This window comes from Medicago sativa, chromosome 2 (assembly GCF_051527215.1).
Source record: "Medicago sativa cultivar Bolivia chromosome 2, Bolivia_mono, whole genome shotgun sequence".
Taxonomy (NCBI): Eukaryota; Viridiplantae; Streptophyta; class Magnoliopsida; order Fabales; family Fabaceae; genus Medicago; species Medicago sativa.
In genome coordinates this window covers 36,166,279-36,238,367 of record NC_140750.1, presented here as the reverse complement: position 1 = coordinate 36,238,367, position 72,089 = coordinate 36,166,279, and the positions used below count along the sequence as shown (strand labels likewise).

General features: G+C 34.0%; 2 protein-coding genes and 4 long non-coding RNA genes across 6 annotated transcripts; 2 read left to right on the top strand and 4 right to left on the bottom strand.

Annotated features, from left to right (window-relative positions):
• The first annotated feature begins 13,906 nt into the window (after positions 1 to 13,906).
• Positions 13,907 to 16,912, top strand: LOC146946591 (uncharacterized). Its single transcript, XR_015026775.1, has 4 exons — positions 13,907 to 14,723; positions 15,569 to 15,736; positions 16,201 to 16,362; positions 16,832 to 16,912. It is a non-coding gene; the product is annotated as an uncharacterized LOC146946591 (long non-coding RNA).
• Positions 16,913 to 18,731: 1,819 nt separating this feature from the next.
• On the bottom strand, positions 18,732 to 22,088 carry LOC146946590 (uncharacterized). The gene has a single exon (XM_085744598.1). The coding sequence runs from the start codon at positions 22,016 to 22,018 to the stop codon at positions 18,896 to 18,898; it is 3,123 nt and encodes a 1,040-aa protein (XP_085600724.1). The 5' UTR covers positions 22,019 to 22,088; the 3' UTR covers positions 18,732 to 18,895.
• Positions 22,089 to 47,415: 25,327 nt separating this feature from the next.
• LOC146946589 (uncharacterized) lies at positions 47,416 to 49,660 on the bottom strand. The gene is made up of 2 exons (XR_015026769.1): positions 49,277 to 49,660; positions 47,416 to 47,669 (listed from the first exon to the last, which is right to left on the bottom strand). It is a non-coding gene; the product is annotated as an uncharacterized LOC146946589 (long non-coding RNA).
• Positions 49,661 to 51,302: 1,642 nt separating this feature from the next.
• Positions 51,303 to 54,221, bottom strand: LOC146946588 (uncharacterized). The gene is made up of 2 exons (XR_015026768.1): positions 53,838 to 54,221; positions 51,303 to 52,230 (listed from the first exon to the last, which is right to left on the bottom strand). It is a non-coding gene; the product is annotated as an uncharacterized LOC146946588 (long non-coding RNA).
• Positions 54,222 to 55,789: 1,568 nt separating this feature from the next.
• LOC146946587 (uncharacterized) lies at positions 55,790 to 57,737 on the top strand. Its single transcript, XR_015028261.1, has 2 exons — positions 55,790 to 55,897; positions 57,543 to 57,737. It is a non-coding gene; the product is annotated as an uncharacterized LOC146946587 (long non-coding RNA).
• Positions 57,738 to 62,866: 5,129 nt separating this feature from the next.
• On the bottom strand, positions 62,867 to 69,530 carry LOC146946586 (uncharacterized). Its single transcript, XM_085748262.1, has 8 exons — positions 69,460 to 69,530; positions 67,876 to 67,975; positions 67,600 to 67,707; positions 67,465 to 67,497; positions 67,283 to 67,378; positions 64,457 to 64,569; positions 63,447 to 63,508; positions 62,867 to 63,343 (listed from the first exon to the last, which is right to left on the bottom strand). Exons 1-6 carry the CDS (start codon positions 69,528 to 69,530, stop codon positions 64,483 to 64,485), a joined length of 495 nt encoding a protein of 164 aa, XP_085604388.1. The 3' UTR covers positions 62,867 to 63,343; positions 63,447 to 63,508; positions 64,457 to 64,482.
• Positions 69,531 to 72,089: the final 2,559 nt, after the last annotated feature.

The window sequence follows — 72,089 nt, the reverse complement described above, 5'->3', positions numbered from 1 at the left end:
ATGGTGTTACAGCGTCATCACTGAAAGGCGACTTTGCAGCAGATGCATGTAGATGCTTAGTAGCTTGTTTCAATTTATGTGGCATAATCATCCGCTTTTTCATCTGTGAACCTTTGAACTTCTTGCAGTTTTCTTTAGGAGCCATGATCTGTCCAAAAAACATAAAACAATATAGTTGATAATGAGAAACAACAAAAAATATATGCTAACTTTAAAACAGATGGTATTTTAGAACATTAATTGATGTATGGTGTACATGTTCCTTTACGGTTGAAAAGTGAAAATGTGAATGAGATCTCTGAATGGTTTGTAGTAGAGAAATTCTATGTGAGTTCAGATTGATTCCATTACAACCATTATCTTGTGTTGTTTGTCACAGAGAGACTAATAAGCAACCAAGTATGAAGCACGCTCACAACCAAAGAAAGAACCAACAAACAAAGGACAAAACCAAAATGACAAAATGAACACAAATGTAGATGTACATACACAAAAAGATACACAATCAGTTACCAAATTATCTTCAAAAGTTAGTTAATATTTTTGGAAAATAGGTTTTCTGGTGAATCAGGTTTTAATTCACTATCTTCATCATCACTATGTGATTTCATGGTTGCATCACTATCTTCACTATTTGCATCATTGTCTTCGCATCATATACAGGTTATACATTAGCATTAGATATACTGAAAAAAGTATTAAAATTACAAGCTTTAGATGAGCAATGACTAAAAAATATCAAATTTATGCTAACATATTTTTTTTAACATCAAAATATTATTAGAAAGCCATCCCACAAAGCAAGGTGGGAAGGACTATAGGAATAGAGAGGCCAAAAAGGCTACAACTTAGAAAAACCAAGAACGCCTAAAACAAAACAAGGCACTCAACACACCTAAAGAAACACACCCACAAACAAAGGCCAAAACACAGTACAGAAAAATAAAAACAGCAGCAGCACCTCCCTCAAATAACAGAAAAAGGCAGAAACAAAAGGGCAAAAATATGCTAGCATTCATTGATTCATATGATTTGTATTTTTTGTATAGTCTTAAGTTCATTAAAAATATCAAAAATATCATCGAAATGAAAGCATAGTTGATATAAAACAGGGCCATAAATGGAAACAGTTTCATTAAACAGTTCATCCATGAAGATTCATGGCCTATATGTGTATTATCTTAGGTTCATAGGTATTAAACTTATACTTGCCTTTGCTAGTAATTGCAACAGAAGAAGCACCTTTCTTAAAACACTGAATTTTGTGAATACAAGTGATCTTGCAAACTTAGTTCCTGCCATGTTTTATATACAGTTAAATCACATTAAATGGCAACAAAAATTGATAATAATAGAGTAAGTGTATATAGCTCATCTTATGAAATAGAAATAGAAAAGACAGAACAAATTCAAAAGTAGCATGACAAACTTAATTTACAAGAAAATTGTAAGAGACAGACCTCAGTTATGAATGAGTTAGCTTCCATCAACATGAACCTTTGTGTATTTTAAAAAAAATGACACTTTTGTTTCATATAAAATGGATGAGAGGGATTATTAGATAACTTTTTTTTAACATACATCATCTCTTTACTACTTCAAAAGGCTGTTCAGTAAACATAAACCATCAGAAGAAAGGTGGGCCATCAAAAGATCCTTGGAAGGGAAAAGTTTTTTTTTTAATAGCCAATATATTAATGCAAGCAAAGCCAACTTCTTAAGATAAAAAAGTTGGTGCTATGAAACAAACAAATACCCTAGTGTATGAGCATAACAGGGCCACCCAAATGGAAAAGCTAACAACACCACACCTACTAAAATAGAACAGAATCCCCCAACCCCTGTAGCGCACACAACAAAACAGCCACAAACACATCTTTGCTGTCAAAATTCCTGCAGCAAAAACAGCAAACCAGCAAGGCCAAATAGGCAGCAATAGACACTAAAATGGCACCAAAACTCCAATCCCTATCTCATTAGACACTCCCGAGGGTTCCAACAACTTATAGAAAAGTGTTGAAACAACATATACAAAAACAATTTAACCATATTTAATGACTTAAATGCAAGAACAATTTGAATAAACATAACATTGAACTAATGATTTGAATCAGCCACAAACATTGAACAATTTGAATCAGTGACAATCACATCGAACAATTTGAACCACAATAAGCACAATCACAGTCAATTGAAAAACATAATCAAATTAAAATCTAAACCCTAATAACCACAAATATACATGTATTGAATACGTATTTGTAACTAGAGATGAGGAAAGTGAGAGTACTTACCAAAATCGGTGGATCATGAGCAAGAAGGTGGATCACGAGAGAGAAAGCGATAAATGTTCTTGTTCTGTCAACAGTGTCAATATTGAAATTAACGATACATGTATGAAATACGAATCTTTAATTAACGACGAAGAAGGAGAGAAGACTTACCAAAATTGAAATTGGAGAATCCCCTTCCTCACAAAAACCCCCTCTTCTGACGAGAACGACGAGAACCCTTTCTCTCGAGAATCCCAAAATCGAAGACAGAGAGAGAGAGAGAGAGAGAGAGAGAGAGAGAGAGAGAGAGAGAGAGAGATGGAGCTGGTGGACGATCGAAGAAGAGAGTGAGCCGGGTGACGAGATTTCACGGACGAGAGAGAGAAGAGTGGTAACCGTTCTACAGTGAGTTCCACAGTGAGATACGTTTTGTTTTATGTTTTTTGTTTACCTTTTGTTTTATTTGTTTGTGAATATGAGTTTTGGCACATTTTTTGGAGCCAAATCTTTGAAATTTTGGGATTGGGGAAAAAGTTTGGAGCTAAAATCACAAATAAATATATTGTTTTTTTTTATAAATAAAACAAATATATTGTTGCCAATATGAAAATGAATTAATATAAATAAATGTATCATAAAGAGGGTTAGACCATGGGTAACTATTGACGATAAAAAGCCGTCTATAATTATTGATGGCTAAGCCGTGGGTAGCAATTTCAAAAAATTCACATTGAGATATTAACCTTACAGGCGGTTTAGCCGTGGGTAATCCGTCACTACTCTTAAAAATTACCCACGGCCTTACGGCCGTGGGGTAACTGTTCGTGGATAATGACATATTTTCTTGTAGTGTTAGTTGAGGCATTGGATCTTGTTTACTTGATTTTGGTTCAATACTTCAATTATTTTGAAAATGGTGGAAAGATAGACGGACTTGGTTGAAAATGCTTCTTTCAAACCAATTACCTTATAAATCTTTCGTGGATGGTTTTATATGATTAATTGATGATATGTGGATGATTGTGGACGATTGAATATGATGTTTATCATGATATTATGTGTTGTTCCATTTTACTTGGTTTATGAAAAGTATATGGAATTGTTATGATATTTGGTAAGTTGATGTTGATGTGTGTGATGATGACTCTTATGTGAATTATGATTGGTGAATGTGTGGACATGTATACTTGATAATGCAATGTTGCTGAGATAGTCAATGTAATTGGAGGTGTACTTTTACATTGTCGTTGTTGTGGTGAAGTTGTGCATTATCGAGTCGTTGTTGTATGTCCATGCATCATAATCATATTGAGTCATATGTGAAATGTAAAAGAGGAGGTGTACTTTTACATAGGTGATTTGTAAGAGAGGAGGTGTTCTCTTACATATGATGTTTTTGTTGCATCATGGGTGACGACCTTGAGGAGATTTGGTACCACATGCATATATGTGTCGAGTATAGGCACATTGCATATTGAAATGTTATCTTGTTGTGGTATGTGAATGATGTTTGTTGGTGATAAGTGTGTTTGATGAATACAAACTTGTGACTTGATGAATTTGTGCAATCTGTTGAATGTTGTTATCTGTGTAGATTGGTGTATATGTACATTGGTGGACTTTGTCGATGGTTGTAAATAATTGAATTATGCTCTAATTTCATGTCTTACTTGTTTGTGCTTATACACTTGGTGAACCTATTTGATGATAATTAATTTGATAATAATGATGAGGTGAGAATTGTATATGTATATACATAAGATGTGGTGATTTCTTTGATAATGATGATTGCTTGCTTATAACTTTGAAATGATGAATTGTACTTGTTGAGTTAAGTATACTAAATGAGTAATGAGGTGAGTAATATTTTCATTGATTAATGTTGATAAATGATGAACTCCTGTCGATGACTTGATTAAAGATTAAATATGTCTGTTATGCTATGATAACAATGTGATAGCTTGATGTGCAAGTAATGGGGGATAATAATCATGTGATGCTAGTATTCTAGGAGGGATGGTTATGTATAAGTGATATGTATGAATCCTTGAATGCTTATGTTTTCATATGTTGATTATGATTAATATAAAGCTTACCCCCAGTGGTTTTTGCGCCTACCTGTCTGTATGGATGGGTAGACGCTGTGCAGGAGTAGTTGCTTTGTGGTGAGTGCTCGATAGCGGGAGCTTTCTCCGTTATCGTCTGGAGTCGTAGTTTTAGGCTCTGATTAGGTCGTAGAGTCTTTTTATGCCTTGTTGGTTTTTATTTTATCTTGTTGATATTTTCCATTTGTCGGACTTGAAGGATTTTTAGTTGAGGTTGTTTTTGACCATGGCATGTATATGTTGGAGTTATTTGATTTGTATCCGCTGCGACTGTTGAGATATATATATATATATATATATATATATATATATATATATACATGTATGTTTGGATTTTGGATTTAGTGTTAGACGTAGCGTCTATTTCTTGAATATTTGTTATATTCGCGTGTTTTATCGCTTTAATAGAAATAGGACGTTACACATATCGCCTGAAAGAACATGTCACCATACAGTTGTCCTCTAACCGCTCCCTAATCATGCGCCGCATATCCCAGAGGCAGTTATTCTTATATGCGCCTGTATAAGAGTGACTTAGCTTCACCCCCAATGTATGAGTCACTTTTCCCACACTTTCTACACACTCTTCCTCAGTTTCATTACTGACTTGAGCGTTGGAGTGCTAACGTGTCTGCATGCACCCTTTGTTCCACCGCGAAGACTCATCGTCACCGTACCGAAACACTTTTCGCTACTGTTGTCTCTCATCCATCCTTATCGAACAAATCAAATAGCGATATCAATAAACCTAAGTGGAATGATTATGTAGCGAATGCCATTAAGTAGTGTCTCCTTTACTTCTAGAAGATTGGTGACTCATTTGTTATGAAGGGATATTATTGAGCCAATCTCTATTATATATATTTGCCTTCTTTTTTTTTGATAGTACACGTGTCACTCTTTTATTCTTAATCTCATTAATTGCATCCATATCAGCACAAATTTATTTGCTTACTTTCATCACCTCAATTTTTCATAGCATGATTCACGTAGAATATGCTTACTTTTAGATGAAACTGCTTAACTCACAATTTAATACAATTAAATTGTATTGATTTCATATAAAAGTGAATCATAGTTAAAAAAAAAAAAAGTGAATCATATGATTTAATTGAGTAAAACAATAGTAGTAACATATAATTACGTGTGAATAAGTGTATTAAAAACAAAAACGTTTTTGCTTTCATTGTTAAAATAAAACGTTTCATCAACCAATCATGAACATGGTTTTAAAGTTCAGCCAATCGAATTTGAGCATTATTCATGTGTTTTTTTTTCTATATATATATATATATATATATATATATATATATATATAGTCACTTTGTCTTTCATCAACACCACATCATATTAATTTAGCCACTCCTATTGGGAAGGGAACAAATGTGCTGATAAGCTTGCTTCAATAAGTCTGAATATTCAGGGTATCACTATTTCCCAGCCTGCATTCAAAGCTTTCATGGTCAAGACAAGATAGACTTGGGTTACCCAATTTTAGGGTTGTAAATTTTTAGGATGTGAAGGTTTTATGTCCCCCTCCTTTGTGTTTTTCTCTTTATCTATAATATTTTAAGGTAGCAGTCCTTTGCTGCACCTCTTTTTTGGTTTAGAAAAAAAAAAAAAAAGGTTAGCCACTCTTGAGTTTTTTCCTATATAGTCACTTTGTCTTTCATCATTTGTATATGCATCTCCCTTTCATACAAATTGTTTATAATATCATTTATTTATCATGCAAATATTTCGACCTTCTGGCCAATTCAATTTTATTGATTTCATTATTATCAAATTGATTTAGGCCCCCTTTTTTTTCCCGAATTTTGATTCACTTTTATTGGTTCAACTGTCGACTCATCTCTGTTAATTTTAGGGTTTTCGTTCCTATATATATTTACACCTTTTGAAAAAGTTTACTTCACGTTTTCTTTTTGTAGTTATTTTTTAAAATCAAATTAATATAAAATTCTACTTATGATTTTTTTTGTCTCTAATCGTATTCTAGCTTTTCCTTATATAACAATTCCTTTAAAGAAATGTAAATGTAAATATTTTCTAAACATTCTTTATGTATGAATGTCTTTCATGCGTTTAACCAGACTCCATCCCCTCCTCCTACATTTCTTCTATCAAAAAATCAAAAATAAAACAGACCCCTAAGAAAATGTAGAAAAAGTATTTTAGTTTTTTTTCCAATGAATTTTCTCTAAACCTCTATATTTTCTTTATTATTTTCAATGGCTCCTATTAAAAAAAAAACTGATTTAATTTATGAAGTTTTTACGTTTCTATTGTCAAACTTTGGTGTGTCTATGATATCAAAACAAAACAAAAAATCACTCATTTTCACTAAACATGGCGTTGATATATATTATTTCACATAAATTATGTTGACATCAAATCTCATCCATTCATTTCATTTGATAAATTATTTCACATGCATCTAATACTCTTTAACACCTAATCAAAGCATTCCATTTTTATTTCCCCATATTTATTTATTTATTTATTTATTTCTGCCATCAACACATACTCAAACTTCTTTGTTAATTTTTTTTACAAATTGCAAGATAAAACTCATACTTATGGTTGTTTGAGTCACTCATCAACATGGATGATATGTATTTGCCTTTATTTGATACCCATATTTTTTTATTTATTATCTTTATTATAAAGATTTCCCTTGCATAGAAGCAATAGTACTCATTTAATATTATTCTAACATCATATTCCTCTCATCAAAATTTATTATTCTTATTATTATCATTTAAAAAAAAAACCAAACAAAATTGTTGACTAAAAATGAATTGTTTATGGTGTGTAAATGCTATTAACTAGCAATACCTTTTTGATTTATATCACAGTTAAACAAGACAAAGGAAGATATTCTATATACACCTTCTATTTCATATGTTTCAATCCGATCATAAAACCAATCTAATCATAACATGTGTCAGGTGATATTTTAAGCCAACCGAATTCTAACATTTGTTGTTTTTTCCCCTATATATATATATATATATATATATATATATATATATATATATATATATATATTCAAAAGTAATTATGGTTAGGGGCTCAAAAGTAATTTGATTGTCTTTTCCCCTATATATATTCAATCAAACTTGCATCAATTTCATCTCATTACTTCATCGGATGACATCTTTGAAATCAATTCAGTTGAAGAATCATGAAGCATAGTCACGCGGATTATACGTGTTTGGTTTGTTCGTTATGTGAAACAAGAACATCATGTAAATTGGCACTAACCATGCTTATTATTGTAAATCAAATATCAAAATAAAATACTTGATCAAGTAGAGTTTATGATCATGCTTTTCATGTTCTTTTTGAATAGTACTTTGATCAATTGTTATCACATTCTTCTATATCATTTTTACGATTATGTCATTAAACAATAACATTGCTTTTTTTTTTTGGGACATTTCTTTCTAGATTTGTTTTTCATAAATATTCAAATAAGAAAATAACGTTATTCCAAAAAGTTGGACACTTTTCTTCGACATGGTCATGTTGATGAAGTTTGGTAAAGCTTTGGGCTTAGAACATTGACATCCAAACATCAATGCTATAATCTTGAGTTAGTAGGTGAATTGGCTTACTCAAACCATACCTAATAATAGATATTATTTGGTTTTGTAGACATTGCTAGGATAATGATCTTAATTGATTTGATTTGAGAATGTTCCTTTTTTCTTAATAGTAAAAATGTTCAACATGACATTGATCCTTCTATATCGAGTTATTGTGGAATAAAGATATAAATTCATGATTCTTATTACATTTTCATATAACATTATAACTAATTATTGTCAAAGAAACCAATACATGAAAAATATAATATCACCAACGTGTTTTGACTTCTCTTGCTTGGAATGAAAATTTTATATCATCAAATAAAATGTATGATTAAATTAAAGAAAGGATTAAATGACACTGAAAATTCATGAATAAATGAAATATAACCGTTCAAATAAGGCTTATAAAAACGATCAAAATAATAAAAGGTACATTTGACAAATCCTCTTACTTAGTATTTTAATCTCAACAAAAGTGAACCAAAGATACAAATTTTCTCCCATTTTTATTTTCTCTTGACATGGTTCTGATGGATGCATTGGTGAGTATATTCCTTTTTTTCACGTTTTCTTTAATGAAAATTTCGTTTTGTATTTTTAATGAATTATTTGATTTTTCAGGGAAACAAAATTCATGCCACTATGGAAAGAACATTGATTTACAAATTTTAAAAAGACATGAAGGAGGGTAAGGCTACTCTATGAGTAACTTTGGTGTTGCTGTAAATCTTGGATCTTATAGAACAACATTTTTCGACTATTTTATCTTCCATATAGTGTTGTTAATATCCAAAAAAAAAAAAAATTATTATAATGGACATCATGATCTGATAACACCTCTAAGATCAAACTGGTGAAGGGATCATGAAGCATAATCATTCGATTTGTTCGTACTTGATTCGTTCGCGGTGTCAATCGTGACACACACCCATCTGTAAATTTGAATTTTAAAAAATTACCATTATAAAACAATAAAACATTTACTTTTCTTTAATATTATGACCATTTTTTTTTCTTACGACAAACAAACGTAACCAATTGGTCCTTAAAAAACATAACCAATTAGATTTTTTTTTTGACAAGATAACAATTTGGATTCAGGGTTGACAAATTACATTAATATTGAGTAACTAAAATACCAACATATAGCATTGAATATTATTTTCATTCAATCATTATGACCATTAATTTAGATTATACATGTTTTGTAAGTTGTATTAACTTCTTTAATATTTTAGATTATAAAGAGCAATTAGTGAATTTGTTTTCCTTTATTCTCTCATTTAATAAGGAGTGTTGCGATAGGAAGAGATATATCGAGAGAAAAAATTAAACGAGCTGTTGAACGAGTATTTGAGAATTATGTGTGTTCAAATATAGGATCCTTTCAATTGGAAAAAAAAATTTGAGAGAATAATGTGGAGATCCTAACCATTGATCTCCACATTATCAATGGTTAAAATTAATGGTAGGTTCGAACCATTGATGGTCAAAATCTCCACATTATTTCCTCAAGTTTTTTTTTCGATCAAAAGAATCCACTCTCTCAAATAAAATGGTTGCTAAGACATAATTTAGTCCATCGAGCTAAAATAAAGGGTGTGGATGTGGATTAATTTTTTTAAATCTTTAAACTTACTCTTGAGAAGATCTGAAATACTAATCCTATTGCCTCCTTGCACCGAAATGAATCATGAAAAATGACATTAAATGCACTTATTTTAAAAAAATTCAAAACAATTTGATAAATGAGTAATTCTATTAGAATTCAAATCAAAATATTGGCCCAATAATTCAAAAAGTTATTTGTTTTTGAATTTGCTTAAAAATCTAATATATACATTATTTCGCTAAAATTGAATTAATAAATTATAGGTGGAACGATTCAGACTTTACTTACATTCTGATCGAACTCTAAATTATTAAGATCCCTTCCTCTATAAATTGGAGGGTTAACAAATAAATATGAAGGAAATAAATTTATATTCTAACAGATGAAAAGTAATTAATTGATTGTTTTGATACACTACAAAACCTAAAAATATATGTACAGTAAACAATAATTTATTTGGTTAAAAAAATATACGGTAGTTTAACTCATTAATTTAAATAAATCAATATACATTAATATTTACATCACAATTAGTTGATTTATAATGTCCCCTATTAATCAAGACATAAATAGTCATTTAGTGAATCATTATCACTCATTTCATATATCAAACATTAATCATTATGTCAATGAATGACTACTTATGTTTTGATTAATGAGAGAAATTACAAGTCAGCTAATTGTGTGTTATATGTTAATGTGTATTTATTTATTTAAAGTAATGAGTTAAATTATTGTTTATTTTTTTAATCAAGTAATGAGTAAAATATCACCCTTATCGGAGGAATTGTCATTTAGATTTCCTTACCTTTCAAATTTAAAACCTTATTTCCTTTATTTGCATTTCCATGTATTTCATCTACAACACACTAAAATTTGTAATTTTGTTTTGGAAACATATATGTAAGTAATTTTTCACCCATCAAATTACTCCCTTAAATTATCAATCATAAAAATGTCAAATGAACATGCATTTTGTCAACTCAACGTAAAACATTAACATTGTGAAGGAATTTGAAATAATATAAAAACAATTAAAATAATTTTTTAATGTTTAATATAAAAAATTAAGAAAATTACATCTAAAAGCAAACAAAATATTTCATCAAATGTACGGAATTCTTAGAGATCCTAAAATGGGTTGTATCGTCTTATTTGGCTAAGAGAAACATCATAAATAAAAACGACACATCATCTTCATCTAAAACCTTAAGACGTTAATCTAATTTTCATTTCACTTATATGTTGTTCAATATTTACTCTCTCATCCAATGCAGAAGTTTAACTCACATGATGCACTGAAAGATCTCTCTTAAGTGTAAGACTCATTGTGCCTCTCATAAGGTGAAATAACTAAATAAGGTAAAAAGCACAACATGATAAAAAAGGTGGGTTGGTATTAGTTTTATAGAGCAATTTTTTTGCTCATTTCTTTCATGGGAAGAGAGAAAATAAATTAGAAAAAAAAAAGAAGAAAAAAGAATTTTAACATGGGAGAAATGATGAGGGAAAGAGTGGGTTTTTTAGAATTTTATTGGTTTGTTAAAGGAGTTGAAGATTAATTCGTAATTATGTTACCAAAATATAGGCTCATTAAAAAATGCTACAATAATTGAAAACGTCTCATTGGCATGTATTTTGTCAAATCAACATAACACATCTAAGTTTTATACTTTATCAAATCCCACCAAATTCTACAATGGGTTGAATCATCAAGGTAGACTAAGAGAAACCACACAAGTGAGATTGACATCACACTATCACCCAAAATCTTAAGGCATTAAACATATTGGTCATCTCACTTATATGTTTCTCAACATCTATTCTTTCATCCAATGTAGAACTTTATGTCTTAATTGACACATTATCATATCTTCCTTAAGCATGAGATTCTTTATGTCTATGATCTGAAGACATAGTCTAATAAGGTCAGTCAAAGATACAACGTGGTAAAAAAATGTGTGTTGATGGTGATTTTATATAAGGGGGGTTTATATTCCTTTCTTTCATGAAATGAAAGAGAAAATTAAAAGGAAAAAAATATGAAAAAGAAAATATAACATGAGAGAAATGATAAAAGAAAAAAGTAGTGTATTTTGTTCGTGGAAGTATTGAGAGTAAAGTGAGTTACCAATACTTTTATGGGTTAGTTGAAGAAGTTTGAGATTTATGAGTAATTATTCATCAAAAAATAGACTCAATCAAACAAATGTCACATTATTTTAAAACAACTAATAACCATAAATTTTGTTAACTCAGCATAACACATTCATATTTTTCTATTGTGAGGTCTCACCAAAGACCAAAAGTTAAGGTATTTGAAATAATAAAGGTTGGGACTAAAAAACTTTTTTCAATATAAAAAATTAAACAAATGACATCCAAAAACTAAAAAAAAAATCATCACAATGTTCGGAGTTTTGATGGATCCTGCAATGAATTGCATCATCACATTTGATTAAGCGAAATCCCACAAGTGAGATTGAAACCACATCTTTACCCGAAACTTTAAAAAATTATGTATATTGGTCATCTCACTTCTATATTTCTCAATATATAATCTTGCATCTAATGTAAAAATTTAACTCACACATGACACATTAATCTTTCTCCCTTAAATATGAGATTCTTAATGTTTGTAATATGTTGAGATAGCCCGATAAGATCAGAGACACACTATGGTAAAAAAATATGGGTTAGTAGCGGTTTAATAGATGGATGTCTTTGTTTCTTTTCTTTCTTGAGAAAAGAGAAAGTAAATTATAAAAAGAAAAAAGATGAAAAAGAAATTTGAAAATGAAAGAAATGATACCGGAAAAAACTAAGTAGTGTGTATGTTATCTGTAGAAGTGAAGAAAATATTGATGGGTAATTATGCTACAAAAATATTAGACTAAAAAAATTCACATCGATTTAAAATGTCTAATAAACACATGTTTTATGACCTCAGCAGATCATATCTACATTCTTTCATTGTCAGATCCGATCAAAGATCAAAAATGATTGAATTTGAAATAATAGAGGTTGATAAAAAAATTGAATGAAAGCGAATGATATCTAAAATCTAAAATTTAAGATAAAATATTAAACAAATGATGTCCACAAATTAGCAAAACAAATCATCATATTTCTGGGACTTCCTTGGGTGTGTACATTGGGTTGTATCATCTCACTAGGATAATATGAACCACACAAATAAGGTTTACATCACATGTCCATCCAATATCTTAAAACATTATGTATATGTGTCATCTGACTTATATGTTGTTCAACATTCTTGCATACAATGTAAAATTTTAACCCACACTTGACACTCTCGCTCCCCCATAATGTTGAACCGAAATATGATACCATGATTGGTCCTTCTAGAGCAGGCAACACATGTGTGGATTGACTTCTTGGAGAAATAGCATCCACGCAAGTAAGAATGATACCACATCATCATCCAAAATTTTAAAGTTTAAGTATATCAGTTTTTTTTAACTTATTTGTTGTTCAACCTCCACTCTTTTATCCAATGTCGGGATTTAAGCCGTTAACGGACACTCTTTTTGAGGGAAGCCTTTAAGTGACACTTGATACATAACAATATTCTCCTCCTCAAGTATGACGAAATTTTAGCCGGTGTTATATGGGAATGTAATGTTGTTTTTAGTTTTACGCCATAAACCTACCCTAACTATTAGTAGTGTTGGTGATATATATATATATATATATATATATTAAGTTTATTAAGTTCCCGTAGACTTAACTCAGTTGGTAGTGATAATTCATTATATATGCAGTGGTCAAGCTCGAAACTCGGACACCACAGTTATCAATAGTTATGAATAATCAATTGCATGTACAAGATGAACAATAACCGACGAGACAGAAAAACAAGCGTATGATATTGTATATAGGAAGAACAAAAAAAATCCATATCTCCATATTTAATTTTGTTTTGTTTTTGGATTAATCCATTTATTATCAATATGCATATTAAAAATATTTGCTTAATTTTAGTCATCCATGTAAAATATTCCCGTGTTAAAGATTAATATTTCAGCATTACATCCGTTAAATTATTGTTGTTTAACAATACAAAAATCAAAATAAATATATACACGTTAATATTTAATTAAAAATACGATAACGATTTTTATGTGATAAAAAAAAGTTGGAAATCTAGCCCGTGCTTGGCACGGGTCCACATACTAGTAGAAATCTATAATAATTTTGGCTATTTAAGAACTTGTACTTCATCTATTACAATCATTAATGAAATTTCAAATTAGTCGGTCTCTTCTTTATCTCTCAAATCTTAGGAAAGCCCTCAATGTCCTTTAACTCATAGAATCTTAATCACTAACAGAGAACATGGTCACCTTCCTTGACAGACGCTGCAATCCAATTCCCAGATTTTTCTGGCGATGCAGGACAGCTAACACCATTCTAGAATTAAGCCGGGAGGTCTTCTTTGGGACGAGAACTCTGGCGAAAGTCTCGGACGAAGGAAATTTTTCTCAAGGAAGATGCGGTTCAAGGTTTGAATCAAACGCTTAGCCATTTGATATTAGGATTAGTGTTAGGGGTTTTGGGTTGAATTGAATGGGTTCCGCAACTTGTAGTCTTTGCTAGGCGTGGACCATGGTTGGTGTGAAGCGATTATGGTATGAATTCAACAAAGATTAATTTGTAGGGGCAATGTCTTGATATGCAAATCATGGATTGGAAATTCAAGGATGGATTATACTCTGAATACACTACAACAAAATGTAGCATTTGCTACCAATATTTTACTAACAACTAAATTGGTAGCAAATCTCAATTAAATATACCCTTGTTTTACCGAAATACACTATTTTACTGTAGTCACATTTTTTTTTTTTTACAAACTCATTCATCGTTGTTCTTCAAACTCATTCCCATGAAATCAATTTAGGAAATAGGACAATTGGAATCCCTAATCTATTGAATCGTTGTTCCTCATAATCAGAATTCGTTCATCCCTGAATTCCTAATTGCTCATTCGCACTATCACTCACTGGTTCTCGATCTCAATCTGAATAATCAGAATCGCTCCATCAGCATCAGAATCGATTTCACTGGTTCATTTCGCTTCTTCGCCGCACTTTGGCATTCGCCGCAATCCAAGGTATTGAATTTTCTTGGATTTTTGTGTTATTATGATATGACATGATGTTAAGTCCATTGTGATTAAGAAACTCAATTTCTTGGTTTAAATTTTGCAATTTATCATGTGTAGTTTGTTAGGTTTGTGTTTGATTTTGGATTTTCGTGTTAATATAGTATGCTTCTGTAAACTCATTCTTTACATTGCCTAATTACTTATTTCTAGATGAGATATGGAAAGGTTTTCTTAGTTTAGAAATAAGATTCATAGGTTGAAATGGATAAACGCAACCTAAGATAAACAACTTATTATCCCAGTTTGCTACTAATATTAGAAAACCATTAGAAGGGAAATAATCTACTATCTTAGTGGTGTAAATTTAGCAGCTTGTATCTTAGATTGTAAACTACTAATATTTGAACTAGCAAATCAATGATTTAGTACCTGGGATATTGGTTGTAATATGCTTATAATTATGTGCTCTATTTTGATGTCAAAATATTAACTTTGAAAATTTCATAAACACTTTCAATGTCGTTAATTATATAATTGTTGCAAGTGTAAATTTGAGTTATTTTGCTGCAAATAGTTTCCTGCACTACACAGACAATATAAATTGGCTTAGAGCTTTTCTTTGCCGCCCATCACAGTGAAAATCATTAGAAAATATATCCATCAAAACATGCTATGTAGACTTTGTAGTTTTAGTTGACGTAGTTACTAGTTAGTGTCTATGTGTGGCATTTGCTTCTTCGTTAGGGCCTGTTTCGATAAACAACTTATTTGGAGCTTATACTACAAGCACTTCTCGTGATAAGCGCTTATGTATAGATTGAAGGTCGGTTTGTTGATATAGTAGTTGAAAGTGTCTGCAGCAGGAATCAAAATTGATGCAGGATTGGCAAAGAAATTTGTTAAATGAGAGAGAAGGATTTGGCGATTTGAAAAAGTTTTTGCTTGTTTAGATCGAAGGAAAAGCTTTCTCGTCAGAGTCTATTACCAGCTAAGCACAACGATTATCACTCTCTTCTAAGGCAAGTTTACTTGGACTTGGTTTTCTAACTGCATTAATTGCATTTGATGTCAAGGTAAGTATAGTAATGAGAGTTCATTTTCATATCCTACTTTTAATCCTTCAAAATTTGGTAACTGCCACATTTCAGCGTAATTTATTGATTATGATATATCAATTTTTTTTTTTGCTTTTGTTATCTCATTGTAGTTGGTTGATGATAGATGACTGTGAGAGATTTTTACGTGTAATGTTAGGATTAATCTTGTTAGTTGTCACTATAGTTGCAGTATTCCATGTAAAGACAGAATGTTCTCTATATTGCACAATTTTTATATTTATCTATTTACTTGAGGATTTAGTCCTTTTAATAAAATTAGTACTAAAGTAACTTTTAATTCTCTTTGATTTAATTCGATATCTAGGTTAAATTTATACTGTATTTGAATTCATATTGAGTATTTTGTTCTTTCAAATGAGATATAGATTGAAGAGATATTGAGCCAAGAGCTTCTTGAATCTTGACCCTCAAAAGCATTGGTTTGATGGGATTGATTTCTCAGGCTGTTTGCAATGGTGATAGGCATGTAATTGGGTGAGCCAAGAGTTTATTGAATCTTGATGTCCAAAACAATTATGCCAAGAGAGGTAATGTTAAGTTGCTTTGGAAGCATTTCTTCACTCTTAATTACAAATAAAAAAATGAAAAGAAAGAAAATGACCAAACAAAGTTAGCTTGTTTTAAGTAAATTTCAACCATACTTTTGTTATAACAATATCAGAGTTACACACTTATATTGTTGTGCATGATGAACTAGGTATTATGCTTATTTTTGATGAAATATTGTTCTTATATGCATGTCAAATTTATAATGTATGCTACTGTTTTGGGTGCCAAATTTATAATCTATGCTACCTGTTGCACTATGTCCTGACTCATACTAAAATTCAAGGTGCATATATTACTTGTTTTGTAGGAAACATTTATCTTGAAATTCTGATGATTTTGTTGGTCAAATTAGTATTTGTGTTAGGTATTTTGAACACTAATTTGACGAGTAAAATCACTTTTTCTTTTTCTCTTTTTCCCTGCCTTGATCTCAATTTTATATATCAGCTATTGAGATTCTCTCTGAGGGGTATGAGATTATAAGTTTCAGAGGTCGAGGTCAATAACATTTCAACATGGTTTCTTGACAGGAAGACGTAATGACTGTCTTTCAATTTGATGAAGAATTGGTGAAATTTCATATTTATGTAATTTTTGTGTCTTAGCTGATTGTGGTACTAATTTTTATCAAACTTGTTTGTTGAGAACATTCTACGGTCTGTTCCTTAATTAGAAGTGGACGTTGGTTGCTCTGCTTATATGTGGCTGCATATTAAATTTCTGTTTGTTATTTGCCAACTGAAGTTTGTTAAATTTGGTAACCATGTTGAATTTTCCATTATCTTTTTATCATGTGATTAAGAACAATTGAGATAGACATGTATGCATTGTTTTTATCCTATTTTCTATTACCATTCTTTTTTCTGTATGTGGTTAGATTTTTCATGGCCATGTCCTCATATCTACTCCATTACACCCTTCCTATGTCACCAGAAAGAATAAACAAAACAACTTACATTGATTCTGATCACATTGATCTCAATGTTGCAGCTGCTGCTAGTTTAACCGTGGCAGATGCTCTGCCAAAGTAAGCAATGTAGTGGCAGTTGCATTGCAAATGCTGCAACTCAGGCATTGCTGCGAGACTTGATGACAAATGCAGGAACTTTTAGTGGCCTCAAGGTATGCTCTATCTTCTCCCATCTTTCCCAGCATTGTTTGTTATATTTTTTTTTTTTTTTTTTTTTTGGTTTTGTGCTCCAAAACTTCTGTTGTTTTATTCCTTGGTATCTTCTTATATATATTTAGTTACTTGGAGGAAGTTGAGGACAATAGTAAGCTTCTATATTGTTTACAAGGGTTTGACTTAATTTTTTTTCTTTCTATCATTAGTATTTTGTTACTCTTTCTTCCTATCATTCAACAAAGGAATGAAATAGGAGCTCAGGTTATTGTGATGATCACCTTGATCTTCTATCTAATGGGAATAATACTTTCTGTGTAGACTATGCTGTTAGATTTCATAGACATTGTAAGGAAGCTCATTCCAATCACAAAAGTACGTGTATGCAAAAGCAATAAGGTGAGAATAATAGAGAATTTGGATAAATCAGCTTGGTATGTTTTCTGCATAATTAATTAGTTCTCTTTAACAAGATTAAGGTGAGAATAATAGAGAATTTTTTGCTTTCTTGAATAGAGAATAATAGACGATAATATGCTTTCTTAAATTGAGTCCTAATGTTGGTGGTGGCAAAGAAGAGAATCAGCTTAGTCTGGCCAAAAGGCACTCACTCTTGTCAGAACTGGTATGTTCCTCTAGCATTTATTTTTTCGTTTTTGTTCACAATCTTCGATTTGCCTAAGCTACGTATTTAAGAAAGAGTTGTATGGAATTCTGTTATTTTCTGTTAGGACATTATATTTTCTGTTATTTGTGTATGGAATTCTGAGATAGAATAATACAAGAGAAAATTATGAAAGAGTTGTATACCCAGAAAACAATTAAAAAAACCAAGCTGTGTATTTAGATAGTTGGCATTGTTTAGTGTTAAATCTGTAATGTATGCTCAGAAATTAATTTGGAAATCCCAACTGATTAAGTGCAAACTCAACATGTGGCGTCTGAATTAAATTCTGAACCAGGGAAAGAGATGTTCTAGTTATAATAATATCATCAATGTAGATGAGCACATATAAGTAGATTGAGCACTTTTGAGAAGATTAGAAATGTATCACAGTATCTGGACTTAACTGTAAGTAATGCTTGGTAAGCCTTTCATACCATTCCCGCGGAGCCTGGACAAGGCCATAAATGACTTAATTTGATTTTCATAACAACTGTTTAGAGATCACAACTCAATAAGATTAGAGATCACAAAATCAATAAGATTGCAATCCTTTTACCTTTTCTTTGTGTTTATCACCATCTGAATTTCATTTCATTTTGCTAGGCCTCTAAGCAAGATTTACATTATTGGTGACTAGTTAAACTTCATTCCACACTTTATAAGGTGAGGGACGTCCCTTGCTCATAAGGCGAGGGACGTCCCTTGAAATATTCATGTTTCACTAATCAATACGGTTTCCCATACATCTTTTCTTTATCCTGCGCACTACCCTATCAATGAAATTAAAGTAAGCATCCCTCCGACCCTTCTTCAACAAGAAAACTCCAATAAAAACCCAAAAGCCAGTAGCAAATCCAATTGCTACAACAAAATAAAACCACAGTTTCTCAGCCCTATCATGCTTACCATCATCATCTCCACTTTCATCTCTATTATCAACATGGCAACGATTCAACAATGGTGCACCACAAAGATTGTTGCCAACATAAATAGATGGATCATTAAATGTTAAAAACTGGTTTCCTTGTGGAATTGGTCCTGAAAGGTTGTTGTAGGACAAGTTTAGTACAGATAGGAAAGTTAAACTAGACATGGTGTGTGGAATTGAGCCTGAAAGTTGACCCTGAGAGAGGTCCAACGATTCAAGTGACTTCATGTCCCCTATGGCTGTAGGAATTTCACCTGACAAATGATTGTGTGACAGATTTAGGCCTCGTAAAGCAGTGAGAAGAGTTATTTCTCTAGGAATAGGACCACTCAAACTGTTGTTCGATAAATCCACATTGGCCACAAATTTCAAATTTCTTGTATAATGATCTTCTCTTCCTTTAATGACCTGGCTGACATCTTGTTCATACCATTCAATATATGTCGACTCACTGGGTGCTAAGGAAACAGATGGTTTCCATCCTTGAATCATTGCTGTAAAATTCCCAACGCAGTGTGGGATTGACCCCATCAACATGTTGTTGGATAGATCCACGATTTGCAAAGCTGAAAGTTTGCAAAGATGTGATGGAATGTAACCTTGGAACTTGTTTTGTCTTAACCTTAGAATCTGCATTAGGGAGAAAATGTCACCTATCCATGAAGGTATAGTTCCTGACATTTGATTCTCTCCAATATCTAAGATTAACAGTTGTTTTAAATTTCTCATGAATGATGGAAACTCCCCATGAAGATTGTTATTATTCAAATGCAGCCATAGCAAAGTTGAAAGCTGACCGAACGAGCTTGGAATAATACCTGATAATTTGTTCGATGAAAGATTTATCTCGTTCAATCTTTGAGTTGAATTCCAACAATCAGGAATGTTGCCAATTAATTTGTTCACTGAAAGGTCAAGATTGTACAGAGAGTTGATTTTGCAGATTGAATTTGGAACGGAGTCATTTATGAGGTTGTGTCCAAGAAGCAAGTGAGTAAGATTGGGCAATCTATGAGCAATATTTTGGGGAAGTGACCCAGTGATATGGTTATTGGTGAGATTCACATAGGCTAGTGAATTGGGAAATTTTATTTCAGAAAATATGCCTTCCAAATTGTTGAGAGACAAGTCTAAATTGCGCAGGTTCAAAAGTTGACCAAAACTATCAGGAAATTTCCCATGCAATTTATTTTGACTAAGATAGTGGGTTTGCAAATTTGAAAGTCGACCAATATTTTGTGGGATTGTGCCATTCAGAGAGTTTTCTGACACATCAAGGTTTTCTAGGCTGACTAGCTGCTCAAGACTCCTAGGAATGACACCATAAAAATGATTAGAAGAAATAATCAAGGTGTTTAGACTGATGAATTGTCCAATACAATTAGGAAGATATCCAGTTAAATTATTATTGTTCAGAATCAAATACTTTAGATTGGCAAGTGCTGTTATACTACAAGGAAGACCCCCAAACAAGTGGTTATTTGATAGGTCCAAGTGGGTTAGATTTCCCAGTTTTCCTACGGAGTTTGGAATAGTTCCATTCAAGTAATTGTTACCAAGGTTTAAATATTTCAAATTTGACAATTTTCCAAAAATATTTGGAATAGGACCATGGAAAAAACTTGAATGAAGTGTGAGGGTTACCATATTTTCAAGTTGCCCCAACCATGTTGGCAGCTGATCATTGAAATTGTTGTTGGTCAAGTCAAGTTCCTTTAAACCAGATCCGTTGCATCCTGCAGATTCTAAATTACCGACGAGTGCATCTCCTTGAAGTCTGTTTCCAGACAAATCTAGTGACAGAAGCTGACACATATTTCCTAGCATTGTTGGTATAGAACCCTCAATATGGTTCACATGATTCCATGAAATATTGAGGTACAAAAGACTCTCTAACCCACCTAACCATAATGGAACAGATTCAATTTTGTTTTGGGAAAGGTCAAGCGATGCCAAGGAAGTCAAATTTCTAAGAGCTGATGGAACTGAACCGTTAAGAGCATTGCTTCCAAGATAAAGAGAGTCAAGTTTGGCACAATTACTCAACCAAATTGGAACTGTACTAAAATTATTGTTAGAAAGGTCAATAGTTTCAAGTGAAGTCATGTTTCTAAAAGCATTCAGATCTGGACCATCAAGTCCATTATCTGCAAGATTGAGTGACTCAATACTAGAAAAATTTGTGTAACTATCAAGTTGTTGATCATGACTGTGCATCTTGGTAATGCTGCAGTTCATCAATTCTAATTCTAGCAAAGAAGGAAGCATGGTAATTACCTTGAATAAATTTTGTGCCCTCCCAAGAAAAACATCACTCAGGTAAAGGTTTTGGAGCAATGAAAGTTTTGAAACCCAATTGACATCATCAGAGTGTAAATAAGAATTGAAACTGAGATCAAGAAAGTACAATTTTGTGAGGTTTCCAAGGTTATTTGGGATGATACCACTCAAATGGGAATCAGAGATAGAAAGGAATTCTAACTGATTCATAAAATGGATAAATGTTGGTATTGGACTTGAACTGAAATTGTTTCCACTAAGGTCTAAATAACTAAGATATATAAAATTTGAAAGAGAAGGATGGATTTCTGGAGCTTCAAGCTTATTTTTTGAGAATGAACAGTTTGGTTGATAATCTACTCCTCTTTGTGGGTAGCATGGATTCCTAAGGTCAATTTTGACAACATGTCCTGTAATGTTGCTGCAACTTACACCTTTCCATTTGCAACAGTCATTTCCTTCCCAAGAGGAAAGTCTTAATGATGTATCATTAAAGCTTCCTTTGAATGCTAAAAGAGCTTGCCTCTCTTGTTCTATGCAACCAAATGATGAATGGCTACTAGAACATAGTAACATGAAACATGTGCTCAAAAGGGTAACAGCAACAAAAGCAGAACAATTTTGGTTTCTATGCATATTTGAGGGAAGTGAATGAAGCAAAGCTGCAAGAAGGGTGGGGCGGTTGTGTTATTTTGCCAAGTTAGTGGTTTTTTTTTTATATATTTTTATTTTGCCAAGTTAGTGGTTGTGTTATTTTGCCAAGTTAGCGGTTCGTGTTCTTTGGCTACTTGTTGCCTACCAAGTAGGACTTTTTAATTCCTTTAAAAAAAAAAAAATAGGATTTCTAATTGTAAATAAAAAAAAGTCGGGTGGCCACAATGGATACTAAACTTACTTAGGGCATCTCGTGTTATTTTGCCAAGTTAGTGTTTTTTTCTTCCCTTTTTTGTGTGCCAATGAGCCATGTTCGTGCTGTATTTCCCTTTGGTCAAGTTGTATAAAGACATGTCACGTCATTTCTGGTTGTTGCCTACCAAGTAAGACTTCTAAATTATTATTTTTTTAAAGTAAAAGAATTCAAATTCAAATGTAATAAATACACAAATTTTTTTCTTTCAATAAGCACAACTTAGTTGATACTTTCAAGAACAATATTATACAGAAGTTGGGGTTCAATATTCTAGCTTAGAATTAAAAAATAATAATATAACGTATAATGTTAAATGTAATAAAATATTTAGCAGGAGACTGAGTTCGATATTATAGCTAAGGTCATATCCTCAAGACATAAGAGTTCGATATTCTAGCTTAGACCTAGTAAGACGTCGGTAAAGATTTGTAATAAACGAAGTAGTACGCTAAGACAATCCCCAATGGAGGTCCTAAACTTTTAAGACTTGGTATCAATTAGGTACCCTTATTTGGGAGAAATTTTGTTGGGGTCTTATAAGACTCAAGGTCTTACTTAAGACCTCAATCTTAATGAGATCCAAACTTTTTTCATATTGAAAAATTGAAATGTCATGATATAATGTTATTGATAATTGATTAGTGAGCTTCATTTAAGAATTTTCTGTGAAAAGCTGGGTTGGAGGGCTTAATTGGTACTACTATTAAAAACTTATAAATGTGTGATGTGTACACATGTGACTCATTTACGTACTTAAAATTTTTAAATGGATGTCTACATTGTGGATGCTCTAAGAGTACATTAGAACCCTTTATTCAACTGATGGTCAATAAATAGGGTGCTCTACACACCAAAGTAAGATACACACTCTCGTTGAAACCTTACTGACTTGAGCGTTATAGTGTCTTTGTAAGTACACATTGGTGAAAGACAATCGTGAAACACCGCAACAACTGCTTTGCACCTCTTTTGACTAGTACTTTCGTTCCTCAACAAGACCATGATTTGATTTGATTTTTCTAAATATATGTCTTACCATGATTGTTTCTTTTCTACTTTTTAATAATACCAAATTAAAGGGGAGAGATATGTTATTTGCATGTTTCAGGAAGAGTGATTTTTAAATTTTTGCATGTTTAAGGGAGAGTGGATTTTAAAATTTTGCATATAGTGAGGGGGAGTGAATTTTAAATTCATTTTAATCATCATATCTTTCAAATACCTCCAGTCAACCGAATCATAAGCTTTCTCAAAATCGACCTTAAAAAGAATTAATTTTTTTTCATCTTTCGACCATCATCCACTAATTCATTAGCTATAAGAATATCTTTCAGGATTTGTCTACCTTAAACTAAAGCGAGACTCTAGCACAACTTTACCATCCACTTTTCTAAATCTATTTGCAGAATCCTTTGAAAATATTTTATAAAGACTTTCAACCAAAGATATAAAGCGAAAACTGACCAACCTCTGAGGTCTATCAACTTTAAGAATGAAAACAATAAATGTAACCTACAATTATGGTGATATTCAACATAAAATTTCAACACTTCCACCTTCAACAAGTCCAAAAAATATTTAGAGAGACGTATATTAATCCTTAAAGATATACACTATTGATTGTTTTTTGCGGGAATACACTATTGATTGTAGTAGTGCTAGGCTAGTATAGAAGAATTTAGCTTTGACTAGTACTACTATAGTGATGAAAAAATCGGGATTCATAACAAGTTTTCCAAGCTGGTTTTCCAAGCATTGCCATAAAAAAGCTTAATCCATGCGGCCAAAGACTTTGGGTCAACTTCTTTGAATATAAAAAAAAAAATACTTTGGGTCAACTGAGTAACGTTAGTCGTAAACGTTGAAAATGTTATGGCACCGCGCGTTTTTCATTTTTTTTTTGTGGAAAAAAAAGTATGTTAAAGGAAAGTACGTACTACGTGGTGGTGATTATATATATATATATATATATATATAGACACACACATTACATAAACTCTAAAGCTGGTATACACGAGTAATTGCTGGTCATAAATAAGAACAGTGGAGAGACAGAGATGTCTTATTATTATTATCATGTATCGGTGCTAGTTTTGTTTCTTGCAATTATCTCTCTTACTAACATTGCATGAAATCCAAATTATCAAATACATGCCAAAGCCGAGGGACCATTCATTTACCAGCAACCAACAACTGACACACAGCGACCTAGCCACAGAAAACTACCCCAATTTCCACTACCAAGAAAAATGCCCCCAACAATTCATCGCCCAGGAGTACAACACTTTCGGCCCAAAAGACCAATTCGACCGCCTACAAAGAATGTTTAAACCTTAGTGTCCTGTTTTTCGTTTCGGGTGGAAATTCGTTCTTCATTCTTGCCTGGTTTAACCAACCTTTTATATTTTTCGTTAATAACATATAACAAATGATACGTCCAGCAATAGAAAATAAATAAATATAGATCCTGGAAAGTATATGTATTATGGTGATTTAGATTTTATCATAATATTTGTAAGCATTTTATCGTTGTATACTGTTAATTTGACTGTTGTGAATTTGTTTGCAGATTCATCATTTACATTTTTAGCAATATTGATCATGTTATTGTATCTGATATATTATATCAATTTAAATAAATGAATATTATTTTGTTTTTGTCAAACAAAAAAAAAGTATGTTTATCTAAATTAGATTTTTTTTTTCTTTTGTAAACGAATTACTTTTTTTTTAGAAAGTGTACACGTGAACTCCATTTGCATTTTTATTTACATCAGATTTTTTTTTTAATTTCAAAATAATTGTGGTGTGGCAAGTTAGAGTGTGTTGTGGCAATTTAATCCACATGATTAACAAATTTTTATTTTTTTCCATAAAAAGCCATTAAACACATGGGACAGAAAAAAAATATAAGTACCATAAGCTCACCCATTATCAATGCCAATAAAACCAAGAAAAAAAATTCTAATAACCGTCCTTTGTAATTTTACAACACAAAATCATCAAACATGTACTTGTCATACCACTACACAAGCAAACCAATGTAACTTTTTTTTTTTTTAGCAGTCAAACCAATATACACCATCTGGTCACTAATATAAGCAAAAATCTACATTTTAGGTTCATTCATTTAATGATGTATGTGGTCTATAATAAAGACTATGTGCATCATTAAATGAATGAATCTAAAATGTAGATTTTTGTTTATAATAGTGACCGGAGGGTGTATATCCTAAATAAAATATTTGACTATGTTGTCGAACTCCAATGTTGGACTAAAAGGTTAGCCTTTGCTTCTTTCACTTAATGATTTCTTTTATAGGTTTAGTGATTCAAAGATGCTCATATCAGTAGATTTATCAACAATTTCAGTATACTCTGTGAGGAATGGCTTCAACCAAAATACCACGAATTCTATGACGCTTTTGATAGGTCTATTTTTTAGCATAAGATAAGCTTTTCCTATCAACAACCATACACTTAAAATCTGCGAGAAAACTGAAACCATACTCAATTATGTCACAGAGTTGAACATCAACACCAATGATATGACTATACATTTTTCTTTTCCACAAAGAAAATTGTGCAGCATCTCCATTGAAAGATTGAAGTATGGCTGAGTAAGAACTTTTATCATAGATGGAATTTGTGTTGTTGTAAATAATCATAACATAAAACCTTGTTATTGTTACCAGTACAAATATCAGAGGTAGTGCCTGAAACAAACATATTTTTCTCATAATCTTTTATGAGTTACAATGTTAAGTGTTAAGCAATCGACGAAGGGCTCTGATGCCAACTGAAGGAGAAGAAAACAAAAGAATGAGGGCATGAATTTTGTTGCCTTTTTCTACAACTTTTCTAAATGTTTATCAAAAACAGTTTAGAGTATGGACAAAAACAGAGTTATTTTCATAGTCTGAAACGGAGTACGCAGCGAAATTAAGTGAAAACACACACACACACACACACACACACACACAGAGAGTAACAGCCTGGTTTTTTTTTAGATTTATTTTAATTGTTTTTATGTGTGTTTATTTATGCTCGTATGTGATTAATTGCCTATGTGAATATTTTGAACGGGTTTGGTGCTAGAAGGGTATTTTGGTCATTTTGTGGGCAAGGGTAAATTAGTAATTTTACCATATAGAATATTGTAGTGGGTTGAGTGAGAATAGTTATTGTTATTAAGTGACTAGAAAGTGGGACAATTAATTAAGAGCCGGTGAGTAATTGTTATTTTTACCGTCAAGTGAGTTGAAACTTTGTGAATTGTTTAGTGAGTGAGTTGAGCTCATTAAGACATAAAGGGTTAAGCCCAATAGTGAGGAGCATATTTAAACTATAGTTGTGAGGAAAATTAGGTCACCTAGTATCATTTGTTCATTCTCACAAAATATTTTTAGAGAGGTAGAGATAGAAAGAGCTAGAGAGAGGGTTTTGAAGAGAGAAGAGCTTGGAGGGCAAGAAGAGGGTAGAGGCTCAAGGGTTTGGAGGTAAAGTGAAGCACTAGCTTAGATTTATGAAGATTTGAGGTAAGGGAGCTACTTTTCATTCATAATCCTTTGTATAATCTCTTTTTCTTCTCAAGTTCAAAAGTGCTTATTTGTGAAAAGTGATTATTGTGATTTTAATTGGTGAAATTTGTGCTTATGCTTTGATGTAATGTTTGGGTATGTGAATTAGATGATAATTAAGTTATTGATGATGAAATTACATGCTCAAGATATATGTGTATACTTTGTGTTTTACTCAAAAATTGATGAAATGTGATGTTGTCGATGAATTCATGATTAACTGTTGCTGTTGTTGTTATGAGATGTTGTTGTTGATGATTGATGCCATGGGTAATCATAATCATAGAGCTTGATGTGAAATTGAGTTGTTCTTGAGGGTTTTTATGAAAAATGGGTAAAATGGTGATTTTTGTTGAAATGATGTTTTGGTTCAAGTTTTATATGGATTTGAGTCCCTTTTTACGTTTATAAACATTTGGACAAACTTTGGGTACAAATTTAAGCTTAGGGGATTCAAAATTGGGATTTTGGGGTGAAAATGGAGTTTTTCCTGAGAGCTACCTGCATAGCTCGCCATGGCGAGTGATTTGGTCGTCGGGGCGAGTTGCACAGTGACAATATACCCTGTTTCGCGTTCTCGCGTCTTTTTCACACGTTTCTGTTTCGAATTGGCTTTTAGTGTAAACATGAAAATTTTAGATAATTGAGTTAGCTTTGCAGTGGCTTTAGTTTGACTTAAAAATGATTGTTAGATTTTGAGTTATGATGAAAATACTCCAAATAGGTCTTGGTAAAATTTTACGAAAATTCAGCATAACCATTTTTAAGTCAACCCAAACTTATGGTTTGTTTCCAAACTTCAAAACTTGAGTGTTAAGGAGTTCAATTAATGTGTTTAAGAGTGTTTAACCTATGATGTGACAGATCTAACTTGGTTTTGTTTTGAAAATGAATTGGTTTTGCAAAATGATACCATGAGACGAACTTGTGAATTTTATGATTCCGTCGTAATTAGTCGATGAAACGCACATGTATACTCTACTGCACTCATATGTGGTATAGGTGTATACATAGTTGAGGCATTGGATCTTGGTTGCTTGGCCTTGATTCATTTGTTTTCAATTATTTTAAAGTTGTAAAGTGAGAGACGAATTTTGTTGAAAATAATTTTTAAGACCAAATACTTGGCAAATCTTTTGTGGATAGTTTGATATGATTATATGAAGATATGTGAATGATTGCTAGGTGTTGAATATGATGTTTATCATAATGTATTGTATTTTCTCCTTTACTTGAATTGTGAGAAATTATACGAAGTTGTTGTGATGTTGGTTGATAGTTGTGATAATGATTATGTTAATGATAATGTGGTGATGACTCTTATTTGAATTGTGACTTGTTGAGTGTGTGGACGTAAATACTTGCTAATGAAATTGTTGTTGAAGTTGATCAATGTAAATGGAGGTGATCTCTTACATTGTTGTTGTTGAATATATATATATATATATGAGGTGATTTTGCATTGTCGAGTCTTTACTTGTATGTCCATGCATCATAGTCATATTGAGTCATATGTGTTGTAAAAGGGTGGTGAACTTTTACTTCGTTAAAATGTAAGACGGGTGTGAAATCTTACATATGATGTTTTTGTTGCATCATGAGGTGACGACCTTTGTTGTTGGTGACGGTACCGCATGCATCTAGAAGGGTCTAGAACATTGCATGCATTTGAGTAGTTGATAAGTCGTGTCATAATTGAATATGTGACTTGGTGAATTTGTGCTTTGATGAAATTTGGTGAATGTTGTGATTATGTGGATTGGTGTATATGTACATTGGTGGATTTTTGTTGATGATTGTGAATCTTTGAACTAGGCTCTAATTGCATGCCTTACTTGTTTGTGCTTATACACTTGGTGAATGAATTTGATGATAATTATTTTGGTACTAGTCATGAGGTGAGAATTGTATATGTATATATATGATTTGGTGATTCCTTTGATAATGATGATTGCTTGCTTATAAATTTGAAACGATGAATTGTACTTGTTGATTTAAGTATGTTAAATGAAGAATAAGGTGAGTAATCCTTTCATTGATTGATGTTGATAAATGATGAGTTTACGCCGATGACTTGATTAGAGATTGAATATGTTTGCTGTGCTATGTTAGAATTGTGATAGCAAGATATGTATGGAATGAGGGATAATATATATATATATATATATATATATATATATATATATATATATATATATATATATATATATCTGTGTGTGTGTGAGTGTGTGTGTGTGTGCGCACGTGTGTGTGTATTTTAGGAATGTTGAGTAGGGTATTTGTTATGTATGAATCCTTGAATGCTTATGTTTGTTTATGTTGATTATGATTGATGTGAAGTTAACTCCCAATGGTTTTGACCGCCTACCTGTTTGTATGAATGGGTAGATGGAGTGCAGGAGTAGTTGCTTGTTTGGTGAGTTGCTCGAGGATAGCGGGAGCTTCCTCTATTTATCCGTTTCAATGTCTTAGATTAGGCTCTGATCTAGGATGGTCGTCGTTGTGTTTATTTTGGATTGAACATATTGTTGAGATTTTACCCATTTGTCGGGATTTGGAGATTTTTATGTATTGCCATATTTAGAGTTATGACATGTATACTTGGAGATGTATGTTATATATCCGCTGCGTAGTTGTTTGAATTTTTATGCATGTTATATTCTGGTGAACATTTGTAGACATAACGTCTATTTCTTGAATAAATGCTTTATTCGCGTGTTTTATCGCTTTAATAGAAATAGGGCGTTATAGAGAGAGAGAGAGAGAGAGAGAGAGAGAGAGAGAGAGAGAGAGAGACGATACAAGAAAATTAAGCCGGTTCATCTCACAATCTGAGAGTAGTCTAGTATAAAAATTAACCTTAACAAATTATAAGATTTAAAGTTTGTAAGATTTTCTCTAAGTTTTTGTGCGTTATATAATTTGATAGGGTAAGGGAACTTGTAAAATGATAAAAGTCTTATTCTTTTTTTTTTCAACTGCTCATGTCCTTATATATGAGAGAATGAGAGAGACGTTGTTGAAAAAGTTATATCACATTAAATAATTTCTTGAGAATGAGAAGCTTAATTAGGGACATTGAAATGTTGCCTCAAGTAGATAATGGCGTTGTGTAGTCATTCAAAAATCCTTTGCTTCTAATAGAATGATCCATTACATTTTCTTTGTCCTTGAATTTTCTTATTTGTTTATGCACGTGGTAAGAAAACCACAAACTATACTACTTAAAGTCTGATAGCTGCCTTCCCTTAGAAGACGACAAACTGAGTTAGAGTCTTCAGTTTCTGACATCATCTTCTGATGCTTCATCCATCAAATTCTTCATTCCTCCGGAAGCTTCCGAATAAAAAACCTCTTCTGATCAAAGCATTGACTATCCGGTTGACCTTTCTACAAATCTTACTCCAAGTCATAAAAGCTTCTCTTTTGATTCAGATACTCTTATGCGTTCATATTTCTGACATTTCAAAACCAAAACTTGACTATGAGAGTCAGAGTTTAATTCTATAGTCCTGCACACTTGAACACACATTAACATATGCAATTGTTGTTGCATACCTTATTATCATCAATACTTCAGAGGCATTGTTCAAAACCTATTTTGATTCAAAAAAAATCTGTAGGAAGTAGAAATAAATTAATTTATCACAACACTAAATAAACTACACTTTCATTTTATATATAAAAAAAGGCATACTAATTTCTTTTGTAAAGTAATCTATGTTGTATAGTTATAGATGCGATACCCATTACAATACAGGTACTGACACGAGAATACGACAATATTTTAAAAATTAAGCTATGGGTACGTCAATAAAAACATAAGTTAGGTTTGTTATATAAACTAACATCATAGAACTAAATTCTTCAATTAAAAACAAAAATATCACATTAGAAATGAAAAATATTGAATAATAGACTTGGTTACAACAACAAAAAAACTCAAATGGACATATAATACTATATATAACTTTAATATATCTATCTATGTATCTATCTATCTATCTATTATATATAATAGATAGTGTGCAAACCCTAATGCTCAACTATGTCACTCAATTTGTCTATTTTTCCCTTCTTTTTTGTCACCTCATTCCAATTTTGTCCTCTAAAAGAAATCTTCTCCATCATTAAATTAAATCCTTAAAACTCACAATTAGCTTTGCATGTCTATATCTATTACAACCTCTCAATTATTGATTGTTTGTTACATTGCAACTCCTAAATGCACATAAATTTTTTCTATTACTAAACTTCTATAATAAAAAGCATCTACTAACAACTCCCTTTCTTCCGTTAACAAGGATTGGGAGCATTGGGCGATTTTACAAGGTGGTGTTGAAGCGGCTACAGAAGATGTCTTTGGGATTGGTAGTTTGATTGGGGTGAAGTACAAGGGAGAGGTCAAAAATAGTTTTAAAGTTTTGTCGAAAGAGGGTGGGCGTGATTTGAGAGCGGCGGTGGGGAGGATCTTGTCAAAAGGGGAGTCAGGAGGGAGTGGGATCGGTTGTTAATTGGTGTCCGTGTGGGTGTGAGTTTGTGGAGTGCTTTTTGTTCCAATGAAGATTATTTCATATAATGTTAGGGGGTTAGAAGTCTTTGAGAAGAGAAGTGAGGTTAAGAGGTTGGTGGCTTATAAAAAAACCAGTTGTTTTATGTTTACAAGAATCAAAGCTGAATGTGGTAGATGATTTGTTGGTTAAGGCTATTTGGGGGAGCGCATCGCTAGGGTTCTCTTTTCAACCTTGATGGGGGCCTCATGCGGTTTATTGACGGTGTGGGACTGCAATGTTGTCGAGGTGTGGTCTACTACGAGTTTTCCTCATGTGTTGGTTATTGAAGGTCGGGTTCTTCAAACTGGTCAGGAGTTGGTTATCGCTAATATTTATGCTCCTTGTGATACGGCGGCAACACAGGTTTTATAGGATCATTTGCAGCTTTTTGTATCAAAAAATGGTGAGGTCAATTTATGTTTGTGTGGTGACTTTAACTCTGTTCGCTCCATTGAAGAAAGGAGAGGGAGGGGCTCCTTTTTATGTCAACACGACTCTGAGATTTTTAATAAATTTATTGATGAAAGTTCTTTGATAGACCTGCCGATTTGTGGTAGACTCTTCTCTTGGTACCGCGGCGACGGGGTCTCAATGAGCCGTTTGGATAGATTTCTTCTGTCTTTTAACTGGTGTACGGCGTGGCCTAATTGTATTTAGTTGGCTAATCAAAGGGGTCTCTCTAATCACCTTTGGAGTTGTATGCATATATCGATAATTGGGGACCTCGTCCGCTCGCATGTTGAAATGTTGGGTGGAATTTCCAGGTTATGAGCAGTTTGTGCGTGAAAAGTGGGGGTCTTACAACATTGAAGGGTGAGGCGCTTTTGTCCTGAAAGAAAAGTTGAAACTGATAAAAGGAAGTTTAAGGGAGTGGCACCAGCGTCATTCTCAGAATCTAACTGGTAAATGCAATACAGTAAAACAACGGATGTCGATCTTAGACATTAAGGGAGACATATGTCCCTGATGACGAGGAGGTGAGTGAATTACATGATCTTTTGGTGAATTTGAATTCTCTTTCGCGAGTTCAAACAAGCATAAGCTGACAGCAAGCGAGGTTGAAATGGTTACAAGAAGGTGGATGCTAATACAATTTTTTTTTAATGGTGTCATGTCTTCCAGACGGGGTCATAATTCTATACAGTTGTTACAGGCTAATGGGGTTCAAGTTAAAGGTGTGCAAAATATCCGTTCCACTATTTTTAATCATTTCTCTTCGCACTTCAGACACATAGATGGGGCACGGCCAGGGGTGGAAAACTTAAATTTTTGCAGGCTTTCTGTGATAGAGGCGGGTTCTGTAATTCGACCTTTTACTTTGGAAGAGGTGAAACAAGAAATTTGGGACTGTGATAGTTTCAAGAGCCAGGGCCGGACGACATTAGCTTTGGCTTCATCAAACAATTTTGGAATGATATGAAGGATGACTTTATGCGCTTTGTTTCAGAATTTCATCGCAATGGGCGGTTGACCAAGGGGATAAATGCAACATTTATTGCTTTAATTCCTAAGGTGAGCAGCCCTCAAAGGTTAAATGATTTTCGCCCTATCTTTTTGGTGGGGTGTATGTATAAGGTGTTAGCCAAGATTCTTGCTAATAGACTTCGTGCTGTTATTGGAAGTGTGGTTTCAGACTCACAGTCAGCTTTTGTTAAAGGAAAGCAAATTTGGATGGTATTTTAGTAGCGAATGAGGCGGTTGATGAGGCTCGTCGATTGAAGAATGAAATGTTATTGTTTAAGGTGGATTTTGAAAAGGCACACGATTCGGTGGATTTATCTTATTTGGACATGGTTATGCAAAAAATGAATTTCCCGACTCTTTGGAGGAAGTTGATGTCTGTTTGTGTCGGAACGGCAACGACTAAAGTGTTGGTTAACGGATGCCTTACCGAGGAATTTCCTATTAAACGTGGTCTGCGTCAGGGCGACCCTCTTTCTCCATTCCTTTTTTTGTTGGCTGCCGAAGGGTTTAATGTTATCATGTTGTCTGTAATAGCGGCAAAGATGTTTAATGGTTATAGGGTGGGGCGTGACAACGCTTTGTGTCTGTCTCACCTTCAGTTTGCTGATGATACTCTGATAATTGGTGAGAAGAGTTGGTTAAATGTGCGTTCTTTACGGGCTGTTTTGTTATTATTCGAGCAGGTGTCAGGGCTTAAGGTAAATTTTCACAAAAGTATGATTACTGGGTTAAATGTTTCTGATTCTTGGTTGTACGAGGCTGCCATGGTTTTGAATTGCCGAGTTGGAACTCTGCCATTTGTGTACTTGGGGTTGCCTATTGGTGGGGATTCGTGGAAGCTTGATTTTTGGACACCGATTTTGAACAGTATAACCTCTAGATTGTCAAACTGGAATTGCAAATTTCTTTCATTTGGTGGTCGTCTGATCCTTCTGAAGTCTGTCCTGTCATCCCTGTCGGTCTACTGTCTTTCCTTCTTCAAGGCCCCCACAGGTATAATTTCTTCTATCGAATCTTCATTTTAAATTTTTTTTGGGGAGGTGGTGAGGGTGTCAGAAAGATCGCTTGGGTTGACTGGGACACTGTGTGTTTACTGAAGGCGGAGGGGGTTAGGAGTTAGGAGGCTGCTTGAGTTTAATGTAGCGTTGTTTGGGAAGTGGTGTTGGCGTATGCTGGTTGATAAGGAGGGGTTATGGTATCGAGTCCTAAAGGCTAGATACGGTGAGGAGGGAGGGAGGTTGTTGGACGGGGGAGATAATAGGTCTGCTTGGTGGAGGATGATGTGTGGTATTCGTAGTGGAGTTGGGGTGGGGGTGGGGAATTGGTTTGAGGATAATGTACGTCGGGTGGTTGGTGGAGGAGGTACCATTTATTTTTGGTTAGATAATTGGTTGTCACCTTGTTTAACTGCCGATAATCCACACACAACCTCATGCTTCCATCTTTCTTCTTAACCAACAACACTAGAGCACCCCACGGAGAAACACTCGGCCTGATAAACTGCTTCTCAAGCAATTCTTCCAACTGCTTCTTCAATTCACCCAACTCTGATGCAGACATCCGATACGGCGCAATTGAAATAGGACTTGTTCCTGGAACCAAATCAACTGCAAACTCAACTTCCCTCTCTGGTGGTAACTCGGTAATGTCGTTCGGAAAAACTTCTGAAAACTCTTACACTACCGGCAAATCACCTACTCTTTTTTCACTACTCTCCTTCAAGGAAGCAAACATCATGAACACACTAGTTTCACCGTCTAAAAACTTCTTCACTTGCTCTGCGGTTAAGAACTTCCCACTCATCTCAGCTACCGGCTTAGAAAACGTTACACTCTTGGTCAAACAATTGATGTTAACACCAAAAGTCAACATCCAATCCATACCGAAAATCACGTCCATATGTTTCAACGGAAGACACACAAGATCCAACTCAAAATCAACATTGCCAAAACTAGCAGGACACTAAGCACACACAAACGAAGTAGTCACCGAACCACTAGATGGGGTCTCGATAACCATCCCTCGAGACAACGGAGTCACAACCAAACCCAAACGCTCAACACAACTAACCGCAATAAAAGAATGAGTAGCACCAGTATCAATAATTGCAATCAAAGGAGTACTATTGATAAAACACATACCTCGGATGAGATTATCCGGATGCTCCACCTCTTCAGTATTCAATGCAAACACCTTCCCCGCCGCCTTCTTCGGCTTGGTACACTTAGTACTGATATTGTAACACCCCGTTTTCCCAACATAAAAATTTCTTAAATATAAGTCAGGGTTTAACAACTTTAAACGGAATGCTACACTTCTTAAAAATTCATAAACTGAATAAATAACAATTTATTCTTCAAAATCATTTAACATAAGTAATTCAAAACCTCGCAGCGGAATTAGTTCAACAATAAAAATTGTCTTTGGCACGCAGGCCTCATCAGAAAATCTCATAAGTCTTAGTTCAATATTTATTCATAAAAGTTCATAAACAATACGTAAGGAATAGAAGTAAAGTCAAGTCTCATCCCATTACGTATCAGAGCACCTAAGAAACACTTGTGAGGAGTCCACTCACGACCGCTACTAATCCTGGTTACCTGCAAGTTACCCATACGAAGAGCAACATTTCCAAGCAGAGGGGTGAGATTTCTTAAACAATAATATTAAGCATATAAATCATATAAAGTACATTCAACAACTTAAACATCTTATAATTTATTAATCATATCTAACAACTTAAACTTCCTTAACTAGTGTCATTAATCTTCTTATATTGGTTGTAAAACTATCTTAATACTAATCATAAACATCTGCATATATTATCAATTACTAATCTTAACATCATCATATAACATCAAATAATAGTCTCCAACAATCATCACATAACATCAATATTAATCACAAACGTCACCACATTTCATCAAACATTATTTATAAGCATCAACACCTAATATCAAATATAATCATAAGCATCATCATGTAATTTCACATAAGTATTATTATCAAAACCTAGCATTACCGAAAACAACTTCATAATCAAATTCGTAATCAACTTCATATATCAACATAATTATAACTCACGTAACATCTTATCATAAATCATTCGTCTTCATTCATCATAGCACTTCATTAATAACTTATCAACTTGACATCTTAACAACTTGACAACTTGACATCTCAACATCTTAACAACTTCGACTCGACTATGCAACTTCTACTTCTCAAATCATCTTAAATCATCTTAGACATCTTCATTATGCATGTGGTACCACCAGGGCATTAAGCCCTCTTCTCTAAGGTCATAAAGGACATGTTGGCCATTGAGCCCCCATCTCTAAGGTCATAAAGGACCTGTCGGGCATTAAGCCCCCATCTCTGACTATGCAACGACACTACTCTAATGCAACGATATAACTTTCGTACAACTTAGACAACTTCATGAACATCTATGACATCCTAACATCTTGACATCTTGACAACATAACATCTTATCAACTTGATGACTTCATAACGACTCGACGACTTAACAACTCTTATCATCTTAACGTCTTAACATCTTAGCATCTTGACAACATATGGATCACATAAATAATTCATGTCATTATCATAATATAACAATATCAAATGATAATAAACAACATCTTAAAACATCATATTCATCAATCATAAACAACTTCATATAACATCGTATTTAAACATCAACAATAATTCACTATGTATCTTTGTAAAAACATAATAAATTATCCACAACATATTTTCATGTCAAACCAAAGCTACTGGAAAGATATCACAAATATCAACAACTTTCATGTTTACAACAAGGATCAATTCAAAACAGAAACATATGAACAAAACACAAAAACATGAAACAGAGAATGTTGTCACCGTACAATTTCGCTAAGACCTCCCTGTAGTATTTTCATCATAACTCAAAGACCAAACATCATTTTCACGTCAAGCCAAAGCCACTAGAAAGCTAACAAAATTATCTAAAACTTTCATGTTCACTCCTAATACCAATTTTGTACCTATCAATACCAGTTTTCATTTTAAATTCGGAAAAGTTGTGCTGAAAGTCCATAAAAATTCACTGTGACCTACATACAGTAATTTGACCATAACTCAAGTTCTATAAATCGTTTTGACGTGAGACCAACGACATTAGAAAGCTAACATCCATACCTACAATTTTCGTGTTTACACCTAAGACCAATTCCACACCGATCAATATCAGTTTTAATATAAAAATTCTGGCAGAATGCAGATTTTCTTCAAGTTTCACCTAATCTCATGGTGCTAACCTCAAAACTGATTCTAATTATCATCCTAATGAATATCTAAGGTTTGTACACAATTTCTACATCAATTTAACAAGTTTTCATCATCTAATCATCAAATCTCTCTCAAAACCCTAATTCTCAAATTCTCACAAACTCTCCCCAACTTGTTAGATGTAATCTAATGATTTAACAACTTAATATTAATGCAAGATTGTCTCACCCTCACCTTAGATTAATTCCTGAATCAGCAGCAGCGTTCTTCTTTCCTAAGGTCTTCTCCTCTTCTCTTGACTTTTCTCTTCTCTTCTCTTCTTTCTTGTTCTTCTCTTTTCCAAAAAGCGGTTTTTGGTAAACTCTTTCTAACCTAAGCTTCTCTATTTATAATACTAAAATATTCTTCCCAAATCTATTTAGGCCCATCAACTTATTCTTCTTTCTATTCTAACCTCCAATTTTACTCACACTAATAATTCTCATATTCTAATAAATAATAGAATAATGCCACATAATAAAATACTAACACCTCATATATATATATATATATATATAATAAATCACATAAATAGATTCTAACTTAATAAAAATAATTAAATAAAAGGAGGGCGTTACAGATATGCCCCTTCTCACCACAATTGTAACAAGTGATCTCCTTCTTGCACACAAAAGCCTTGTGACCTGCTTCCCCACACTTGTAGCATTTCTCATCACTCTTGCAATCGTTAGCAAAATGACCCAATGTGCCACACTTGTAGCACCTCACCTCAGCAACATTCGACTTAGAGTCTCCACCAGATTCTTTCTTCTTTCCCTTATCCTTGCTATACGGTTTCCCGAATCCATGACCCTTTCCTTTCTTCTCATTCTGAGCCTTGTAATGATTAACCTTAGCCCTTCCGGCATCATCAATTATACGACACTTATGCACCAAAGTGTCAAAGTCACGGATCTCCTGAATACACCTGTACTGATAGATGTCGGGCCCCAAACCGCTTACAAACTTCACACACTTAGAAACCAGAGCATCCTCCACATTGATGTACGGACAAAACCTCGAAAGCTCTTCAAAATTTGCCGCATACTCAGCCACTGAACGGTTCTCTTGCTTCAAGTTCAAAAATTCCACTTCCTTCTTGGTCCTCAAATCCTCAGGAAAGTACTTCCTCAAAAACTCAGTCTTGGCATTGGTCCACCAATACTCAGCCTCCCCTTGGCATTGGTCCATCAATACTCAGCCTCCTCAGCAAGCATATGAGTAGCCAATCTGACCTTCTAATCCTCACTAGTCACCATAGCACGAAAGATCCTCTCCATGGCCTGCACCCATGTCTGAGCTACATCCGGGTCATACCTACCCTTGAACGTCGGCGGACTGTTTCTCAAAAAACGATCAAGCCTCCGCTCGTCAGCCTCACCAGGATCACGATGACCAACCGCCACCTGCTCGTTAGCCTAAGCCAACACCTGAGCCATCGAAGCCAAAGCTTGCGCAATCGCTGCATCACCTCTACCACCAGCCATCTCAAGACCACACAAAACCAACCAACAGATAAGAACCACAACACAACAGACAAGTACCGAAGGTAACTCATTACTATTCGCATACTAACAGGAAAAATCAACGAATACTAGTCCGAAAAAGAACTGACCACGGCTCTGATACCAACTTATATCACCTACTTCTAATAAGCGGTAAAACACGCGAATATACAAATATATTCTAGAAATAGATGCTACGTCACCAATCAAGAACAAACCATACATGTATAATTTGTCAAATTTCATGAACATAGCAGCGGAACAGATATATAAACCATATGAATAACATCTCCAAAATCTCATGACAATAAATACATCTTTCGGATACATCAATGTCTCAACATCAAACTACATAGTCAACAAACAAAACTAACATACAAGTACTATCCTAGATCAGAGCCCTAATCTAGACACTTGCACATAAAAGAGGAGCTCCACTCCTCGGCAACATCAAGCATACAGTCTAAGCATCCTGCACTCCATCTACCCGTCCATACGGAAAGGTAGGTGGTAAACCACTGAGGGTTAGCATTACATCATCTTAATCCATAGTAGAATTAATCAAGAACATTGGGAATGAAAGATATATTCAAGAACGAAGAATAACAAATTATACATGTACTCACAAGTATTCACAACATTCATATCATTCAAGATCATTCAATATCATCATTCCAAGTTCATATCAACAAGTGTATCATACACGTATCACAATTCCAACCATGTCAATTAACAATTAAAAAATTCAATCGTCATGCTCAACTCAATTACATTTCAATTCACCAACAATGTATGCAATGACTCTAGACTCATCTAGATGCATGTGGTACCATATCACCTCAAGGTCGTCACCTTCGATGCAACAAAAACATCGTAATCACCTCAATTGGATATAAAATCCGCCACCATCAGTCATGAATGCATGAACATATGAATCAACTACAATGCATATGTTCACACAAACAAATCACCTCAACATCACCAATACTTGTATATATGCAATCAACAACAATTCACCACCACTTAACATATATACAATCACCAACATCCATAATTCAAGCAACATATAGTTGTCACATATATACACCACCAATCATCTTCACATAAGGTATAACAACTATCCATAAAGGATTCATAAGACAATCGACTTTTAAAAAAATCATTTCCAACAAGTTCGTCTCTCAAAATCTCAACATTAGAAATAATTGAGCATCTAAGCCAAAACCAAGTAAACGGGCTCAATTGCCTATGCCATGTATCATCACAAGTCACATATACGTGCAGTAGAGGTTACATAAGCATTTCATCGGCCAAATACGATGAATTCATAAAAATCACAAAGTTCGTCTCACCGAAACACTTTTCAAGAAATTTTCCATTTTCTAAGCAAAACAAGTTAAACCCAACGCATCACAGTTCGAAAATTATAATTGAACTTATAGAACCCAAGTTTGAAAGTAGGAAACAATCCATAAGGATTGGGTCGACTTAAAAGTGGTTATGCGGAGTTTTTGTAAAATTCCTCTAAGACATCCTTAGAGTATCTTCCTCATAACTTAAAATCCAAGAATCATTTTCAAGTCAAACCAACGCCATTGGAAAGATAACAAAATTATCTACAACTTCCATGTTCACACCAAAAACCAAATCAAAACAGAAACGAGGGAAAAACGTGCAAGAACGCGAAATAGGGGGTGCTGCCCTGTGTAACTCGCCATTGCGAGTAACTTTACTCACGAGGCGAGTAAGCTCCAGGGAGCCCCTGCTGCTCGCATCCAACTCGCCTCGCGAGCGCGGTGGCGAGTTATGACAGTTCAGTCTCGGGAAAACCTCCATTTTCACCCTAAAACCCCAATTTTGACTTCCCAATGCCCAAATTTGATCCCAAGGTTTGTCCAAACATTTCTAAACAAGAAAAGACACTCAAAATCATGTAAAACTTGCATCAAAACATCCTTACAACAAAAATCATCATTTGATTCATTTCATAAAACTTCAAAAATAAACAACACAAATCATCATAAGTTCAAAGATTATGGTTACCCAAGTTTCTATTCATCAACAACATCACCTCACATCATCAACAACAACAACCAATCATGAATTCATCTTCAATTTATCAACCACAACATTTCTCATCATCAATTTCACTCAAGAACATGTTATATGCATATAAACCCATTTTGTCATGCAAATTCAACAACAACAACACAATTATCATACAAATCATGTTCTCTAACATAACAACAACAATCATGCACGAATTTACACCAATTAAAATCAATTCATCAATTTCATAAAAATGGGTAAAAGGGAAAAGTTATGAAATTATGAGTGAAGCCTAACCCTCTTACATCTAGCACCAAGAATCTCTAACCCAAAGCCTCAATTTAGCTCCTAGATGATGAATTCCTCCTCTAGCTCTAACCTCCAACCCCTTTCTCTTGTTCTTCCTCTTCAAACCCTTATTTCTCTCTATCTCTATCTCTTCTCAAATGAAAACGTTGGTGGAAACCTATTTCCTCTACTAACAAGAGTATATATAGGTCCTATTTAATTGGGCTTAACTCACAACACCTTAATGGGCCTAACCCATTTCTATTCCAACCCCAAAATGTTACTACTCACTTAACGGTAAAAAGTAATACTAACGGTCACCTACCGGTAAATAAAATAAATTACTACAACTCCCTAACACTTAGAAAAATAACAACTCTCACTAAGCACCAAACTAATCCTCAATCAAATTACAAAATTACTCTTACTCTCAAAATGACCAAAATGCCCCTAAGTCAAAAACGACTAAAATACCCTTCTAACACCGAATTCTACAATTCCCAACCAAAAATATTCACAGAGGCAAATAATCAAATAAGAGCACATATAACACACATAAATAAATAATAGAATAAATCTAGCGAAAATCGGGCTGTTACATCGAAGCCAAGCAGTCAAGGCGGGAAAGACACGATTTCAAGCTCAAAGGCGGTTTCCTTTAGTGGGAACGTGGGGCAAGCAGTTGTCCAAGATGGAGGAAGTACTGATCGTGGGATTAGGTTTTTGTCAGTTATTTTCTTTATGTATAAATAAGAGTTTCCAAGTCAGAAAATGGATCGCAAATCATTTATAGAAATTCTACAACACTCAAACTACCGGTGTCTAGGGAAACGAGTTATACATAATGTATGTAAATTGATTTGTAGACCATTTTACTCTTAATGCAATGCATTTTACATTTCCTTTAAGTTTATGAGTTTAAACTTTTACCCTTTCCTTTAATTTTATCTTGCTTTTATTTGCAATCTTAAACCTGTCGAGAGACAGTGTAATATCCCGCCTGACAGTATCGGTATATTAACCGTTGACCGTGTCAGATGAATTTAATTTATGGAAAAGTAAGTTAATGGAAAATATTTTATGACATGTCAGCATAATACGGATAAAGTATCAGTGTCGGATTTAAACACGTTCAAGGCAAGGGCATAATGGTAATTTCACGGAAAAGGATATTTATATGTTTTTGGGTGGAAAATATCTCATTTTCCCTTATCCTTTCTCTCTCTAGGTTTTGTTTGTGATTTTGCTCTCCCTTCTCTCTTCTTTCACGCCACCATTTTCTCTCTTCTCCACCAATCCTTCTCTAATACTCCTTCCTTGGCAAGCATATTCTTTTGTTCTCTCAAGATTTATTAAGTTTATGGAAGGTGGGTTTTGGTTTAATCCTCTCCTTTTTCTCTCTAGAAAACTCATACCACCTCTTTCTCTCTTTATCATCAACCTTTCAAGTTGTTTAGATGATGGACCAAGCAAGGATGCTAGCAATTTCTTTGTAAGCAAGAAACAACAATGATTTGGAGGTGAAGTTTTGAAGTCATCTTAGGAATGGAATCAAGAATTAGGGTTTTGAATATGTGTTTGAGGATGATATTGGGAGCATGGTTTTGAGCATGTTAAGGTGTCTTAATTTGCAAGGAATAACAACAAGATTGGCTTGGTTTAAACAAAGAAAGCAAAAGGAGCAAGGAGCTAGAGTTTGGTTTGTTGATGCTTAGGAGCTTTTGGGAATCAAGTGCAATCATGCTTGGTGAGTTTCTTAGATAGTTCCCACCTTGGGATTATGTGTTTAAGCTTGCAATGAAAACTATATAATTTTTCTAGGGTTTAAGTGTAGAAAGTTACCCCTTTTCATGCCATGCATCTTTATACTTGTGAATACTTGTTTAATGGTTGTTTTACAAGTTTCATATGACTTCTAGCACCACAATATGTCTTGGGATGTTTTGTATTGAGGTTTTTGGGTTAAAAACACCATTTTTGCAGGTCTGGACTGTCATAACTCGCAACGGCGAGTAATTACTCGCCATGGCAAGCAAACACCACCGAAAGAGGTGTTTACTCACCATATACTCGCAGTGGCGAGTAAGTAACTTGCAGTGGCGAGTAGGTGAACTCGCAGTGGCGAGTAACATGGGTGGCAGCCCCTGTTTGCCACTTCAGGCCCCTTTCACCTCCGTTCGGTCCAGTCTTCTTCGAGCATTCTTTTACAGTAATAAACCCCTCAATACATGATTCCAAGGCATGGTCTTTAAAATTTTCTCTTGATCATTCAACAAGTATTTGTAGTGTATAATTAAGCATGGCGTAAAAGAATTATGGCATGAGTTTAACGGGTAGCAAGCAATAGCTAAAGCGGGAATAACTAGAGCCTCGACATAGTAGTCGAGAACTAGAACGATAGCAAGAATCACTAGGGTGATTAGGAGCGAAGTATGTTATCCTCGCACATGATTATGATAGGCATAGCAAGCATCTAGTCATGGATTGATAAGTTATTTCTCTCCGCCACGTTATGAACAAGTAAGAGTTTACCACTAATCGGTTCGATTAATGTTCCGAGGTAAACAAGCAAGTATGTACATGTTTAACTTATGTATATGACAAGACTATGACTTAATAAGTGTAGGTGGCATGTCTCTTGCTATCCACATCAGGGGGATACAAGGGGTTCTCATGATGAGAACGATTCAAGCCGTAAGGGACCCGCATGTCACCGAGTAATCAAGACGTAGGTGTTCGTGTCTCTTGTTATCCACGCTAGGGGGATATGGGAGGTTCTCGACCTAAGGGGAACGGTTTAAGCCGCAAGGGACCCGCACGACACCGAGGGAGTCCGATGTACGTACATCGGTCATGTATGGGGTTGATCTCGGGGGTTACTCCACCCGGGACTATCCGTAAAATGAATCAAGATAATAATTGTTTGTTCAACGCTAACCAATATGAATGAACTTAGATACGTTATGCATGATTATGTTATGTTTATGTTTATGTTCATGATTAAGTTAAGAGCAAGAGCATTAGATGCTACAAGTCAAGAGCAAGTTATGAATATGATACCGATGACGATCTTAGGTTTCCCCTAATCGTCCGGTTTAGAATCGTGCCATGATTATGTTATGTTAGGCCTCGATACGTAGAGCGTATTCTTGGCAATGCGGTTTTAGATTCCCTCTCGACCGCCATGACACATATAGGAAGTGGAGCCTATAACAAGTTAAGTTATAATTATGACGGCTCTAGTATGCAAGTCCCCACACACGTATAATCAACCGGCAGGTTGTAATGTAGACACGTGGTGACCGTAGGTTTCCCCTTGAGGTTGCCTATAGCCTAGGATTTAGGGGAACTCACTGAGACATTATGTCTCATCCCAATCCTTATTTGTTTCAGATAAGCAGGATGTTTATGCACGATCGGAGCCGGATGGAAATTACTTCAAGGGTTCGTTCGTAAAGCTGCATGGCGATATGAACATTAAGGATGTAATTTTTATGTATGGATGAATGTATTGTATTATGATTTATACGAACGTGACTTGATGTAAATATTATTCATTCGGGAAAAATTTTATGTTGTATATTTTAATGTATCCAGTACTAATATTAACGCACGTGCCAGACTTTCTAGATACGTCTGGTATGGGTGTTACAATTGGTATCAGAGCAGGTCGATTCAGACCGTGCCTTGGGTCATTAAATTACAACTAAGGTAGTGGGACCATTGGGTTCCCGGTAAAAGTTCTAATTGTTGTTGTTAGTTGAGCCTGATCAACTCAATTTAGCATTCGACGATTGGAATGGATGCCTGAGAGCTGAATTGGACCCAGGAGGAATGAAGTATGTGATGGAGATGCACTGGAAAGTGTGAACTCATAAGTAAGAACTCGGATAAGTATTAGTAAGAGTTTGATCGTGCCAAAAGGTGGCCGGTGAACTCACCAAGCACAAGTGTGAGTTCTTCGGGAATGTAAGGCATGTTAAGACAGGATGTTCCGACAATGTTGGATGAGATGCTAGTAATACTTTATGAACCCGTAAGTGAAGAAGTTGAATATATGTATCTAACCATGACCGAAAGTTTCGGTAAGAGTTGTTGTTGGAATGGAATTATTGTACGCGAAGGAAATATATTCTGGAATGTAAGTACAAGACTAAAAGTTAAGGAGAAGTCGACATATGTTGATGGAATTAGTAAGCTCTCAGGGAATTGAGATATGAGAACGGAAGATAAAGATTTATATGTTCAGTAAGAATAAGGTTCTAATAATGAATGAGTTGGCAGAGAAATAAGTTAAGTTGTTCTTAGAGGACGAAGTGGAAGTTTATGTTAAGTGCTACGATAACAAGATATCAGTTTCTAATGTGCCGTGAATTGAATCGATTAATGTTAATGCTTGTCATGCAAAGGTTATAGAATTGTTTTTAAGACGATCGAAAGGAATGATATGCATTGGGATACTTGAGGAAATAAGATTTTATGAAAAAAATTATGATTTTCTGGAAAAACTAATTTTTTTTTTTTGAAAATACGCCTATAGCGAAAATTGCGCTAATAGCGAAATTACTCCAGAGGATTTCGCTAATAGCGAACCTGGGGCGAAATTTTCAGTTTTTCTGAAACCTGTCATTTCGTCTCTAGGGTCAGTAGTAGCTATTGGGGGTTGTTTTCACAATGTTTTATGTAACAAACACTCGCTATAACATCAAGTATCGAATGCACGTCACACCCTATGATTTCTAAGGAAGAAAATGCATGGACAAGTATTAACGGAATCAATCCGGTTTAAGGCAACATTAGAAGTTAATGCGGCAAGAGTTGACGAAGAGCTTGGGTCAAAAAGTTTTAAGGTTCCGGCATATGAATGGATAAAGTGGATACACGTGCATGAGATGGAAGGTAAGTGGTAAGGAATTATGTAAAGTCGCAAGATTTTCAAATTTAAGGAAGTTATGAGTACCCCCGGATCTATGTTTTGCTTAATTGAATTGCTAAAGCCCGTTAAGATATTGAATTCAAAAGTTTACAAGATTTTAGAAAGGTAGACACATATGGGTGATTGGAGTTGATGTTTATAGATTTTAAAATGGAATTTTTTTGTAGGTACCGGTTGTTACGACTCACATAGAGTGGGCTAAACTCACCGTAACTAAGGTTGGATAACACAGTTGTGTTGTCAACTTATTCCGTGATTTTAGAGTAACGACTGGGGCCAAATTTATTACGTTTTTATATAAAGAGAAACCATCAACGCCAATGACCCGTGTGTTAAATTATGATGTTTTCTTAAAGAAAGAAATTAACGAGCAAGCATTAATTTGATTACGTAAAACATAGTATGCGAGAATACAAGGATGCAATGAAGTATGATCAAGAAAAGTATGTATGAATTATGATAAGTCTACTATGGGAATTCAAGATTTCTCAGAAACAAGTTTATGTATGATAAGTGTATGTCATGAGGTGAACTCAACCAGTGAGAATATAAGGTCTATTCCCAAGTAAAGTATTATGGTAATGTGACAAGTCTACCATGAGATTCAATCTTGCAAGGTATTGTGAGGTGCATGTTTATGGCAATGGTTGCCATATGAAGAGTTCAAGAAGATGATGCTCATTTGGGAAAATTAGTGTGAAGTTTCAGTCGTCTCAAGGGATTAGGATATTGGTTAAAGCCAACTGGTGGGAATCAGAGTGGCGCAACGAGAGTTAATAAAGTTCAGACAGTAATCATGGAATATGGAATGTGATAGTAAGAGCCTTCGTTAGAAGCACTATGGGACAAGCGAGAAGTTCTCAAAATGTTAAGTAGGAAAGGAGACTTATGTAATCAGTCATGAAAAGGGATAAGGTATGTGGATGTGACTTCAACTAAGTATGACAAGGAAGGCTAGAGACACAACAAATAAAGAATATGTACTATGATAAGGAAGATGCATGTAAGAGTATGTGCTATGACAAGAGAAATACATGTAAGAGCGGAAGAATGCCTTTTTGTGACTCAAAGTAGGTATTGAATTATTAAAGTGTGGAACCGGATCTGATGTTTTGAAACTTCAAGTTTATTGTTCTTAGAATGAGATAATGATGTGAGGATCAAGGATCCTATAAGATATATGTTATGCATTTATGTGAGTCTCCAAGATATGTATGTAAGACAAGAAAGAATAAGAAAGAAGTTACTTTTGAAGTTCAAGAATTTCATTATGAATGGAGATATAAACCATGAGTTATGTGTGACACCCTAAATCCCAATTAATAATTATTGCTATTATTTAATTAAAAATAGAGTTTGATTCGCAGCGGAAAGTGTCAAATAAAAACTTCTCTAATGATATAGGAATTCTTCCACAAAATTTAGGATATCACATTGACTCATAACAAACATAATTCATATTTCACTTCATTAAAAATTATAGTAATAATAACATCGAATCTTTTTCTTTTGAAAATATTTCATTTTACATCATAGACAATGGTTTTCTTGCACAAAATTAAATAAGTAAGCATATCCCTTTTCCCGTGTCACTATCAGAGCGGTGCTTTTCCCCAAGATAACCGACGACACAAGACAAGTCCTCACGAAAGGCATGCACTTGACTCCAAGACTCATAACCTATATAACTACGGTTTCGCAACCGCAGGGCCAAGCCAGCAAACACAAACAGCGAAGGGGTGAGTTCCGAGAACATGTAATAGTATAAAAAAAATGAGAAGAACACGTAAGAAATTAAGTCAAAGTCGTTTCACATCACAACATAATATTCATAACCTTGAAGAATATACTATATCATCTCAATCTATATTAGTAGAAAATATCATTACAACTTAAGAACCAAAAAAAAAACTTCACAAACACAATGTCACAATTCAATTCCAACTAGTCACAACACATGTAGTCACCAATAACCATCTTCATAAGAACATCAACAAATAATCACCTTCATCGTCTCACACAATTACATTAATAGACATCACAAAGTAATTCGTTAAAACATCACAACTTAACAACTTGACTCGACAACACGACTCAACTTGACAATGCACTCTTAACAACTTAACAACTTAAATCATCGTGAAACTTCTTGATATGCAAATGCATGTGGTACCAATCAACTACAAAAATGAGCATAATAGGCTCTTCAACGTGTGAGCACAAAGGCTGCCGGGCCTAAAGCCCCCAACTTTAATGAGCACAAAGGCTGCCGGGCCTAAAGCCCCCAGCTTTAATGAGCACAAAGGCTGCCGGGCCTAAAGCCCCCAACTTTAATGAGTATGCAAGGGACTCAACTCCTACAACTTAGACATCTTGAACTTCTTAAACAACTTATATGATTCCAATAAATTGGACGACTTCTTACGACTTCACAACTTAGACCGACGCTTACAACTTTATGACATTAATGGTCAACAGCATCAAACGACAAACATCAACATCTTAAACATCGCGTCAATATAAGCATCATAAATAACACATATTTAAATCACACATCTTCCAAATAGCACTTCATTATATAACACATCTTTAAATAACATCATTATCAAATACACATCATTAAATAGCACTTCAGTTATACATCATCAATTAACACATCATTTTCACATCATCAAATAATTCACAAATTACACTTAGTCAAATAATACATCAACTATACTTCTTAAATATCACATCTTTAAATCATATACATCTTCAAATATCACATAGTCAAATAATATATTTCATTTACACATCTTAAAATAATACATTTAGCACTATGGTATCCAAGACACATCTATAAGGAGAATAAATCTTATTTCAACACATTCAGAGATAGTAAGAATAATTTCAATTATTATCTCTATAAAATCACTTAAAAAAATAAATTATTATTTATACTAGGCATACGGCACCACTACAATTCCAACTTCTAATACATAACATCACATCTATATCAATCATTAAATAAGTCATCAATCTAAATAGTTGCAGCAAATCAAGCATAAACACTCACAAATTTATCCATGGCTTCAAATACCACATACTCACATAATTTAAATCAAGCAACACCTTAATAATGTTTCTAATTCTTCTTTTAACCTCCCACAACGAAATTTGCACATTAATTAATTATTCTCTCAAAGGGCTACAACCGTCGGGGTGAGCCCCGAATGAACTTTGGGAAATACGGCTTTCCCGTTCATCCCAATTAATTTACACTCATGATCTCGAACTCTTCTCTCTCACCCCATACCTGGTTTGACGATCCCTTGTGTCACAAGGAAAATAATTAGAACTCAGCAACCGCGAAAGAACTCAGCAACCACCGAAAGTAGCAGTGCACAACCAATAATTTAAATAGCTTGCGGACAGGATCATATAGTCAACGAAATACGGCGTCGTGGGGAAATCTGAACTAGGGAGAAAATATATGTCAACTTGCAAATTGTCTCTCGTAATTTAAGGACAATAGGTAGGCAATTGTACTGGAATTTGGGTATTGACTATGTTGATAATTGAGTGAAAAGAAGCGGCGGTACAAGAAGAAAAGGAATTAGGTTTTTATATGCTAGGGATCCATATATGTATATATACACACGAAGGAATATAGAATTTGGGTGAAGCGTGACAACCACTTCACTCCTTTGGCTCACGTTTTATTTTAGTTTTTTCTATTTTTTTTTATTGGCAGCATAAATCATCAATATTTTTATATAATAAAACCATTGATAACCATCGTATTATTATACTAATGATTATATTGGTTCAAAAACTTATATTCTAAAGAAATTTATTTATAGAAAATTAGTTTTGTATCATAATCTAATTAATTAGTAAGGAAACGCATATAAAATGTTCACACCAAATATACACACATAGAAAGAAAGTTAATCACACAAATATTATGTTATTCATATATACTCATACTTATAAATATTAATAACAATTTTGGGGTGTTACAACTCTACCCCCCTTAAAAGAATTTCGTCCTCGAAATTCAGCACACAAGAGAAAATAGATTTAACTATGGCTTAAATATCTTAAACTACAAAATATTTCAAACACTAACTCATCATAAGCCTCAACACCAAACTTAAACAACTAAATTCATGACAGCAGACCCCGAGTAGATGAAAATAAGAGCTGCCAACCCATCATAGTTCTACTCATAACAAGCATGCATTATTACTCAAACATAAAATATCTAGAGATTCTACTCTCATACAATTCATCCAAGCATGTATTATAGTTTCTTTTTTAGCTGCAAAGTATTATAAAATCTACCAAGAGATACTGCAGTTGCCTTCTAAACATGATCTAAAAAAAAATTAAATATTTATCCTTACTACAAGTCCACGTCACATATATCCTTTGTTTGTACAACAAGCAAAATAAACTTCTCGTATCAAAAAGAAAAATTACTTTATGTACTAAAACTATTAAAATCAAAGTTTGGTTTGGGACACAATATTCAAAATATGATGTGAGTCACAAGTTTTGAAAACAACAAAATTTATTCACATAGCGAAAGTCAGAGTCCTAGCAACTAACACATAACGAATTCCACACAAAATAAATTAGTGCAAGAGTAGCATTCATAATTTCTTATAAAGCAGGAAGACACTTTTAAATTTAGTGTTAGTTGAATAAATATTCAAAACATAGAATCTAGATAAACAAACAAAAGTGAAAGAATACGTAACTAAAAAAAAAACTAGGGGGGACGCTTTTCATTCTCTATAATTTCTTCACAGTTTAGATAAATAATTAACTCCCCCAACAACGCAAAAAAGAATTACTCTAAATCATTTAGATTATTCAATATAACATCTTGTAGCCTAATCTCCAATAACACTTTTGATCCCAAAGCACAGCAAGAAAAAGAATAATAATAAAACATCACGAAGTAGAAAGAAAAATCACATGGTTTTTTTTTTTTTTTAACACCAAAAATATTATCAAGCTAACTCTACAGGATAAGATGAGCAAGAGCTTAAAGCAAGAACATAACCTACGTAATCATAGGTTACTAAAGCAAGAACACAACTTGTATAATCATAGGTTACATTAAAACCAAAACTTAAGTAAAACGTTCGGTCTAATGCACTGTAAATCCAAGAGGCACACCAAAATATCACAGACAACGAAGAAGACAAAGTCAGTCAAATCCAGTTACAGAAATAAGTCATTCTCACATAAACGATTTCTTGTTTAGGTACTAATAACGCAAGAGCAATTTTTCTTTTCTTTTCTTTTTGACTCAACTCAAATAGGCCAAATTTCTTTCTTTGTTTTTTTTTTTGAGGTTCAGTATGCCTGCAGCCTGCCTATCTAACATAGTTCTTCTATCTTTGAAAGAAGGAAAATTAAAATCAAAATTACTTCAGTATTCTTCTGTTATCAATAACTCCCAACCCCTCCAAAAAGTAACTCCTAACCATTTGTCAACAAAAAAATAAATATAAAATAAATATAAAAAAACATCTAAATAAATAATTCAAACATTTAGAGGCAGCAAACATGGCTATAACATTCACAAGCACCGTAAAGCATAAATAAATAAATAAAGTTAGACATATGAAGGAATAATCATTTCTAAAAATCTTGAAAACCAGTCATGGGCAATGATTAATGTTTGGAAGGTTTAAGTCACACCATCATCGTCATATCTCACAAACATAAAAGAACTCGAAACAAACAAAGGGAAAACAGTTAAAAAAAATAATTAACAAGGACCCACACAACCACAACAGACACATGACGGACGCATAGCCCAACCCACGTGGTCTGATTGGATAGACCTGCTCTGATACCACTATGTGACACCCTAAATCCCAATTAATAATTATTGCTATTATTTAATTAAAAATAGAGTTTGATTCGCAGCGGAAAGTGTCAAATAAAAACTTCTCTAATGATATAGGAATTCTTCCACAAAATTTAGGATATCACATTGACTCATAACAAACATAATTCATATTTCACTTCATTAAAAATTATAGTAATAATAACATCGAATCTTTTTCTTTTGAAAATATTTCATTTTACATCATAGACAATGGTTTTCTTGCACAAAATTAAATAAGTAAGCATATCCCTTTTCCCGTGTCACTATCAGAGCGGTGCTTTTCCCCAAGATAACCGACGACACAAGACAAGTCCTCACGAAAGGCATGCACTTGACTCCAAGACTCATAACCTATATAACTACGGTTTCGCAACCGCAGGGCCAAGCCAGCAAACACAAACAGCGAAGGGGTGAGTTCCGAGAACATGTAATAGTATAAAAAAAATGAGAAGAACACGTAAGAAATTAAGTCAAAGTCGTTTCACATCACAACATAATATTCATAACCTTGAAGAATATACTATATCATCTCAATCTATATTAGTAGAAAATATCATTACAACTTAAGAACCAAAAAAAAAACTTCACAAACACAATGTCACAATTCAATTCCAACTAGTCACAACACATGTAGTCACCAATAACCATCTTCATAAGAACATCAACAAATAATCACCTTCATCGTCTCACACAATTACATTAATAGACATCACAAAGTAATTCGTTAAAACATCACAACTTAACAACTTGACTCGACAACACGACTCAACTTGACAATGCACTCTTAACAACTTAACAACTTAAATCATCGTGAAACTTCTTGATATGCAAATGCATGTGGTACCAATCAACTACAAAAATGAGCATAATAGGCTCTTCAACGTGTGAGCACAAAGGCTGCCGGGCCTAAAGCCCCCAACTTTAATGAGCACAAAGGCTGCCGGGCCTAAAGCCCCCAGCTTTAATGAGCACAAAGGCTGCCGGGCCTAAAGCCCCCAACTTTAATGAGTATGCAAGGGACTCAACTCCTACAACTTAGACATCTTGAACTTCTTAAACAACTTATATGATTCCAATAAATTGGACGACTTCTTACGACTTCACAACTTAGACCGACGCTTACAACTTTATGACATTAATGGTCAACAGCATCAAACGACAAACATCAACATCTTAAACATCGCGTCAATATAAGCATCATAAATAACACATATTTAAATCACACATCTTCCAAATAGCACTTCATTATATAACACATCTTTAAATAGCATCATTATCAAATACACATCATTAAATAGCACTTCAGTTATACATCATCAATTAACACATCATTTTCACATCATCAAATAATTCACAAATTACACTTAGTCAAATAATACATCAACTATACTTCTTAAATATCACATCTTTAAATCATATACATCTTCAAATATCACATAGTCAAATAATATATTTCATTTACACATCTTAAAATAATACATTTAGCACTATGGTATCCAAGACACATCTATAAGGAGAATAAATCTTATTTCAACACATTCAGAGATAGTAAGAATAATTTCAATTATTATCTCTATAAAATCACTTAAAAAAATAAATTATTATTTATACTAGGCATACGGCACCACTACAATTCCAACTTCTAATACATAACATCACATCTATATCAATCATTAAATAAGTCATCAATCTAAATAGTTGCAGCAAATCAAGCATAAACACTCACAAATTTATCCATGGCTTCAAATACCACATACTCACATAATTTAAATCAAGCAACACCTTAATAATGTTTCTAATTCTTCTTTTAACCTCCCACAACGAAATTTGCACATTAATTAATTATTCTCTCAAAGGGCTACAACCGTCGCGGTGAGCCCCGAATGAACTTTGGGAAATACGGCTTTCCCGTTCATCCCAATTAATTTACACTCATGATCTCGAACTCTTCTCTCTCACCCCATACCTGGTTTGACGATCCCTTGTGTCACAAGGAAAATAATTAGAACTCAGCAACCGCGAAAGAACTCAGCAACCACCGAAAGTAGCAGTGCACAACCAATAATTTAAATAGCTTGCGGACAGGATCATATAGTCAACGAAATACGGCGTCGTGGGGAAATCTGAACTAGGGAGAAAATATATGTCAACTTGCAAATTGTCTCTCGTAATTTAAGGACAATAGGTAGGCAATTGTACTGGAATTTGGGTATTGACTATGTTGATAATTGAGTGAAAAGAAGCGGCGGTACAAGAAGAAAAGGAATTAGGTTTTTATATGCTAGGGATCCATATATGTATATATACACACGAAGGAATATAGAATTTGGGTGAAGCGTGACAACCACTTCACTCCTTTGGCTCACGTTTTATTTTATTTTTTTCTATTTTTTTTTATTGGCAGCATAAATCATCAATATTTTTATATAATAAAACCATTGATAACCATCGTATTATTATACTAATGATTATATTGGTTCAAAAACTTATATTCTAAAGAAATTTATTTATAGAAAATTAGTTTTGTATCATAATCTAATTAATTAGTAAGGAAACGCATATAAAATGTTCACACCAAATATACACACATAGAAAGAAAGTTAATCACACAAATATTATGTTATTCATATATACTCATACTTATAAATATTAATAACAATTTTGGGGTGTTACATTATGCACGAGGAAGTGCATACTCTCCTATGTCGAACTTGTTAAATGATCATGATACTTGTTACGAAGATTTCCAATTATGATTTATAACTTTTAAAGTTAAAATGGGTAGTAAGGGACTTTGGAACGATGATTATTTTAAAAATATGATTTCGTAATGTTTTCTTTTAGGTTATACAATTATTCGTTCCAAGGACCCAAATACCAAAGTTTAGAAAATTTTCTTAATCAAGATGTAAGAATAAGTATCGTTATTATCTCACAAGATGCGACACATGAGAGTATGTAGGGTACCATGTGAGGTAAGATTTGATGAATGTTATATGTATAGGTGTAATTAATTTCACCTCCCTACGACGAGTTATACGAGTCATTCATGAATTTGGGTGCAATAAGAATGGTAATTAAGATCAAGAAGGCTATGATTAGTTATATGTGGATTAAGGAACGAGATGAGGACATGAAGCGATAAACCCTTCGGATAGATATGAATGGAAAAATGCTTGACTCAGACCATATATGATAAGTTTTGTCATGATGATTGGTAGTCGATCTCTAAATTTCGAGGACGAAATTTTTTTAAGGGGGTAGAATGTAATATCCCGCCTGACAGTATCGGTATATTAACCGTTGACCGTGTCAGATGAATTTAATTTATGGAAAAGTAAGTTAATGGAAAATATTTTATGACATGTCAGCATAATACGGATAAAGTATCAGTGTCGGATTTAAACACGTTCAAGGCAAGGGCATAATGGTAATTTCACGGAAAAGGATATTTATATGTTTTTGGGTGGAAAATATCTCATTTTCCCTTATCCTTTCTCTCTCTAGGTTTTGTTTGTGATTTTGCTCTCCCTTCTCTCTTCTTTCACGCCACCATTTTCTCTCTTCTCCACCAATCCTTCTCTAATACTCCTTCCTTGGCAAGCATATTCTTTTGTTCTCTCAAGATTTATTAAGTTTATGGAAGGTGGGTTTTGGTTTAATCCTCTCCTTTTTCTCTCTAGAAAACTCATACCACCTCTTTCTCTCTTTATCATCAACCTTTCAAGTTGTTTAGATGATGGACCAAGCAAGGATGCTAGCAATTTATTTGTAAGCAAGAAACAACAACGATTTGGAGGTGAAGTTTTGAAGTCATCTTAGGAATGGAATCAAGAATTAGGGTTTTGAATATGTGTTTGAGGATGATATTGGGAGCATGGTTTTGAGCATGTTAAGGTGTCTTAATTTGCAAGGAATAACAACAAGATTGGCTTGGTTTAAACAAAGAAAGCAAAAGGAGCAAGGAGCTAGGGTTTGGTTTGTTGATGCTTAGGAGCTTTTGGGAATCAAGTGCAATCATGCTTGGTGAGTTTCTTAGATAGTTCCCACCTTGGGATCATGTGTTTAAGCTTGCAATGAAAACTATATAATTTTTCTAGGGTTTAAGTGTAGAAAGTTACCCCTTTTCATGCCATGCATCTTTATACTTGTGAATACTTGTTTAATGGTTGTTTTACAAGTTTCATATGACTTCTAGCACCACAATATGTCTTGGGATGTTTTGTATTGAGGTTTTTGGGTTAAAAACACCATTTTTGCAGGTCTGGACTGTCATAACTCGCAACGGCGAGTAATTACTCGCCATGGCAAGCAAACACCACCGAAAGAGGTGTTTACTTGCCATGAACTCGCAGTGGCGAGTAAGTAACTCGCAGTGGCGAGTAGGTGAACTCGCAGTGGCGAGTAACATGGGTGGCAGCCCCTGTTTGCCACTTCAGGCCCCTTTCACCTCCGTTCGGTCCAGTCTTCTTCGAGCATTCTTTTACAGTAATAAACCCCTCAATACATGATTCCAAGGCATGGTCTTTAAAATGTTCTCTTGGTCATTCAATAAGTATTTGTAGTGTATAATTAAGCATGGCGTAAAAGAATTATGGCATGAGTTTAACGGGTAGCAAGCAATAGCTAAAGCGGGAATAACTAGAGCCTCGACATAGTAGTCGAGAACTAGAACGATAGCAAGAATCACTAGGGTGATTAGGAGCGAAGTATGTTATCTTCGCACATGATTATGATAGGCATAACAAGCATCTAGTCATGGATTGATAAGTTATTTCTCTCCGCCACGTTATGAACAAGTAAGAGTTTACCACTAATCGGTTCGATTAATGTTCCGAGGTAAACAAGCAAGTATGTACATGTTTAACTTATGTATACGACAAGACTATGACTTAATAAGTGTAGGTGGCATGTCTCTTGCTATCCACATCAGGGGGATACAAGGGGTTCTCATGATGAGAACGATTCAAGCTGTAAGGGACCCGCATGTCACCGAGTAATCAAGACGTAGGTGTTCGTGTCTCTTGTTATCCACGCTAGGGGGATACGGGAGGTTCTCGACCTAAGGGGAACGGTTTAAGCCGCAAGGGACCCGCACGACACCGAGGGAGTCCGATGTACGTACATCGGTCATGTATGGGATTGATCTCGGGGTTACTCCACCCGGGACTATCCGTAAAATGAATCAAGATAATAATTGTTTGTTCAACGCTAACCTATATGAATGAACTTAGATATGTTATGCATGATTATGTTATGTTTATGTTTATGTTCATGATTAAGTTAAGAGCAAGAGCATTAGATGCTACAAGTCAAGAGCAAGTTATGAATATGATACCGATGACGATCTTAGGTTTCCCCTAATAGTCCGATTTAGAATCGTGCCATGATTATGTTATGTTAGGCCTCGATAAGTAGAACGTATTCTTGGCAATGCGGTTTTAGATTCCCTCTCGACCGCCATGACACGTATAGGAAGTTAAGCCTATAACAAGTTAAGTTATAATTATGACGGCTCTAGTATGCAAGTCCCCACACACGTATAATCAACCGGCAGGTTGTAATGTAGACACGTGGTGACCGTATGTTTCCCCTTGAGGTTGCCTATAGCCTAGGATTTAGGGGAACTCACTGAGACATTATGTCTCATCCCAATCCTTATTTGTTTCAGATAAGCAGGATGTTTATGCACGATCGGAGCCGGATGGAAATTACTTCAAGGGTTCGTTCGTAAAGCTGCAGGGCGATATGAACATTAAGGATGTAATTTTTATGTATGGATGAATGTATTGTATTATGATTTATACGAACGTGACTTGATGTAAATATTATTTATTCGGGAAAAATTTTATGTTGTATATTTTAATGTATCCAGTACTAATATTAACGCACGTGCCAGACTTTCTAGATTCGTCTGGTATGGGTGTTACAGACAGTGCCTTTTTTACTCTAAAACCCGTCCTGCTCTCTAAGTAACCTGATTGCATTTCGTGGCCTTTTTCAAACCGTTTTCAATCAAAACCTTTGCACAACATGTCCTGAGATTTCTAGTTCGGTCTCACTTGTAATAATCAGAACTAGCCCGTAGTTTACCGAAAACACCTATAAACAGGGAGTTGAACACTAGTAACATTTTTTGCTTACAAGCTCACAAGCACACAACACAACCACTAGGCTACCACTTGTAAAAAAAAAAAAAAACCTGTAGGTTACCAAAACTTAGTGACAACGTACATTTAACATCACAAATATATATGATATCTACTCTTCCCCCGGCACTTTTTGCTTGCGCACAACATGATTTCCTGTTATACCCCTGCGTGAGTTAAGTCACGCTGCGTGACTTAACTCACGCACCTTATAAGCGTGACTTAAGTCACGCACCACTGGCATGTGCGCGAGTTAACTCACGCACGTTGGCCGGTGGTCAGAGCTGAAGAACAAACGTTTTTTGGTCTTTGGTCAGTTTTGCAACATTCAACCTACCCGTTTTTTACCCTTTATACACGTTTTTTTGACCACATTAATGGTATTTACAACCTATACTACCATTCCCACCTATAAATACCCCTCCATACTTCCCTATTTCCTCACACCATATCACTTTCCATCCCTCCTCACTCTCTCCCTCTATTTCTCTTCTTTTTTTTTCTTTCTTCAACAGTCTCTTTGGAGGCAAAAATTATCAAACTTCTTCGGGGCAAAATAGTGAGTAGCCGACTTGGGGAAGTGATCAACCCTTGGGATAAGTTGAAATCTTCTTTTTTTACCCCAGAAACTTTTTACCGTGGGTAAAAAGAATCTCCTTGGGGTATAAAAAGAACCAGATTTAAATTTAGCCCAAGAGTTGATAATGTATTTTCCCCAAGAAGGCTGCTCACTATTTTAACCTAAGAAGATTGATCACTTTTTACCCCAAGAAGGAGAAAATAAGTAGATTTAGTGAATTCGAATAAATTATTGTATCAATTATTGTATTATATGAATTCTATTAATAAAATGAGATATTGTTATATGCCTCAATTTTGTTCATTCCTTTTTATTTATATTTGCATTTATTTTCTAATTTTGTATTTAATGAATAAATATTAATTTAGTTCATTTCCTTTTATTTATATTTGTATTTATTTAATGAATAAAATCGAATCAATATTTATTTTAAGTTCATAAATACATTAGAATAAAGTAAATACGTAAATAAATTAATTTTAATAAATAAATTAGAATAAAGTGAACAAATAAATTAGAAAATAAGTAAATTAGAATAAAGTAAAAAAAATAAATTAGAATAAAGTAAATAAAATAATTTGAATATAGTAAATAAACTAAAAAAAAGTGAGTTAAGTCACTATGCGTGACTTAAGTCACACAAGGTAACTTAACTGACACAATTTTTTATACTTGCGTTAGTTAACTAACATAGGGGTAGTTTGGGTATTTCAGCTGGGCGCGAGCGAAACTTGCTAGTTAAAGAGTAGAAATCAATATATATTCCAATAGTTAAAGAGTAGAAATCAATATATATTCCAATATTTTGGACCTCTTACACAAAAATATATTTTAAGACCTCTATAAATTAGAGGCTCAGCTCCATATAACTATTTGTGCCCTCTCAAAAACGCCCCTGCTCTATCCCATACATGTGCGAAGCGGGTGTGGTTATGGTGCATAAGTAGATCCTTATGCACCGTGCATAATTGCTTTCTACACCCAACATAATTGCTTTCTACACCCCAAGTGAAAGCTTAATTCTAATAAGTCCTGCATAAGTCCAGCCCATTAACATCTAGTCCAACAAAAACAATTTAACCTTTCTACACCCCCGTAGCCGGAAACCACCGTCGGGACCTTTCACTATCGCCGGAAACACACCGCCAGAAACTCATCATCACCACCACTGCTGGAACTCCGATCGAATCTCCGATCAATCTCAGATCGAATTCATCATCTCCGTTCGAATCCGCCTCCTTCGCCGTCCTTCGTCTCCGATCGAATTCGTCATCTCCGATCAATCTCAGATCGAATCTGCCTCATTCGCCATCTTTCATCTCCGATCAATCTCAGATCGAATTCATCATCTCCGTTCGAACTCGTCATCTTCATCTCCAATCAGAAGCTTTATTTTGCTTTGATTGAGACCAGCGCACTGACTTTTTCTTGAATTAATAATGCAGTATATAATGATATCCAAGTGGTTTCTTATAGGTTGATTACATCATTGGTTGATAAAGTCACTTCTACTAATAATGTACCGAAATAATGATTATTTTGTATGAATCTGAGGTTAATTGTGTTTTGCAGGATGATGAAAGCCTAAGGAGGTGGAAGGAGAAGCTTTTGGGTTCCTTGGAAGTGATTTAGATGGTTTGTTTAAGGACTTATCCTTGTTTGTTTGCACTGTATAACAATAACGATTTGCGCTTGGGTTTATTTAAGTTGTTTTTTCCTTTGATAGGTCAATTGGATCCTGATGTAAAATTCCACTCCATTGGAATTATGTCTGAGGATTTTGGTGAAATAGTTACACCGTTACCTGTGGAAGAAAATCAGAATGGTCGTACGCTATTCACTCTAAGGGAGGGATCTCACTATCATCGCTGCAAATTCGAAATCAACATCATCACCACCGCATTTTCATCAGCATCATCTTCATCTTCCGCCGCCGCAAGCATCTTCCACCGCCGTAAGCATCTTCCACCGCTGCAAGCATCTTCCACCATAACCGCATCTTCAACAAAAAAGCAAAATGATGAAAACAAAACAGGTTTGAACTTATCTTTTGCTTTTAATTTCGAATTGGGGAAAATCAAGTAATTACAATGAGTTTTGAAAGTGTTTCTGTGAGTTAGAAATGGTTTTTGTTTAATTTGGAAATTAATTGCATATGTGTAACCCTAAATTGGCATTTTAATTTTGAATTGGGAAAAATATAGTCAAATAAATGGTTTCAGAGTGTTTAAATGTGCTTATTATAGTATGTTTTGTTTAAAATTTATGCCAAAACCAATATGTTGTGTAAATGGTTTTTGGAAGTTTTACTCTGAAACCATTTTGCTGTGGAAATGGTTTCAGAGTGTCTCTTGAAAAATGGTTAAATTTATCGGTTAAATTTATCGCTCTTTTTACTTTTGTCACTCACAAATACAATATTTGAAAGGATCTAGCTGCAAGTTTCTGATCATGTGCTTGTGATTTTGTTTTGGTCAGCACATGAATTTATTGTCTTAGATTTATTGAAAATCCAATGGCACATGATCCAACTCAACAGTTGGATATCATATAAACTGAGATCAAATGTTTTTCTTTCAATGCTTTTGCCGATGCACTAGGATCATATAAACTGAGATCATATAAACTGAGATCAAATGGCCGATGCACTGCTTTACTTTCAATGCTTTTGCCGCATTTCAATTACTTGCTCCATCCTTATGAAGCCTGACACTAATATGTTTGGTTTTATTGTATGTGCATATGAATTATTTGAATATTACAAAAAATTCATTATTGTTATTTTTGTTAGGAAAAAATACACAAGAGCCAGAAATATAAGTGAAAATAAGATGTAATATGGACATAGAGATTTAGAAGCCATACACCACAATGCACTTTGTTAGAACTTTGTTAAACTCTAAAAACTATGCTAAAACCATTGTGCTGTGGAAATGGTTTTGGTGAGTTGTACTCCAAAACCATTAGATGTATTTAATGGTTTTCTTTGATCATGCAGGTGAAAAAAACTAAAAAGCTAGAGTCATTGTCATCATTCAGTTTTGGGCTAACACAAATGGATGAGGAGGAAAGGAATGACACAGCTTCATCATCTGATGGTAGTAAAAAGAAGAAGCAGAAAACAAGAAAGTCCAAGGGTAAAGAAAAGAAGCATCAAATAAAGAAACAGCAACATGTTGCACAAGATTCTGATGAAGGAAGTTCAGATGATGAAGAATTGATTCAAAAGCTAGCACGTTAATGTTTTTTTTATTGAATTTCTGGATTTCTAAATTAGTGTTAAGTTTCTTGTTAATGTTTGTATCAAGTTTATGAATTTCTGGATTTGTATAAAGTTTATGGTGAAACAAACTTAGGGGTATGGAATACTGAAACCATAAGTATGGTTTAATGGTTTTGATAGTTAGGTGTGTCTTTTTATAGTATCTATCATATTATACTATTCATCTTATTTAATTTTTGGCCCAATAATGTTCAATTTAATTTAATTTTACTAAAATTAGGGGCATGGAATACTGAAACCATAAGTACGGTTAAATGGTTTTGATAGTGTTCTATGTGAAACAAAAATAACTGCCTAATGGTTTTAAATCAAAATTATTAATTTGTTTTAAACAATTTATCTTCTAGAAAAAGAAAACATACTTTTGCTTTATTTTATGTTTGTTTTTCGTGTTAAACCTCTCGAGTTTCTACGAAAAGTGACATAATCAGTTGGTTGTGTCTTTTTATAGTATCTATCATAGTATACCGTTCATTTTATTTAATTTTTGGTTTCACATACATGACTATCAAAACCATTAAACCATACTTATGGTTTCCTAAAATCGAGCCACTGGTGATAACTAAAACCATTAAACAATTAGTTTGGTTTCGCAATTAAACTGATTCATATCAAGTCTTAGATTCTAAACCAAACAAAGAAATTGTTAAAAACAGTTCCAAAGCAAATCAACGCTCTGAAACCATTTCCACAGCAAAATGGTTTCAGAGTAAAACTTGCTAAAACCATTTACACAGCATATTGGTTTTCAGAGTATTTTCTATATGATTTTTAAACAAAACATACTATAATAAGAAACAAATCAACAGTATGAAACAATTTCCTGAAATTAAACTATTTGAGTTGATTTTCCAGAAATTAAACCAATTCGAAATTAAACATTATGAAACCATTTTCAGAAATTAAGCAGATGTCAGAGGAAAGCTTATTGGAGAAGCTCAAACGAATGGGTGCAGATGTCAGAGGAAAATGCAGAGAAACAATTGACAAGATCATCCTCATGGTTTCCCAGTTTATATCAAAATTGAAGGAATGGGCCTCCAAAACAAAATTCCAGGCTAAAGAATTCGGAGAAGCTGCCATCTCAAAGGCAGGCAAGTCAGCCAACGAGTTACAACATAATGCGTCGAATTTGGATTAATCTATTCACGAATTACAATAAACAAATGAGAAAATTAGAAAAAAATTAATCTATTCATTTCCATCAGAGTCATCATCAAATATGTACAGGTATGGAATCACAGTAGTGCGATCAACCAATTCATTTTGAAAAACATCAGTGTTTTCCCCTGGTGAGCTCCATCCTAATCGTTGAATATAAACCGCATCATAAGCTTCAGTATTCAATCCTGAAAAATCTGTCGGTTCTTACTCCCAGAAAAGGCCTAGCTGATTCAGAGACTGACATCATGAACTCCTCCTGTTTCTTTTCAGATTCTTTTATGTGAGACTTCTGCTCTCTGATAGAGATTAGAGAATTAACAGTAACAAGAACATCACTTTTTTTCATATTCATATAATGTTATACGATTATATCAACTTAAAATGTGTGAAGAAACTTACCTTGTCCATAACGTTTTAACCACACCAAAGATATGGTGCACAATTATGTCCACATCCTCCTCCTATAGATTAAGCAAAATGAGGTATGAGTCAAGAAAAAGTAGTATTCATGGTTAACAAATCGAGATCCATATTGTGAATCAAATCTTATCATGAATTGAAGATACATTACTAATAAAAATATAATATTTTTAGTAAAAACAAGCGACATAGCTAAATTGTAAGCTTACATATCATATACAAATCTCAACAACTTAAGATTCAAGTCATAAATCAAATGACAAATGAAAAGTCGTTGACTATACAACGTCAACAACAACAAAAACAGTGGCAGATTACAGTAAACTAGTTTTTGGTAGTGATTCATTGTAAAGAATCGAGATTTATCAGGATTCAATATGAGATTCAAATCCAAAATATATATACGCTAGGAATTCACATCGATTGGATTCAATTTTGTATCAAAAGTTACTAATAACCTTGGTACTCAGTGTAGTCAAGGTCGAATGCTGGGTCACAGGATTGTATGATCTTACGTGCCACGGCTCCTCAACCGTGCTGCAATTTCACAAAGGTTTGTTTTTGCAGATTTTGTGGTCAGGATAGAGAGTTTGCTACCAGGATCGTGTAAAAGAAATGAGTTGGGCTGGCCATTGGAGTTGTTTCTATGGAATATGTCTTTTGAGCTGCTTATAAGTTATTTTGTTCATGTATTATATAATTTTTATGTGTTACGACCCTGTCTTACAAATCGTGTTACGACCCTCGTGTTTATGATCTTTCAACAGCCTGTCGCTCCTCTTAAAATCACATGTTTGACTACATTGGTGGTACCAGTTATGAAGAAAAAAAATGCAATCACTAATAATTAGGCACATGCATACAGTAGTACCCAAGAAAATGCAACATAATGTAAATCCACATAGTATATAACTGGTTAGGATGTGAACAATTTACGCTGACATGAAAGCAAATACACTACAAGCCACTAATCTGACAAATTAACTAACCTGGGTAAGAGCTTAAATTTCCCGTCTTAACCAAGTTTGAAGCCAGTTGTTTTGCTGATTATACTTACGAGATTTCCAATATTGTGATGCATTGAATATATCTTCCACGCAACCTACTCAACAAAGGTAGAAATAAAGCATACAGTTAAAAAAAAGTACATCAAATATTCCATACAAATCAAATGATGCAGACACCAGTAAGAAATTAGTTAAATGCTTTGTTCAAGTTTGAATCAATATGCCAAAACCAATATACTGTGTAAATGGTTTTTTCAAGTTTTACTCTGAAACCATTTTGCTGTGGAAATGGTTTCAGAGTGTAGATTTGCAAATTCAAGGGTCGTTTTGGAATATTGATAATGTGAGGGAGTTGATCGTTACAGCCCAACAATTTCAATGGTGAATATGGTTATTTACTATTTTATTCAATTATGCTTTCCCTGTTTTGATGAGCTAGAATAATTGCTTGGGCAGACAGGAGCGGATCCAGGACCAATGTTTTGGTGTGGCTAAAATAATATTATAAAAAAATTGCACAATAAAATTAAAGACTATTTATTATTTCACCCAAAATAACAATGTTAATATTCTCATTTTATGACATTAAAAGAATATGGTGGTTCCATATTACATCTACATCTTTTTCTTTTCTCTTTTTTCCAATGTTTTAAAGACTACACTTGTGATTGACCCAACAAGGGTACTATGGTCAACCAAGTTTCTCATTCTTCTTGATTGTGAACAAAATGATGGCTTCTCCTTCTATCTTCTTGGTTGCTTCTGTTCATATGCCATCTCACCTCTCTCTGTCTCATTGGCTTTCTATTCATGGTCTTCATATGTAAAAGAAAATTGAGAAAAATCTAGTGTAACTCGTTGTTACATTGGTCTCTGACACAGCCGAAAACCCAATTAAACCATCCACTCTTCACTCCTTTAGTCACATTAGTCCCTAATGTTAACACAGTAAAAAGCGTTGACATAGCAACTTAGAATTTCTAATGGCTTGTTGATTTGTACAATGACCAAAAGAAAACTACAAATATTCATTATTCTTCTTCATTGTTTTTCAACATGTCGCTTCCCTTCTTAATTATTTCCTCTCCACATCACCGAGTTTTATCGTTATGCTTTTAAATGTAACTCGTAATTTGGGAGCTTTTCTGCATCAATGAACTCGTAATTTGGGAGCTTGTTAAATGTGACTCCATCAGTAACTATCGTAAATATTTTGCATTTTCTTCAAGTCAATACGCATACAACACGGCTCACTTATTCCCTTCTTCGTTTTTGCTTTCTCAATCACCACCATCACCTTGGAAAACCCTTCCAAGAATTCAAACTCAACCAATAACCAATCATCCACTATTTAGTAACAGGAAATTTCCTACGGTAAAGACAGAAGTTAGGGAATGACTGAGAGGGCGGAAGAGAGACTTGGAGTATAGGAGGCACAAGGAGGTTTTTAGTTTTATATCATTTTGGTCAATATACACGTCAACAAGCCATTTGGTTTTCACGTTGCCACATAAGCCTTCTGTACCCTCAATTTCTCTCCCTCATTTCATCATTCTCTATCCTCTGATGGCAGAGAAAATTTTGTTACCAAATTGTGGGTGGTTAGTTGTTGGTCGAAGTTCAATCCTTGGAAGGGTTCTCCATGATGATGACGGTGATTGAGAAATAAAAAACAAATGGAATGGGTGAGTTGTGTTGTATGAGTATTGCCTAGAAGAAAATGTGAAATATTTATGATAATAATTGAAGGAGTCACATTTAACAAACTCCTAATTACAAGTTCATTGATGCCATAAGCCATATAAACCCTTGACAGGCGCATCAACCGAGCAATATAAAAGATTGGTGCAAAAATCAATAACCAACTAAGAAATATCTGCATTGCAGAGCATATGGAACACATAAATGATTTGTTTGAGCATGACGGTCCAATGGCTGAAATCGACAAATATTGAAGTTTTAAATGGAACCCATGAACGGGGAAAAATCAATATAATTTGAAATTGTTGATTTCTTTTATAAAAATTGTTAAAGGGAACAATGTGGGACGAACAGAGTTGATAACCCTACAACCCTAGATCTCAGTCGCGGAATTAGCCCATGAATTCCAAACAATGTGAGAGAAGTTGTATGAGATTGAGATGGAACATCTAAATGGGTCAAAGAAAATACGAGATTTTGTAACATGCATTTGTGAAGAATCATTTATTTAAGGTTGTGTGGATTACAACGAAAAGGGAAAAAAAAGAAGAATTGTTACCTAAAGGATGGAGAATAATTAAATTAACATATGAAATTCACCTCTTTCTGAATTTTCTCGAGAATGAGAAATGAAAAACTAAAATTGTAATTGAATGTAATAGAAAAGAATGAAGTTTCTATGAATGTAGAGAAGTAATCAAATGAGGCGGCGTGATGATGCACATCAGGGAAGTTTTTGTTTCAAGATTAAGTTCATGGCTACTTGCAACCACAACGAAATAGAATCATATTAATAAGACTTGGTGATGTGTGAGAGGAAAGAATGAAGAAGGGAAGCAATGATCCCTTTCATATCATCTATCACCACATATGGCAGCGCATTACACTTCTCTCGAAGAAACAATTGGTTGTAAAGAGCACAATTGTGTTAACTAGAGTACTATTTACCTTTTCACTTTGAAACATTGCATAAAAACTCAAGCAACAGTTATGCAGCAATGTGGTTATCACTTATCACACTAGATCACTAACAAAATGACAAAAGGAATAAAAACTGCACACAATGTGATTCAAATTTCAATGATAGCTAAAAAACTCTAATCAAACCTGAAGTTTTAGCAGATCAGGATTTGTCCCGTCCACGATATCTACATGCCCATTTATCCGGAACTGCTCCCAGGAATCTGTGAAATACCAACATATCTAACCACAAGAACCGTCTCAAATTATAAACCACTTAGCATTTTGTATGTTTGTTTTTATAAAAGAGCGCATCATGGAATAATTACCTCAGCAGAGGAGCAAAGCTTGAGCTCTTCAATCTGTATTACAAACAAGGCAATAGATAATTAACTTTTCAATGAAAATCTTAATCATGACCCCTAATTAAGGAGTTAAATTGACGAAATCTAATTAGAAATTACCTTACGAGTGCGTGTATCAGTGTTAATTAGGATGTTATCAGTGTTATCTTGAAATCCTCTGAAAATGACAGTGCGGTTCGAAGGTTTTCCATTGGTTCCTACGGTTGCCTGAAACAAAAATGAAAAAAAAAAGTGAAAATGAATTAAAAATAAATAAAGAAGAAGAAGAAGAAGAAGAAGAAGAAGAAGAAGAAGAAACAAAGAGTTAGTTACAAACAAGTTGCATGTACGAATGTCACTGGACTAAGAGCAAAAGTGAAATTCGTGCAACCTAACCGGAAAACCCACGACGGAGCGGCGAGCAAGAGTGAAATTCGTGGCAAGCAAGGGTGGAATTCGTGAAACTTCTCCGGTGAAATCACGCCGGAAAAACCACCGTCATTCACCACCGGTTTCTACGAACAAATCAGTTCAAGCAAATTGTGAAGTCGCGCTGGTGAAATCACGCCGGAAAAAGTCAGGCCGTGCGAGCTAAATTGTGTGCTTCTGCGATCAAAATGTGAGGTGTGGGTGTGTGAGTTGAGAACCGTAGGATTATTACAAGTGTCCAATTAATCTGATGGTTGTGGAGTCCTTATGCATGATGCATAAGTTATGGCTTATGCACCATAACTTTTGCCGTGCGAAGCAGCAGATTTTGAGCATGAACATCAATGATATATGGCTATACTATTATTTTTCTTTTGACTTTTTAAAATTTGAATAACTAAAGCTGAAAATATTCTATTTTCTAAGTAATTTCTTCGAAGTATCTTCAAGGTGCAATAATCCACGGAACTAGCATTTTTATCTTCTTTTTTTTGGGTCAATAGCACTCTTATTCTACCTCCACACCAACTACTAGATCTATGGAAAATAGCACTGAATAAAACAAAGTGATTAAAAGTCAAATAATTATTTTTTAATCTAAAATTAATTTTTTATTTCTTAACTAGTACTATTGAGACAAAGTTAACATAACCTACACTACCAAAAAAAAAAAAAAAGTTAACATAACCTGAAAAGGAAAATGCTAAGAAAAAGTTAAAGAGCTAGCTATACTGCAGTTTGTTACGTGAACAGTAAAAAGTATTGGTTATATATACAAACCCAACCCAAACACTACTACCTCAACTCTAAGTATGTTTGGATGAGAAAAGAAAGTGAAAGGAAAGATAGTAAGAGGAAAGATTGTTAAAGGAAAGAAAGTAGAGGGAAAGTGAGAAGAAAGTGAGAGGATTTTTATGGTTGTTTGGAATGAGTGAAAGTAAATAGAAAGTGAAAGGAAAGAATGAGCTATATTTAATTAATGACATTTATACCTTTATATATTTTTTTTATCTATTATACGATATCAATCTAATATAAAAAATTATTTTATTGTAGCATATGTATATATATTAACCATTTGCATGAAATTTTTCCGGTACGTGCACATATATTTTTTTGAAAAGACAGTACGTACAAATATACAAATATTATATTATAATCTCAGTTAATATATATTATATAAAATGGTTTTGGGTTTTTCTCCCCTAGAAAAAGTTTCGGGTTTTGTGTATTTTCAACAAATATATGTTTTCTGTGGTCTTTCTCATCAATTTGAAGAGGATAGAGAGAGGATTGCTTTTTGACGTGGGACCCATGAAAAAGCTTCTTTCCTACCTTGTTTATAATCAAACCAAACGATGGAAACACTTTCTTTCTATAACCTTTCTTTCCTGGTAGGTTTCCTTCCTTTGTTCCAAACAATGCCTAAAGGTCTAGTTATATTACATATGCACAGATTATTTGTGTCATGTCTTATCACTTATTCGTGCTAGTTTTGTTTCTGGCAGTTATCTCTCTTACTAATGGTCGCAATTACAGTCCACCAATTACATCCCACCTCGTACAAAGTCCTCCAATACGGGTCCCAGGCACACCTCATATACAGTACCCTCGAAGGCCATCTCGACCACCTCCATAAGATGTAAGAATTAAGAACGCACAGCAGCAAAGAAGTGTATTGTTATACTCTAATCTTAATTAATTAGTATCTTGTATTTATGTTTGGTTGGTCATTATTTTATATATTGTGGTTTAGCCTTGTTTCTTGTGGTTTAGCATTTGTTTAAAATAAATCATCCGCAACAAATTAAAGGCAATATATTATGTATCGTTGAAATATTTTACACTTGTTTATTGTATCATTTATGTTTGTGTTTTTTTAAGAAGCAAAACTAGTCCACCTAAATTTATATTGGAAAGAATCAACATGTGATACCTTAAGAGGAGTACACTTCAATGTCTCATGTCAACATAAGGGAATATACTAGTAAAAAAATAAAAAATAAAAAAATAGGCATTGACTAGAGACCGAACCCTATGTGAGAAAGCATGTTGAGAAGTGAGATGAAAATTCCGCAACAACACAACACATCTTCATCTTGTACTTCATAGTGACAACTTCTGAAGCGCCAATCCTAAAAGATTTCAACCAAAATAGCGTTTTGTTTGCTCAAAATGCACTTTCTTTAAACATGATTTTGAAAAAGTGATTATGCAAACACGATTCTCAAAAATTGGTTCCAAACGCACTGTCGTCCAACATCAGTTTTCGTTGCATAACAATGATTCTTCAAAACTAAAAATTGGAACACAATTACATCCAAACGCTTCTACCTAACTCGAAAAAGGGTGAGATATGCTTATAATGCAGTTTGTCATCGAAAAAAATGGGAATAACTTTAGTGTTAAAGGGTTTTAGCAAAGGATAATAATATGCATATGGTGGCTTGAAAAGGCTTTATGTACCAATAAAAAACACCTCAACGTGTGTAATTGTAAAGAACAATCAGCTATAGAGAATGAATGCAATTCTTGAAACTGAACACATGGAGGGATGCTCACATATGAAAAAAAATAGTAAACAATGAATATATATTTTAGATCAAATTCTCGCAACAATGATTTATGTGAAAGTTGTTCCAGCTAGAATGTCCAATTTTTTCCTCTTTTGTACCCTTCAATCCACATCTTGAACTTTCATGATATTCTACATAATCTCATCTCAGTGTGTATGCAATTTAGAACTTAAACTTTGAAGTTCTCATAATTTAGAACTTAGACTTTGAAGTTTTCATGATTCAGTCATAATTCTCATTCAATCATTGCACCCTCTAGTAGCGTGACTTACCGAGAAAATGTCATGGCCCTTTATGTTAAAATGGTGTCAAAGGAGGTGGAGTCTTCAAAGGAGATTTTTCTTTACTTGGCTTTTTATGATAATAGATAGATGGATATGTAAAAATGATCTATGACCACAAAAACAAACATAGACATTATTTTTGGTAAGCATAAAAGTCTTATGTTAAAAAAAAACAGAGAGAAATGCTGACTTATTCCTTTATAACACAAGTGTAAGAATTAAATATATATAATTTTTTTAACATTCAATATTTTATGATTAAAGTTTTATCTATATATCAAATACAAATTTTTTTTTTTTTTAACTTATGTTATTAGGCCTTTCAAAAGAGAAAAAATGTGTGCACTTAAACCACAAGATAGCAATATAGCATGAATCTTAAAAACAACAATATAAAAGTCTTGCAAAGTTCATGTTAGTCAAAAATGTCGAAGCACTCTGTGGTTGTGCTATACCCAGAAAAAAGGTATTAGCTCAATTCTAAAGCTCGTATACCAGTGAAATGGTGATCATCTGTAATGAATGGGCCACGTCATAAGGGTGGACAGGTGGACAAGGTTCTAGAAGATGCTGAAATAACAAACTCAGTGGAGGATCCACAAAATCAGCAAGTGAGGAAAAGTGTGAGGCCTCGTTTCCCCTCACACAAGCTAAGGGATCACTACACTTAAGTTGGTTATATATAGAACGTTAGGATTGAGACTGAGGGTGTGAATGTTTATGTGAGAATACTCTCTCTTCTTATCCACTGAGATTTCTCTCCTGTTCTTATATATCATTCATCATACTTGTAATTTTCCTTCAATTCTCTTCTACTTCATACACTGGAAGTTGAATTGAAGACCCTTAGTAAATAAAATCTTCTCTTCTTAATTGCCCTGCATTACATTGGTGCTTTCATCTCATCATGTCTGACAATGCACGCCTGAAGGAGATCCAAGAGGAAATTAGGAACGATGTGCAATTGCAGCTCAAAAAGTTCATGGACGCCATGGAAATCAGAGATCGAGACCGTGCTCACCAACTCGATTCGTTCGAAACGGACAACAAAGAACGCATCACCAGAATTGAAACGGCAGTAGAATCGTTACTTCAGTGTGCGGTAGAAGTCCAACGTGATGAAGAGAACTCACGAAAGAACCCAGTTCGTACTCCGTTCCAGACGAGAAGTGTTAAGCTCGAATTTCCCAGATTCGATGGTACACACGCGATTGAATGGATTTTCAAGGCAGAACAGTTTTTCGAATATTACAACACTCCAGACGAGGATCGATTGATGATTGCTGCTGTCCATTTGGATCAAAAAGTGGTGCCATGGTAC

Excerpts from the sequence above, each read along its gene's own strand:
- LOC146946590 (XM_085744598.1), bottom strand. The coding sequence starts at position 22,018 with ATGCATAGAAACCAAAATTGTTCTGCTTTTGTTGCTGTTACCCTTTTG.
- LOC146946586 (XM_085748262.1), bottom strand. The coding sequence starts at position 69,530 with ATGGCCTTCGAGGGTACTGTATATGAGGTGTGCCTGGGACCCGTATTG. Across the intron at positions 67,976-69,459 it reads GACTTTGTACGAGGTGGGAT|GTGGTTTTTCCGGCGTGATT; the intron begins GTAATTGGTGGA and ends TGGTGAATGACG. Across the intron at positions 67,708-67,875 it reads GCTCCGTCGTGGGTTTTCCG|GCAACCGTAGGAACCAATGG; the intron begins GTTAGGTTGCAC and ends TTTTTGTTTCAG.